At 47.2% G+C, this 72,089-nt stretch overlaps 1 protein-coding gene across 1 annotated transcript; it reads right to left on the bottom strand.

Moving 5' to 3' along the window:
* Positions 1-21,105: 21,105 nt before the first annotated feature.
* Ice1 (interactor of little elongation complex ELL subunit 1) lies at positions 21,106-62,037 on the bottom strand. The gene is made up of 19 exons (XM_075975718.1): positions 61,716-62,037; positions 48,218-48,276; positions 47,759-47,793; positions 46,940-46,958; positions 46,083-46,194; positions 44,325-44,401; positions 43,633-43,670; positions 41,839-41,921; positions 41,152-41,191; positions 40,424-40,480; positions 39,971-40,057; positions 37,687-38,096; positions 31,147-35,796; positions 30,506-30,674; positions 27,402-27,562; positions 25,921-26,111; positions 24,711-24,817; positions 22,851-22,949; positions 21,106-21,709 (listed from the first exon to the last, which is right to left on the bottom strand). Exons 1-19 carry the CDS (start codon positions 61,794-61,796, stop codon positions 21,504-21,506), a joined length of 6,681 nt encoding a protein of 2,226 aa, XP_075831833.1. The 5' UTR covers positions 61,797-62,037; the 3' UTR covers positions 21,106-21,503.
* Between the last annotated feature and the right edge of the window lie 10,052 nt (positions 62,038-72,089).

Here is a 72,089-nt window from a genome sequence, read left to right as displayed (position 1 = left end):
TACAAACTGTTCACCCACAGTGCAGGGTCCATACATTTCAACCGTAGACGGAGTCAGCTTTTCCCATGGAAAGTAGCCACCTGGGGGTAGTTTAGAACTATTGGAGGAAGGGATGTTGGCTGCTGATCTAGTGTGGACATGATTTGTCCCCAGTAGCTCATGTGCTGAATGGAGGTTGATCTTCACTGTGACAGTGGAGAGAGGATGTGGGACCATTCAGAGACAGGGCCACTGGAGACATGACTGGGTCCCTGGGGCACTTCTTTTGGGTGGGAATTCTGCCAGGGTACAAATTAGTTTTGCAGAGGACAGTTCTGTCATGAGTGATCTTCTCCCCTGGGACTTCCAGGCCTTCTCTCTTGCTGTAGTCATCCCATAAACAAACAATCCCACAACAGTGATGTCATCCACCAAATGACTCTCACCAGAGACCAAACTGAGTAGAATACCTGATCTTGGAAAGGCTCTGAAACTGTAGAAAGTAAATGTCTCATTTATAACACAGCCTTGATTATTGTGTAACAGGAAAACAAGCAAACAAACCAGAAACGCTGAATCAGTATAGCTCAGGCTGTGAATGCTTGCTTCCCACCCTGCTTCCAGGTCTGCCATGATGTGAAAAGCCTGCCCTGACTGCTTCTGTTACCATGAACTGAGCTCCTCTACAGGTCTTCTCTGCCACGATGAACCCAAACCCCTTGAGATCAGGAGTCTTCAGTAAGGGAATGTCCCAGAAGTGTGTGACTCAGAGAAGTGGGGGCATTGCTGCACTGAGAGAAAACCAAGCAGTTCTTGTCTTGTGGGGCTGGTGTTTGCAGAAGTCGGAGACATGCTGGGAGAACAAAAGATCAGCAGAGTACGTGGATGCCTGGCTCATGGGGTTCTAGACAGGAACAGGGACACTGTTTGGAATTGAAGCAATGTGGTTTGTTTTAGGTTCTTCCTGTGTCCTGAAAAGTAGAGTGAGATTGGGCAAGTAGTAAGTTAAGAAATCACAGCATGGAATTTGTGCAAAAGAATGGGCAGAAGGGATCTCCAGCTACAGGTGCCATGATAAAAATCCTAAACATTTCTATTACTCAGTCACCTCGTGCAAATCTGGCCCTTTGGAGATGACCTTCAGCCAGCACAGATGGTCACCGTACAAAGTGCAGGTGCAGTGGGCAGGAACTGAGCTCAGAGACCTGAAAAGCAAGTGACAGTGATCCAAGCTACCAGGCCCAGCCATCAAACCAGAACAATGAATATGCAAGAAACATTTATGACCAGCAGAATGCAGCCAGGGCAGAATGTAACTAACAGCTTCTCCGGGGCTGCTGTGTGGATTGGCCATCCTGACCCAGGTCATCTCACAGGGAGAACAGGAGTAGGGGCCAAGACTAACATAAGCATCAAGGGTGGGGATTGAATCTGCAGTGGGTACGGGGGGTGACTGAATGTAAACGGGGGCTGCTTGTTCACTTCCCAGCCATCCAGACCCAAATAATCATACAGAAACCATACTAATTACAACACTGTATAGCTGGTGTCTCAGGCATCTTTCTAGCTAGCTCTTACATCTTAAATCAATTCTATTATTTTATATTTTACCACAAGGCTCGTGGTTTGTTACCTCTTATTTCTTGGGGAGCTACATGGCATCTGCCTCCTTCAGTAGCTACATGGTGACTCTCTGACTCCACCTACTCTCTCTCTCTATTTCTTCCAGCCTGGCTATATTCTACTAAGCCATTGGCTGGAACAGCTTTAGTTTTAACCAATGGTAATAAAACATATTCACAGTATACAGAGGGGAATCCCGGAGGGCTCCAGAGCTGTCCCTGCTGCCCTCTCTCACTCAAGCCCCATCTTTAGCTTCTTATGCCATGGGTTGTCCCACCTGCCCTAGCTGGTGAGCGGTGTCTTCCACCCAGCTGTGCACAGATGGTAGCTGCACACACACACACATACATACACACACACACACACACACACACACACACACACACACACACAGAGAGAGAGAGAGAGAGAGAGAGAGAGAGCTCCCAGCACAGCACAGTGGCTGCTGCTGGGTCCAATGTGGACTTTCCTGCAGCACAATAGTCCTGTTTGGATCAACACAGAGAATCAGAGGATTTTGTAAAATTTGAGGGATGGGTCAGAGTGCTGGAGGGACCATGTACCTCTGTGTGTTTACATGGCCTAGACTTGGAAGGTCAATTTTTTTTTTCAACTTGACACAAGATAGAACCAACTGGGAAGTCAGAAGACAGAAAATGTCTCCATCAGATTGACCTACGGGCATGCCTGTGGGCACATTTTCTTGATTAACTGTTGATATGAGAGGACCCAGCTCCTCATGGGCGGTGCCATCTCTGGCAAGGTGGTTGAGGGATGTCTAAAAAAGCAGGCTGAACAGGCTGGGAGTTAGCCAGTTAGGGACATTTCTCTGTGATCTCTGCTTTAGCTCTGGCCTCCGGGTCCCTGCCTTGAGTTTCTTTCTTGATTTCCCTCATGGATACATTGTGACCTGAGTATAAGCTGAAATAACCCCTTTCTTCCCTAAATTGCTGCTGGCCATGGTGTTTATCACAGCAACCAAAAGCAAACTAGCACACTCGTCCAGGTGGTTGGTGGAAGCCTTTGTATTCCAGTCTGCCTGGGGCTTGTCACCGGTGAGGCATTAATCCCTAGACTGCCTGTGAGAGCCTGGCCTTCACCTGATTGCTGAGTTCACAGGAGAGCAATCAGTAGTGTCATTGCCCTTGAGGACAAAGAGGCACCTTGTGATTAAAAAATCTCACAGACCCAGGGTAACAACCTTGCCAGCTTCCGCTATTTTTCACGGAGGAAATAATGAACAGACGCACCATGAAGAATTATGTGGCAAGGACCGCAACACTCTGGCGTAAGACGTCTAGATCCAGAAATAGGAATGTCTTTGTCCTCAAATTTGCCAGCTGGCAGACACGCTCATCAATAACTCCAGGGATGTGTCCTTCCGTATAAATGACCTTTCACACCAGGCCACCTGTCTTCCTGAGTCTGGATGAGCAACGGGTGCCAAGAAGACACAGCCACGGTTAGTCTAGGTCTTCTGTAGCTAGCTAGGAAGAGGTGGTCTCGATCTTGAGAATCGTAAACCAAGATGTGTGATAATCCAATCAATAGATGGATGCCAGACCCACAGACAGATTGCAGTGCTCAGACTTCACTCATCTGTGATAGGATATCTGGTAGAGAGAACCAAAGGAAGAAAGGGAAGCTGGGTTGTGATACCCAGTTTCAGAGGGTTCAGTTTAGGGGCTGCTGGCTACATGCACCGGGCAGAACAAAAGCTTTTGGCAGTTAACATACCCCTCTCACTTGCTCTAAGCCTCAGGTGGACAGGAAAGAGTGAGTGAGACAGTGGAGGGGAGAAAGGGGAGAGAAAAGTTTTCGATTCCTAAATCCACATTCTTGTGGAGGCTGCTGGCACAACTGAAATCTACAAGAATGGTTGTGTGGAAATCCAGGGGCAGTTTCTGGGGCCACACTTTTTTTTTTTTTGGTTTTTTTCGAGACAGGGTTTCTCTGTGGTTTTGGAGCCTGTCCTGGAACTAGCTCTTGTAGACCAGGCTGGTCTCGAACTCACAGAGATCCAGCTGCCTCTGCCTCCCAAGTGCTGGGATTAAAGACGTGCGCCACCACTGCCCGGCTTGGGGGCCACACTTTTATCTGAGTCCCCAGATCTCAGTCTGTGGTGCAGGAGCATGCGTGCGCGCGCCCGCGCGCGCGCGCGCGCACACACACACACACACACACACACATATATGCACTCACAGAGACAGACAGACCACACACATTTACACACACACACGTGTGTGCACACACATTCATGCACACACAGAGACAAACACAAACACATGTGCACACACAGGCACACACAGAGACAGATACATACACATGTACACACACATGCATATGCATGCACACAGAGACAGACACACAAACACATGTGCACACACACATGTACGCACACACAGAGATAGATACACACACATACACACATGCACATACTCACAGAGATAGGCACACACATGCACACACACATGCACATGCATGCACACAATGAGACAGTCATACACACAAACACATGTGCGCACACACATGCATGCACACACAAAGACAGACAGACACACATGCACATACACACAGAGACAGACAGACACACATACACATACATGGGGGGGGCAGTGTCTCTCACATCACTCAGATCCTGTGCTTTCACAAACATGCACCATTCTGGATTTTTCATGGCTTCCTGGAGAACCAGGTTTGTATTTATGTAACTGCTTATTCAGCTGAAGGACTTTATTTTAGTAATGCCTGAAGAGAAATGGTGGGGGTAAATTCTCCTAACTTTTATCTTTCAAAGATGTGCTCCTTTTGACTTATTTAAATGACTCACTTTATTCAATGAGAACAGTAGATTCATATGCAGTTGACAGCCAGAGATCCCGTGTCCCCTATGAGCAAAGTTTACAAAACCACAGCAAGGCATCATAATCAGGACAGATGTAGTGGATGCAGGCAGTGCCTCAATGCAGGGTTCTACACTCTGGGGTACAGCAAGACCTAAACCTCTGCCCTTACACTCATCTGTAGCCATTGGTAATTAACAACACCTATGACCACTGGCAATCAATGACACCTATGACCACTGCTAATCAATGACACCTATGACCACTGGCAATCAATGACACCTATGACCACTGGCAATCAATGACACCTATGACCACTGGCAATCAACGACACCTATGACCACTGGTCATCAATGACACCCATGACCACTACTAATCAATGACACCTATGACCACTGGCAATCAATGACACCTATGACCACTGCTAATCAATGACACCTATGACCACTGGCAATCAATGACACCTATGACCACTGGCAATCAATGACACCTATGACCACTGGCAATCAACGACACCTATGACCACTGGCAATCAACGATACCTATGACCACTGGTCATCAATGACACCTATGACCACTGGCAATCAATGACACCTATGACCACTGGCAATCAACGACACCTATGACCACTGGTCATTAATGATGCCTTTGCTTTCAGTAATTTCATTACAAAGCTATATTTCACAGTTGGAAATATTAGAAGAGAGGCTTGATCTTCACTACTGAAGCCAATTTTTGCAGGATATGAAATTCCAGGTTGGTAATTGTGTGGGTTTACAGGAATGTGCTGTTTTAGTACTTTAAAGATGACTTTTCACAGTTTCTGTTGGCTTCCATGTTTGCTGAGAACTCAGTGCTTGCTATGCATCACGCATGCTCTTCCCTGACTGTTCAGTATTTGATGTTCAGTTCTAGTTTCCAGCAGGCACTGTAGTGTGCCTGACAGCTTTGTCTGCCCTGGTTGGCATTTTCTGAGTGTTTTGAATCTGTGGATTGATGTCTCTCGCCAGATTTACTCTCAGTCATCTATCCGTGAAGATCCATTCATTCTTCTTTCTTCTCTTACATGTTGACCCCACTGCATTGTACTCCATGACCTCTATAAATTAAAGTGTTGTTGTTGTTCCTTATTTTTTTGTTTGGCTTTGTTTTTTGAGATGCTCTAGCCTAGATTAGGCCATTCTCTTGCCTCAGCTTCCCTAGTGCTGAGACTGCAGGCGTCAGTCACCACGCCTACAGGTTTATTTCTTTCTTCCTATGATTTTTTTTATTTCCGTTTTAATACTACCATGCTTAATTTTGATTAGTGACTTTATTGGGCTGATAAATGCCTAAGGCATTAATGAGACTCAACTTTGCATGTGTCTGTGAGGGTTTTTCAAGACGAAATTAACCGAGGAGGGAAGACTTGCCTTGAAGTTGGTCCCCATCATCCATGGGTTGAGGGCCTTGGATGAATAAAAAGAGGGAAAGGAAAAATTTATCCAATAGCCAGCATCCTCCTTTCTCTGCTTCTGGCTCACACAGATGTGAGCAAGCAGCCTCATACTCCTGCCATGGGAGCCAAGGGCCACTCGACCTCCAAGCGTCCCTGACACGATGGCCTGTCCCTTGAGCTGTGGGTCAGAATAAACCCTCCCTTCCTCCAGTTGCTCCTTGTCTGGTGTTTGCTCCCATCACTGGAGGAAGCAGCAGCACAGACACTCATGCTCAATGAATGGAGTGACCTTGCCGGGTCTCCCTCCCCCAGCCCTTCCCCAACCAGAACAAATGGCTCCAGCACTCCTTCTGTGATGGAAGATTCCCTGCCTTTTCTCACCTCTAAGAGACTCACTTTCTGCCAGCTCACCTGTGCAGGACACATTTACCATCTGCTATTCAGTGTCGCAGGGAGAGTCTCTGCGGGACTCCCTCCTCCTCTCCTCTGCCTCTCTCGGTCCTGCTGCCAGCCATGATTCTCATGCCACAGCACAGCACAGCCACGCTTACAGCACTCTACAGTTTACAGTGCTGTAAACTCTGAATGAGAGAAGAAGGCCCACCCTGTCAGCTAAGGGGCCTCACCATCACCAAGTTCACTACGCAGAGCATGAGAAGGGACCGGCTTGTCCCATCGCTTAAAGTGATTTCTATGCATCCGTATTGCAGTATCTGTAAGTGCTCAGGCAAATGTAGATGAGGGTTGATTTATGTATTTATTTAGCAGAATTGAGGACCACCCCCAGGGCCTTGGGAACGCCAAGCCAATCTCTTTCAGTGAGCCACATTTCCAGCAGAGAAAGACTGAATTAAAAAAATGTATCATTTCGCCCTTCCCTGGTGGCAGAGAGCCTCCCTGCTCTGCATGCTTGGGCGCTGGGTCCTAACCCCAAGCGTAGGGTAAAGGGGAGCTCGGGGGCTTCTTTGTCCCCATAGCCCGCCTGCAGCAAGCAGGGTGGGCCCTTTGTCTGCGAGCGAACCAAGCAGCACGGAGTTTCATCAGGGCACCTAGTGAGACATCATTGTGGTGAGTGAGTGCTGCGGCACCCGGGAACAGCCCGCCTACACTTCCTGATCAACCTACAGGGCTACACTGCCCGGTACCTCCTCTCTCTTCCTATCCCATCCAGCTTACATCCAGATCCCCCCACCCTCTGTTTCTCTTCCCCCTCCCTTCCCTGGTGGCAGAGAACCTCCCTGCTCTGCCTGCTTGGGCGCTGGGTCCTAACCCCAAGCGTAGGGTAAAGGGGAGCTCGGGGGCTTCTTTGTCCCCATAGCCCGCCTGCAGCAAGCAGGGTGGGCCCTTTGTCTGCGAGCGAACCAAGCAGCACGGAGTTTCATCAGGGCACCTAGTGAGACATCATTGTGGTGAGCGAGTGCTGCGGCACCCGGGAACAGCCCGCCTACACTTCCTGATCAACCTACAGGGCTACACTGCCCGGTACCTCCTCTCTCTTCCTATCCCATCCAGCTTACATCCAGATCCCCCCACCCTCTGTTTCTCTTCCCCCTCCCTTCCCTGGTGGCAGAGAGCCTCCCTGCTCTGCCTGCTTGGGCGCTGGGTCCTAACCCCAAGCGTAGGGTAAAGGGGAGCTCGGGGGCTTCTTTGTCCCCATAGCCCGCCTGCAGCAAGCAGGGTGGGCCCTTTGTCTGCGAGCGAACCAAGCAGCACGGAGTTTCATCAGGGCACCTAGTGAGACATCATTGTGGTGAGTGAGTGCTGCGGCACCCGGGAACAGCCCGCCTACACTTCCTGATCAACCTACAGGGCTACACTGCCCGGTACCTCCTCTCTCTTCCTATCCCATCCAGCTTACATCCAGATCCCCCCACCCTCTGTTTCTCTTCCCCCTCCCTTCCCTGGTGGCAGAGAACCTCCCTGCTCTGCCTGCTTGGGCGCTGGGTCCTAACCCCAAGCGTAGGGTAAAGGGGAGCTCGGGGGCTTCTTTGTCCCCATAGCCCGCCTGCAGCAAGCAGGGTGGGCCCTTTGTCTGCGAGCGAACCAAGCAGCACGGAGTTTCATCAGGGCACCTAGTGAGACATCATTGTGGTGAGCGAGTGCTGCGGCACCCGGGAACAGCCCGCCTACACTTCCTGATCAACCTACAGGGCTACACTGCCCGGTACCTCCTCTCTCTTCCTATCCCATCCAGATTACATCCAGATCCCCCTACCCCCTGTCTCCCTCCATCCCTCCCTTCTTGGAGCAGAGTGCCGCCCTGTTCAGCCTGCCTGGGCGCTGGGACTGAACCCGAAGGGTGGGCCTTTGTTTGGAAGCTAACCAAGCAGCAAGGAGATCGGAACTGGACTCCAGGAGAAACATCACGGGGGAGTGACATCACTTGGAAGGTACATCAGTTGGCAAGAAGACCTGATCCTGTAAAAGAAGATCCATAGGAGAATATTGGAAGGAAGAGATGGGGAGACGCCAATGCAAGAATTCACCCAACAATCTGAAGAACAACACGAAACCACCAGAAGCCAGCGACCTCACAACAGGAGGACATGAACACCTTAATCATGAAGAAGGAGAAAAAACTGACTTCATGACAGTGATTGACACCCTTAAACAGCATATAAAAAACGCCCTTATAGAAATGGATGAGAAGTATAACAGAAAGTTCGAGGAATTGAGTAAATCAGTGAATGATACCCTAGGAAAGCAAGGAAAAACAATCAAGCAGATAATGGAAACAGTTCATGATTTGAAAAATGAATTGGAGGCAAAGAAGAAAACACAAACAGAGGGCCGGCTGGACATGGAAAATCTAGGTAAACGAATAGAGACTACAGAAACAAGCATAACCAGCAGAATACAAGAGATAGAAGAAAGAATCTCAGAGTCTGAGGATAACATAGAGAAAATAAACGCACTGATCAAAGAAAACAGCAAGTCCAACAAACTCTCATCACAAAACATTCAGGAAATATGGGACACAATAAAAAGACCAAACCTAAGAATAATTGGAGTAGAAGAAGGAGAAGAAGTGCAGCTCAACGGTCCAGAAAATATACTTAACAAAATTATAGAAGAAAACTTTCCCAACCTGAAGAAGGATGTACCTATGAAGGTTCAAGAGGCATACAGAACCCCAAATAGGCTGGATCAAAAAAAAACATCCCCTCGCCATATAATAATCAAAACACAAAATATACAGAATAAAGAAAGAATATTAAGAGCCGCAAAGGAAAAAGGCCAACTTACTTATAAAGGTAAACCTATCAGACTTACACCTGACTTCTCTATGGAAACCATGAAAGCCAGAAGGTCCTGGATAGATGTACTGCAAAAACTAAGAGACCATGGATGCAAGCCCAGACTACTATATCCAGCCAAGCTTTCGTTCACCATAAATGGAGAAAACAAAATTTTCCAGGATAAAAACAAATTTAAGCAATACGTAGCCACAAATCCAGCCTTACAGAAAATAATAGAAGGAAAATCACTAACCAAGGAGTCCAACAAAGACCTCAATAACTCAGACATCTAGAGACCCTTCACCAGCGCAACTCAAAGAAGGGAAACACACAAACCCTACTACTTAAAAAGTGACCGGAGTTAACAACCACTGGTCATTAATATTAATGTCAATGGACTCAACTCACCTATAAAAAGGCACAGGCTAAGAGACTGGATACGAAAACAGGATCCAACATTCTGCTGTCTACAAGAAACACACCTCAACCACAAAGACAGGCACCTACTCAGAGTAAAGGGCTGGGAAAAGGCTTATCAAGCAAATGGACCTAAGAAACAAGCAGGTGTGGCCATACTAATTTCTAACAAAGTTGACTTCAAACTTAAATCAATCAAAAGAGATGGAGAGGGACATTTTATACTCATAACAGGAAAAATTCATCAGGAAGAAATCTCAATCCTGAATATCTATGCCCCTAATATAAAAGCACCCACGTATGTAAAAGAAACATTGCTAAAATTCAAGGCAGCCATCAAACCGCACACACTAATAGTAGGAGACTTCAACACTCCTCTTTCACCAATGGACAGGTCAATCAGACAGAAACCTAACAGAGAAATTAGAGAATTAATGGAGGTAATGAAGCAAATGGACTTAACAGACATCTATAGAATATTCCACCCAAATAGGAAAGAATATACCTTTTTCTCTGCAGCTCATGGAACCTTCTCGAAAATTGACCACATACTTGGTAACAAAGCTAACTTACACAGCTACAAAAAAATATTACTAACCACCTGTGTCTTATCAGACCACCATGGATTAAAGTTAGAATTCAACAACAATGCTACCCCCAGAAAGCCTACAAACTCATGGAAACTGAACAGTCAACTACTGAACCATACCTGGATTAAGGAGGAAATAAAGAAAGAAATTAAAGTCTTCCTTGAATTCAATGAAAATAAAGAAACAACATACTCGAACTTATGGGACACTATGAAAGCAGTCCTGAGAGGAAAGTTCATAGCACTAAGTGCCCACTTAAAGAAAACAGAGAAAGCACATATTGGAGACTTAACAGCCCACCTGAAAGCTCTAGAAAAAAAAGAAGCAGACTCACCTAGGAGGAGTAGAAGACTGGAAATAATCAAACTGAGGGCTGAAATCAACAAAATAGAAACGCAAAAAACAATCCAAAGAATCAATGAATCAAGAAGCTGGTTCCTGGAAAAAATCAACAAGATTGACAAACCCCTATCCAAACTATTCAAACGGCAGAGAGAAAATTTGCAAATTAATAAGATCAGAAATGAAAAGGGGGACATAACCACAAACACAGAGGAAATTCAGAGAGTCATTAGATCTTACTACAAAAGCTTGTATGCCACTAAACTGGAAAATGTAAAAGAAATGGACACTTTCTTAGATAAATACGATTTACCAAAATTAAATCAGGACCAGGTGAACAAGCTAAACAGACCTGTCAGTCGCGAAGAACTAGAAGCTGTTATCAAAAACCTCCCTACCAAAAAAAGCCCAGGGCCAGATGGTTTCAATGCAGAATTCTACCAGAACTTCCAAGAAGACCTAATACCTATACTCCTCAATGTATTCCACAATATAGAAACAGAAGGGTCATTACCAAATTCCTTTTATGAAGCTACAGTTACTCTGATACCAAAACCACACAAAGACTCAACCAGGAAAGAGAATTACAGGCCGATCTCACTCATGAATATCGACGCAAAAATCCTCAACAAAATACTGGCAAACCGAATCCAAGAACACATCCGAAAAATTATCCATTATGATCAAGTAGGCTTCATTCCTGAGATGCAGGTCTGGTTCAACATACGAAAATCTATCAATGTAATCCATCATATAAATAAACTGAAAGAAAAAAACCATATGATCATTTCATTAGATGCTGAAAAAGCATTTGACAAAATTCAACACCCCTTTATAATAAAAGTCTTGGAGAGATTAGGGATACAAGGGTCATACCTAAATATAATAAAAGCTATATACAGCAAGCCGACAGCTAACATCAAATTAAATGGAGAGAAACTCAAAGCCATCCCGCTTAACTCAGGAACACGACAAGGCTGCCCACTTTCGCCATACCTCTTCAATATAGTGCTGGAAGTTCTAGCAATAGCAATAAGACAGCATAATGGGATCAAGGGGATTCGAATTGGAAATGAAGAAGTTAAACTTTCGTTATTCGCAGATGATATGATAGTGTACATAAGCGACCCCCAAAATTCCACCAAAGAACTTTTACAGCTGATAAACAGCTTTAGTAATGTGGCAGGATACAAGATCAACTCCAAAAAATCAGTCGCCCTCCTATACTCAAAGGATATGGAAGCAGAGAGGGAAATCAGAGAAGCTTCTCCATTCACGATAGCCACAAACAGCATAAAATATCTTGGGGTAAATCTAACCAAGGAAGTGAAAGATCTATTTGACAAGAACTTTAAGGCATTGAAGAAAGAAATTGAAGAGGATACCAAAAAATGGATAGACATCCCTTGCTCTTGGATTGGGAGGATCAACATAGTAAAAATGGCAATTCTACCAAAGGCAATTTATAGATTCAATGCAATCCCCATCAAGATCCCATCAAAATTCTTCACAGATCTGGAGAGGACAATAATCAACTTTATATGGAAAAACAAAAAACCCAGGATAGCCAAAACAATCCTATACAATAAAGGATCTTCTGGAGGCATTACCATCCCTGACTTCAAACTCTATTACAGAGCTACAGTAATGAAAACAGGGTGGTACTGGCATAAAAACAGAGAAGCCGACCAATGGAATCGTATAGAAGACCCGGACTTTATCCCACAAACCTATGAACACCTCATTTTCGATAAAGGAGCTAAAAGTTTACATTGGAAGAAAGAAAGCATCTTCAACAAATGGTGCTGGCACAACTGGATGTCAACCTGTAGAAGAATGAAAATAGACCCATATCTATCACCGTGCACAAAACTCAAGTCCAAATGGATTAAAGACCTCAATATCAGCCCGAAAACACTGAACCTGATAGAAGAGAAAGTGGGCAATACCCTACAACAGATGGGCACAGGCGATCGCTTCTTAGGTATAACCCCAGAAGCACAGACATTAAGGGCAACATTGAATAAATGGGACCTACTAAAACTGAGAAGCTTCTGTAAAGCAAAGGACACTGTCACTAAGACACAAAGGCAACCTACTGACTGGGAGAAGATCTTCACCAACCCCGCAACAGACAAAGGTCTGATCTCCAAAATATATAGAGAACTCAAGAAACTAGACTTTAAAATGCTAATTAACCCAATTAAAAAATGGGGCGCTGAACTGAACAGAGAATTCTCAACAGAAGAAGTTCAAATGGCCAAGAGACACTTAAGGTCATGTTCAACTTCCTTAGCGATCAGGGAAATGCAAATCAAAACAACTTTGAGATATCATCTTACACCTGTAAGATTGGCTAAAGTCAAAAACACCAAGGATAGCCTTTGCTGGAGAGGCTGTGGAGGAAGGGGTACCCTCATCCATTGCTGGTGGGAATGCAATCTTGTGCAACCACTGTGGAAGTCAGTGTTTCGGTTTCTCCGGAAATTCGGGATCAACCTACCCCTGGACCCAGCAATACCACTCTTGGGAATTTACCCAAGAGATGCTCTATCACATGTCAAAAGCATTTGTTCAACTATGTTCATAGCAGTATTATTTGTAATAGCCAGAACCTGGAAACAACCTAGATGCCCTTCAATGGAAGAATGGATGAAGAAAGTATGGAATATATACACACTAGAGTACTACGCTGCGGTAAAAAACAATGACTTCTCGAATTTTGCATGCAAATGGATGGAAATAGAAAACACTATCCTGAGTGAGGTATCCCAGGCCCAAAAAGACGAACATGGGATGTACTCACTCATAATTGGTTTCTAGCCATAAATAGGGTTCACGGAGTCTACAATAGGCGAATCTAAAGAAGCTAAGTAAGAAGGTGAACCCAAGGAAAAACATATAGTTATCCTCTTGGATAAGGGAAGTAGACAAAATTGCCGGGGGGAAAAGTGGGATCTTGGGGGTGGGGTGGGATGGGGGTTAGGGGAGATGGGGAGAGAAAAGGTAGAAGGGAAGGAGGGTGGACTTGGGGAAACAGGAGGATCGGGATAAAGGAAGGTTGGATAGGGGAGCACGGAACCACAATTCTTAGTTAAGGGACCCACTTTAGGGTGGGCAGGAGACTTGACCCTAGAGGGGCTCCCAGGTGCCCAAGCTGAGGTCCCCAGTTAGTTCCCTGGGCAGCTGAGGATAGGGAACCTGAAATGACCCTACCCTAGAGCAATACTGACGAATATATTGCATACCATCCTAGAACTTGCATCTGGCGATGGATGGAGATAGAGACAGAGACCCACACTGGAGCACTGGACTGAGCTCCCAAGGTCCCAATGAGGAGCAGAAGGAGTGAGAACATGAGCAAAGATGTCGGGACCACGAGGAGTGCAACCACCCACTGAGACAGTGGAGATGATCTACTGCGAGCTCACCAAGGCCAGCTGGACTGTTACCAGAAAAAGCATGGGATAAAACTGGACTCTCGGAACATGGCGAACAATGAGGGCTGATGAGACGCCAAGGACAATGGCACGCGGTTTTGATCCTATGCAATGTGCTGGCTTGGTGGGAGCCTAGCCAGTCTGGATGTTCACCTTCCTAGATATGGATGGAGGGGGGAGGACCTAGGACGTACCACAGGGCAGGGAACCCTGACAGCTCTCTGGACTGGAAAGGGAGGGGGAGAGGAGTGGGGGGGAAGGGGAGAGGGGTGGGAGGAGGGGGAGAAGAGTGGGAGGAGGGGGAGAAGAGTGGGAGGAGGGGGAGGGAAATGGGAGGCTGGTGGGAGGAGGTGGAAATTTGTTTTTTTTTTCTTTTCTTTATCCTCCTTTTATCAATAAAAAAATTAAAAAAAAATGTATCATTTCTACAAACTCTCTTACCGACATCCAACTTCAAATAGTTTCAACAATAAAAGTCTCAACCTTCATTTCTAATTTGAAATTCATCACAGGTAAGAAATAATTATCTCCTAAAATGAGTAGATGTTGTTATTTAGCTATTGTTTGGGGATCTCATGAATAAATGTTTGATTGACTAAATCAGTGTTAGATTGGGTAATTTAGAAGCCAAGTGCAGCTCCGCTTCTGCAAAGTATCCAAGGGAGCTCCAAGATGTAGTTTCTATGTTCTAAGATGGATGCCACCTTCTATGGAGGAGGGAGACACATTATGTGTGGCACCCATGACAGGTAGTGAGCAGGAGGCATGGGGAGTGCAGCGTCTCTGGGTCGGCCATGCACTATACGCTACAGTAGGATTCACTAGCAAGGGACTGGAGATTGAAAGACACACAGACAGAGACACGGTCATCATTGAAACAAAGAATACCAAGAATGCCCCCTTGAATCAAGAATGCCAACTTTATTGTGTTCCAGGGCAGATTATATAGGATCTCCTTGACCAATGGCCACGCCCTAACTCTCAGCAGCAAGCCCACCAGAAACCACTCCCCTGTCTCAGAGCAGGTGCAGGAATACAAGTTGTTTACCCCCGTCAGGCAGGGGGTTACAGGAAATTCAGGGTCTGGAGGTCCACAGTCCTCAACGGGGAGAAAGGTGGTTTCTGCAAAAACAGAGTGGCCTTGCCTGTGTCCCCCCTGCCTGTCACATGTCTACCATGTGGCAGTGATGTTTCCATGGTGAAGCCACCTCAACGGTGTTGTGCGAAGGACCATCAGACATCTGTGTTACAGGCATGCTGACTGACAGCACTCTGGCCTTTCTGGAGCCAATCTGTTGGCCCAGTCCTGCTTATCTGACCGGGATCAACAGCATCTTCCTGTTCCCAGGAGATGACGATGGACATGGCCACCATGCAAGAGTAGCCTTTGCACGCCCTTTCTCCAACCCTTGCTTAGTTACTATGAAATGCTGAGATGCAGACACCAGAACTAGATCTTACTTCTGGTGAGCACCTTGTCTGTGAGTCCTCCAAGGCAGGCTCTGTAGCAAGTGATTCTCAGGAGACACAGCTGCGACCAGCATCTGAGTCATAGCTGGCCTGCGCCTCGGGCTCTAGAAGCAGGTGTAGTGATGATAGCAGCCTGCCCTGAGGACGACAGAGGTGTAACATTCCTCTTAAAAGACTTTGTATTTTCTCTCCAGCAGAGAGGTTGAGAAGCTCATTGACATAACTGTAATAGCTAACCAAGAGCTCCACAACAGTCTGTGTGAACTGGAACGGTAAAGCAAGTCCTGGCTCACTTCTACTCCCTGATCAACAGACACAAACCAAAGTTAGGTAAAACAAAGCAATGGAAACCTTCCCATTCCAGCAGGATGCTTGCTAGTTCTGTAAGTTAATACCCCTTGGCTTGAGATGCCTTGATGTCAGACTCTCCCTGTGCAATGGGAATCGGGATTAGGTGCTTTGTGCAAATGTTAAAACCCACACAAGGTCTTGAATGACACTTACTACAGCAGTATTTATGAGTTTGGTGTGGTGGTTTAAACCTAGAGTCCACGCCAGAGGCTGAAGCAGGAGGAGGGGGAGACTAGGAGGCCAATCTGGACTACATAATGATGGCAAGGACAGCCTGGGCTACAGAGTGAGACTTTATCTCTCTCGATTATGTGTATTGCTTCATCTTCGCTACACTAAGGAATGAGCTGAGCATACAGAACGTCAGGAGTCACATGAAGTCAGAGGAGGCAAGTCCTCCCTGTGAGTGGGAATTCCAGGTCAGGGGCATGGGAGGCATCTCCAGCCCCAATGCTGCCTCTGAGGACCCTCCCTGGCTCTTTGGAGACCTCCACAGCTGCTTTCCCTCTGAGGCCATCCTTCACATCCCCTGGGACTGCAGCCATGGAGGACCCTTTTCTAATAAGTGAGAGGCCCTGGGTTTGATTGCTAACACAGCAAATAAATACATAAGAATTAGGGTGACGTTTCTGAAGGAGGACAAAGTTGGATTGATCCTAAAGACCTTTTGTTTTCTAGCTGTGTCTGATCCCTGGTCTCCTGAACAAGGTGCAGAGCACCCCCTGCTGGGCAGACAAGGCTGTCAAGGCCTTGTGGTCTCAGCAGGTTTTCCACTAAAAAGGCTCCCCTGGAATTAACAACAATTTAAAACTAAACACAAGAAAAGCCTTGGACAGTCACATACAGGGATCTGTGATTTGAGGTTCCCATCTTCATAACTCCTTTCTGTGTCCTGGCTCGGCCATGTTGTAGAATTTGAGTGAACAAGATGTGATGCGCAACTTGTGAAAAACTGAAATATTCCCAGATGCACTGATTTTTTTTCCTTGAGAGCATTTAGAAGGGGATGTGCGTAGTAAGAATTAAAGGGTATGTGCATAGAAAGAATTAAAGGGGATGTGTGTAGTAAGAATTAAAGGGGATGTGCACAGAAAGAATAAAAGGGGATGTTCATAGAAAGAATTAAAGGGGATGTGCACAGAAAGAATAAAAGGGGATGTTCATAGAAAGAATTAAAGGGGATGTGCACAGAAAGAATAAAAGGGGATGTTCGTAGAAAGAATTAAAGGGGATGTGCACAGAAAGAATTAAAGGAAACATAAACGAGATCTTGCTTTCTGGATTTACATCTTGCTTACATCCGATGCCCAGGTTCCTCTTTAAGAGTGAGTTGCCCAGTGAAGATGTAATTGTAGGGTTGTGTTGCAGATGCACCAGTTGGGGAACAGCTGTCTAGGTGGACGCAGGCCCACTCAGTAGGAAGGAATCCCATGCCTGGCATGGAGAGGCCATAGACTTGAGAGCCACCACTACCTCTTCCTAAGGCACCATGATGTTGACCTGTTCTCTATCTGCATGAGTGACTGATGGACGCTCTCACCCTTCACTGAGGATATAATGGAGACTTTTAGAGAGGTGCACACCAGTTAAAACACAGAGAATAGGGTGTGCTGGGGGAGGGGTAAGGAGGGAGAGAGGGGGCGGAAGTGATGTATAAAATTCTCAAAAAAATATTTACACAAAATCGTATCAAAACCCAGAAAATTTATTTTCTCATTACTGAACAAGTTTCACAAACAGAGAAATGCACTTCAAACAACTCTGGAAAATGGCCTATGTGATGAGGGCTGAATTCCAGTCTCTACAAATGCAAAACAGAAAGGGCCAGGAAGGAGCAGCGCTCTGTGTTCTGCTCAACTCAGGCTTCCTACACAGATCCCCTTCATGCCTGTCACAGACATCCCGAATGGATACTGTTAAAGCCACACCTCGCGGTCCCCACTGGGCAGAGGATGATAGCAGCCACCATGCAGTGGCTCTCTAGCAAGCACCACACACTTGCTTCCCCGACAAACTTTCCTCACAGCGTCGCCTATGGAACATGCTTGCATTTTAAAGTCATATTTGCTTCTCCTAAGGCAATCCTTGGTGATGCTTTCAACAGTACCAACAGCTAGGACCCAATTCCGATTTCCCAGGGGTTTTGGTTAATATTCTAATTTTAATTTTGAGATATTCACATGTCTGAGAAAGAGTGGTGTGAGCGTACACTCTACAGTGTTTGTGTAAGGCAGGCAGGCACACCTTGTGCACCTGCAGACCAGAACCTCTTCCTAGACTCCAAGTGCTCACTAGGGAGCACGCTCCCGTGCTCTCTAGCCCATTTCTGGCCACCATCATTTTACTCCCAGGTTCTCTAAGAGCAGCATCTCCCAAGACTACTTCATGGCGCTTGTTTCTTCTTTGCCCAAATAAGTTCATGTCACACAATGTCCAGTTCTATCCAGTCAGCAACATGACACTCTTTGCATCAAATCCTCTCATGTGCAGGCAGCTTCTTTGCACACCGGTCCATCAGCTGAAAGACACTTGGGCTGCTAGTAGCTCCCAGCAGATATGAATGGTACTGCGGTGTGCATGGGGATGCAGAGGTCTCTGCAACACGCTGGTTTCATTCTCTTTGGCCACATGCCCCAGGAGTGGTGCTTGTGCTTGCGGATCAGAACATCCCTATTGGGGTATTAATTCCTAGTACGTACGGCAGGGTTCTCTCCTGGCCATGCCCATTAGCCCTATCACCGTTTCACTGGCAACAGACACACTTACTGAGATGGACAGCTTCCTGTGACTTCGACCTACATCTTTCTGGCGATTAGTAATTAGCATTTTATCACATGTCTGTCAGACATTCCCGTGTCTTCTGAGAGACATTAGGCGGCTTGCCCACATTTAATGAGTGTGATGATTAATCTTGATTATCCATTTGATGGGATCCAGACTCACCATGGAAAAGATCTCTACGCTTGTCTATGAGGGATCGAGACTAATGAGGTTAGTGGAGATGGAAAGGCATAGTCTAAATGTGGTTGGCACCATTTCCACCAGCTGGGGACTCAGAATGAACAAGGGAATGTTAGCTGAGCACAAGCACTGAGCACCCTTGGCTTCCTGACAGGATGCAATGGGAGCAGCCACATCACCGTCCTGCCAAAGCTTCCACACCACGACGGACGTGTTCCTTAGGATTACCAGCAGAAATATCCCTTCTCCCTCCAGTTGTTCTCACCCCATGTTTTTATCCTGGGAATAGGAAAAGAAACCAGTCCCACTGCTTGCTCCTAGTCTCCTCTTTGGTACGCCCTTGCATGCTCTCCGCATTAGCCTGGATAGACGGACACTTTGTAGGTGATGGCTTCCATCCTGTAGGTTGTTTCATTGACAAGAAGCTTTTTAGTTTGATGTGATCTCCATTACCCATTTTTGATTTTTGTTTGCCTATGCTTTTGAGATCTGATAAAAAAAAAACTACCCCCCCAAGAGCCCCAGCTATTCCAGTACCCCAAAGTATTTTCCTCAAGTTTCCTTTGTTCTGAGAGTTTGCTGAATTCTTTAGTCCTAACACACTTCTGGGGGTCTCTATTTAAAGTCACGTTAACTGCAGCGGCCACGTCCTTCCACTTTTCCAGTCTCACTGCTTCTTCCTGATCTGCCATCTGATTCCTCTGGCTAGGAGTTTTAGAACAACATTGAAGAGTGAGTGTCTTTGTCTTGCTCCAATCTGAGAGGAAAAATGGCCAGTCTTTTCTGATCCAGCTCACCGTTAGCTACTGGTTAATGTTAACTGCCCTTTGTTGACACCGACATATTCTCCTTCTGTACCAGCAAGTTCGGTCTCTGAAGTGATGTCTCCACTGAACCTACTCAGGTATCTTCACGGGCTTCACCCTTCAGAGAAGGTCTAGGCTGCGCCCCCCCCCCCCCCCCCCCCCCCGTTAGCTCCCAGCAGGAAGTGGGTGGGGCCAGGGTTCTCAGTGCAGCGTTGCACCTGAATGAGACACCAGGGGTGACCCTCGCTGAGTCTACTGAAGAGCTAACACCCTCCACAGAAGCACAAAGTCCTTCATAAATGCTGTCTGCAGATGTGCTACTTCCGTCAACTCCCCGTGGCCTTTGACCCCATTCTGTCTTCTCCTGCACACAGAAATTTATGTACTAGCAGGAAACAAACTGACTCCAAAGAGCGGTGGCCTATATACAAATATGCCAAGCAACATTAAGGTGTTAATACATTGTTTAGAAGGGCAGGAGAAGGAGTGTGCATGTTCACAATCACACTCGTGAGAAAGAGTCAGATAGGTAGGAGGCAGAAAGGGAATGGCTTACACACTAGTTCCTCCCTGGCTCTAGAAACAATTTCTAGAACCACCCTGTTAAAATCTCTGCCCTCAGGTCACCCCGAGTTACCCTGGGTGACTCACATTCAAATGCCTCCCACAGGAGTGTGGATCAAAGACTGATGACCTTGTCCTCTGGACGGGTGCGTCTGCTCTGCCTGCCGCAGTCACTGCCACAGCCACCAACCCGCCTGGACACGTTTATTTGCACCCTCAAGTATTTTGTGTTTTAGAAATCACCAAAAAAGATTTGTACTGAACAGTTAAAAATTATTTACCTGTTTCCTTGCCATCCACGTCCCTCCACCTACCAGGTACTGTAGAAATAATGGGCCCAGGCAGCCAAATTAGTATCCTGGGAGTGGAAAAGGGCTTTCCCGACACGCAGACTGCGAGTAGCTTGCCTCTGACCGTGGGCTGGTCTGCAGCGCCTCTGCAGTGCCCCCTGGTGGCCAAGACGTAAAAACATTTCTCTTCCACAACTGCATTGGATAAACTGCACAGCCACATTGCTTTGTTTTTATACAAACAACAAAATGAGCCATCTCTGAGCCAGCACAACAGCTCCAAGGACACAGTGCACCCAACCTGACCACAGAGGCATGCCCAGCCCGGGGCTCCACCCAGCTTCAGCTTCACTCCGCCTGAAGCTGCCTCACCTCGAGAGAGCCGTCCAGCACTACGGTGGCTTCTGCCCTGCAGATGTGCCATGGGGAAGAACAGTATGGTAGCCAGATTGGAGCTGGTGCTGGTGGGCTGTGGAAAATGCCGCTGTCCACGGAAACTTCCAGAGGTGCTCAACCACTGGATACCCCAAACATGCAAAGCCTGACCCTTTGGTCTCACTTGCAACCCACTCAGTCATGGTTGTGAGAGCTACTCAATAAGCGGGTGAGAGTTACCAGAATCCTTGCCAGCTCAGGCATGAACCATAAGTGACCAGCAAAGCCTACAGAGAACCATTCCACTCCACAGTCGGGGAGATATCTTCATCCCCACTAGGATGGGACACCAAGCATCACACATAACTAACCAGAACAACAGTGCATATGGCTGGCTTTTATTTTTTATTATAAAAACACATACAAGAATTTTAAGAAATGATGAATAAGACAAATTATAATCACAGTGAGTTATTAAACCCATTTCTATGTACAAGTATAAAAATTCCGAAAGTGGAATACCATCCAATGTAAGACACATCACAGATAGCACTGTCTATCTATGCACAGACCACAGGGCTCTGCTGCCTCCGAGTGGCCATCCCCACAGTCCAAACGGGAGCCTTGCACTGCCATCCACCTGCTTTCCGCCTTCTCTGCTGGACTCTTAGCTGAAGGCAGATTAACCCTTACAACAGGTGTCAAGGCACTCCTCTGCACAACGACCAAGACCTTAGGGGGACCCCTCCTCCTCAGGGAGCCGAGCCTCCCTCACTCAGGGTGCAGAGCTTCCTGCTGAGTCAGCTGAGCCCTCGGCACTCAGGGAGCCAACCTCCTCCAGGCAGCTGACGATTGCGGACGGAATAGTGTTAGACGTCTGTGTCCGCCAAGCTTCCAGGATCTTGGATATCTCTGCTGGGTTGCTAGGACTCAAGTCACAAAGAGCATAAACAGCTGCCAGCTGTACACCCCACGGGATATCTGAAAAGAAAGTTCAGATCCGTCATGACACAGCGACAGGAAGCATCTGTTCTTCAGAGTCTCCACTCAGACATGGATTGTTTTCTGCCAGCAATGAAAATTAAATTCCAAAGAAAAATGTCTCCCAATAAAAAAGTTCATTCAAGATACAAAGGAAAACTAAAAGTCAGAGCTCCCCGTAATCTGAGCAATGGCTGTCATAAGGAGGGTGGAGCTCCTCCGGTCCCATGAAGCTGTAAAAACACATGGATCCTGAAACAGCCAACAAAACTCAAACCATCCTCCAGGGCGGTCTCTAAGTGGATCAGACATGAAAATCATGATACAAAAGACCAAAGAAAAACCTGTCCTTGTGCCACACTGACAGCGGATGAGAGCCAGTGTGACTCTAGGCCAGTGTGATTCTTATGTCAATCTGACCCCAGGCCAGTGTGACCCCAGGTGAGTGAGATTCCATAGCTGAAGTGACTCTAAGGCCTGATCAGTGTGACTCCAAGACCACTGTGACCCCAGGTCAGTGTGACTCTAGGCTAGTGTGTCAGTGTGAGTTTAGTCTTAGAGCCATTACCCCTATCTTGGCAAAAGTTTAATTTTTAAAATATAATTTATTAATTCATAATTTAGTTAATGTAATTCATTGAAATTTAAATTTAGGAGCTAAAGTTCATTATTAAGCATGTACCTCTGTATTCTACCTTCTGTGAACAAGGCAGGGATAAAGAAGGCAAAGCATAGTTTAGGCTGAGTGTCCCGCATCCAACGCACATCCTCAGGCCTAACCATGACATTCATTAGAGATCCTGTATGCCCTCTATACACAGCAAAGGCAATCCAGCAGAGCACTTTAATAATTTCATGTACTAAGTTTCCTGGCAAGGAATTTTACAGCTATAGAATTTTGTCAGTGCCCAGAAAGTCTCAATTTTTCAAATAAGGTAATGCTCATTCTCTGTCAAAGGCAAACACCAGAGAAACCCATGTGTCTAAACTGATCTCAAGACTCAGGGAAAGCATAGACCATGGCTCCCTTTGGGACCATGAATGTCAAAACCACATGATTGTCAAGTTAGAGGGGCATTGGCTCATGTCCTCAGAACAGGCAGGGAGAGCAGTTTGAGGGACATGAAATCCACACTCTTACCTTCATCCTGAGCGTGTTGTATGAACATACCAATAACTGAGCTGATATTCTTCACAGCAGTTGGAAATCCTTCCTTCAAACCCAACTGGCCTAATCGACCTGAAGAAACAAAATACAATAAATGTAGGCTTCAGTAAATGCTAGTCAATATTCCTAGAAACTGTAAGTTCATGTTGTAGTTTAACTGTAGCAGGAGACAACATTCAGCGAGACAGCTGAGGCCACAGAACTCACAGCGTGACCCACCCTGCCCTCCAGGAGACATTCTGAGAAGGGCTCACCACCTCTTACCATGCAGAAGCACAAAACACCTCCTGCATTCTTAGGTAGTATGCTAACTACTTTTATGTCACCTTGACGTAAGATAAAGTCATCGAGAAGTGAGAATGCAGTTGAGAAAATGCCTCCATGAGATCAGTCTGTAGGCAAGACTGTAGGGCACTTTCTTAGTTAATGACTGATGTGGGAGGCTCCCACTGGTGGTCCTGGGTTCTCTGAGAAAGCGGGCTAAGCAAGCTAGTAAACAGCACTCCTCCATGGCCTCTGCATTAGCTCCTACCTCCAGGTTTTTGTCCTGACTTCCTTTAACGATAAATTATAATGTGGAATTGTAAGCAAAATAAACCCTTTCCTCTCCAAGTTGCTTTTGCTAATTAAGACAGGTAGCAATGCAGAAATGGATTTAAATAGTGGTCACCACAAAAAATGTGAGACAGAAAACTTTACCAGGGTAACAGGGAAGGCTGGCATTTGCCAGCACGGGCCGTCTTACTCCCTTCTCCCCCTGCTCTGGGATAGAAAGTCACTAACCAAGGGTCTGAGACTGTGCCCCATAGAGTACATGGGATCACCAGGCCCGTGCCTGTCCAGGCATTGATTTGGCTCTCGTGAATATCCAGCCTTTTGCTGTTGCTGGTTCTCACGTTCTCATATTAGGTAACATAATACCACACACATTTTTACTTATTCGCACCCAGGCAAGCTTCTGTCTCGGATGTTTTACACACGTGCCAAGCACAGCACCACTGACTAGTGTGAGGCTCATGAGGAGGCATGCGTGCGGGTACGGGACAGTCAGCAGGCCATGGCACTGCCCACTGTGTACTTGTTCAGGCGGCACATTCCCGAAGGGTGACATTATTCAACAGTGTTGCCTTTGGCGTTTAATTAGCCAAAGGGCTCTTTGAACAAACCAGGATAACTTTGGTTTGTGCCCCTCAGGAGGAAGGGAGCATCTACAGGTCAAACAAAATATGAAGGCTGTTAAAGAACAGAGAGTACTTCTGATGATCTGGAGGAGTGGAGGCTGCCACAGGAGGCAAAGAGGAACAAAGTAAGTGAAAGTGAAATCTTGGGGTTTCCATGAGGAATCCAGAGGCCTTCTCCAGAGTTTACAGTGAGGAGAGTCTGGGTCTCAGTTCAATCAAACAGGGACTTTGATTTCTAGAACAATCTGAAGTGATCTACTTAGACTCTATAACTGGGAGGGCTGATAAGGAGGTACGTAAGTTGTGGCCCCCAAAATTGAATGGAAGCCCTCAGGTTCAGCACCTGTGCCTTTGCCTACTGTGTTATCTTGCTGACCTATGATGTTATTTTAGACCACTGTGTACTTGGTAGCAACTCAGTGTGTGTGTCGCCATGACCTCTAGAATCAGAAATCAAGCACACTACCATGGAGCAGCTAAGTCTCTGACACAAATGGCTGAAGGACTCAGGGTAGCGAGAGAAAGAGTCAGGAGCACAACGAAGCGCAACCTTGCGAGGAGAGGCGCTGCAGAGCCAGTATGTCAGCATGCTCAGTCCCCACCAAGGGCCTAACCAGAACTAGGGGGGCAAGGCAGGCAGACAGCGACTTACCGATCAGCCTGAGCACAGACGCCACAATAACGTCAGGGGTGTATGCAATGTTCGAATGTCCTTTCCGGTACTTGATCCACTTGTCCATTACAGGCCACAGCTCCTTACTAGAGAACAACATGACAGATACATGCCCGTCACTGCGCAAACAGTACGCACAGTCCCACAGTACAGCTCCTGTAATTCTGCTTTTCTTTCCAGCCCCCAACCCCTTTCTGATTACAGAAGTAAATGGCATGGCGAGAGAACAGGGATGGGAGGGAAGAACGAGGTCTGGAGTCACTGAGAGGACAAGGACAGAGCACTCGACAGGCGCCGGCTCTGGTCCCTCCTCTGATACTCAGAAAGAATGGCCCTGCATCCCTGAGCACATCATGCATCCTCAGACAGGCACCAGGCAGAGCTCTGCCATTCCTTATGTGGGGCTGACTGTGACACGCTCCTCTATGTCTGTGTACAAAGACCTCACAGACAGGACCCTTGACACAGTTACCACTCGAAAAACAGACCTCGGGGCAGTTCTCACCGTGGGACTGATGTCTGTCTTTCCTGGGCTCGGGAGAGTGAAAACACACCTCTCCCGCACAGACAACTCCGTGCAGAGGTGACCCTCACAGAAACTAAGTATTTCAAAGACACAAGCCACACACTGTGTGGTGAGCAGTTTAGTGTCATATTCTCTCTGAAAGCAGGCTTTCTTGACCAGAATTCAAAAACAATTTTTTTTATATGGGGGACAATTTTCTCCTCTCTCCAGGGATAGAGAGAGCATGGTTAGATGCACAGACGAGCAGAGAAAGCCGTCTGGGACAGCAGACACCCTGTCCTATTGCAGAGCAGCTAGCTTGTCATTGGCACACTGTTGCTCCTCTGGGTTTTCTGGCCTATGGGGGCATGAAAGTAATGAGTGCACACTGCCCCAGCTTGTATTCGCTGAGGTGCCTGTGCTGATGTCATTCTGGAGAGGTGACTGAGCGCAGGCCCTCATGTCTGAGTCACTTCCCTTGGGGCGACATGACATTACTGGGAATAGTGAAAGTAGTTAGTAGCATACAGAGAAACAAAGCAGGGGGATTTGGGTGACTCAGATATTCTAGGAGCATATCTGTTAACTCCTATGGAAATAAGTGGTTGGTATTTCAAGTGCCTTGTGTAAGAAAGGTCCCCCTCCCTTTCCCCAGCTCTACGTTCAACCAGCAAAGCTGCTCACCTTATGATGTTATCATGCGTCCAAATCCACCTCTGGTGGCAGCAGAGGAGATCAATGGCGAATATGTATTCCCAAATGTTTGCACTGAGGTCCTCACCAAACTCTTCACTTGACTGAAACTCTGTTTTGGGGCATAGCTGTATGGTCAAAAGCAGCTTAGAAACCACGATTCCAACATCTATGGGAGCATTCTAGCAAACAAAAACAAACACATTAAAAAGAACATCTTGGGATGCTAGCAACCTGAGATTGTAACAGCAATCTGATAGGCTGCCATCTACCCAAAGAGTGAGAGCTAGAAACTAGTTGTCACAGTAAAAGCTCCTGGAGCCACGATCTGCACCAATCAGAGAAGAGCTGAGCTGTGATCCAGACAGAAGCACAGACTGCAGTCGGTACAACCAGGGAATTGAGGTCATAAAACGCGGACTAACACTTAAAATTGTATAAACTCTGCGCCTCTACAAACGCTGATGGCGCCAGCCCCCTTCACTTCTGGGCTTTGGCTGTTCCATTCTCACCCATGTGAGCCGCTTAAGCACCCCCTGCCCTGTTGAGTAACAATCACACGGAGACAAAGGCATATCAGACAGTACCCAGTTTTGTTTCTAAGAACATTAATATGACTTTGTGGCAAAAAGCTTCCTTTCCCTGAGGGGCCCAGGGTGGGACTGCAGGGGACTGTGCACACCAAGCAACTCCCAACACGGCTGCACTGCTCAGGATCCCACCAGCACGAAAGCAGATCCTGGGCCAAACGTGGGCTCAGACCAACACAGAGGGGAGCCGGAGCTTGGAAATCTGTGAGCTACCGGCACTTCTCAGGTTTCCACAAGAGCATACATCTTCTTGGAGAAGCTGGTGACTTTACAAGCTGAGAAGATGCAGAACCACATTCTAATACTTCTCGCCACATTGACCTATCTAAGAGTCTGCAGCAGTACTAACTATGCAAGACGCTGTGGTTAGAGCTAAGGTACCTGGCACCAACACGATGAGTTACAATGTCTGAGAGACAGCCTTTATCATGGGAACAAACATTCAATGAAGCTCATATTCCATATTCCCAACTTGACTTCTAACAATCCAAAGTTAAGGGCTTAACAAGAGTCTACTTGCTAGAGCTGTAGTTTTCGAGGAACGTATCATTTATGATTACTTAAAATGCTGCTAACTAAATGAGTCAAGTTTACAAAGACCTCTCGCTTAGGAGATGTAATCTGTTGTATGTGCCTTAACACGACACTCGTCAGTGGTCAAATTACAGTCATGTCTACTTTTAAAATTGTTACCTGATTTCTGAATGGAACAGGAATAACAAAGCTAAAAGCTTTAAAAACTGGGTTAACTTTAAACCTTAAAACCAAGTACTGCTGTATAGCAAGTCATCATCTCTATACACAGAAGCCCTTTGTGGACTGTGTCATCTCCATGGAGTGAACATGGAGGTGCTGCAGAAAAGAAATAAAAACCGAGTGTACCTTTTCCCAGCTGAGAAATGCTCTCAAGCAGTTCAGAACCTCCCCTCTGGCACGCTGCCTGGCAACCAGCTGCATGGCTTGACTAACGGCTGACTGGGAGAGAAACACTTCACGCCACATGTTGGCAATGAATAGCGTCAACTTCTCAGATTCTGGAAAGTCTGTAAGAAAGAGAGGGATAAAAAGAGAGACTTTATGTCTCACCTAAGAAACTGATTTAAAAACTAGGCACATATTTTACTTCACAGGTGCCTCTCACCCGGAGCAGACAGGCTTGTGAGTGGATGGTCAGTGGGGCTCTCTCAGAATTCGCTCTTCCTCCCTCCCCGTCTTGGGTACTTCTTTGAGTTTTGAGAGACAGGCCTCATTCTTTAGTTCAGACCGGCCTCAAACTGGTGGCAAACCTCTCACCTCAACCCCCTAAGTGCTGGGATTATAAGAGTGAGTGGCCATGTCTGGCTTGGCATACTGTTAGCTAGACTTTAAGCCTAAAAAAACGGTCAACAACTGTGTGGAAATGAATTCTCTTGAAATATGGTGTATCAAATAGGAAAATTCTGAGCCTGAAGCAATGTGAAAGCAAGATGCTTTACCTTCTCTCCATCAGTGCACCCTTCCTCCCGGCCAATCCACTTTCCACATTACATTTGATAGTTTTGTACAGGTTTAACATACAACAGTTTCTAAAGCGGAACAATTGTTTAACATTTGTACTTATTGCTGCAAATTCTTACTGTCCCGGCTTTTCTCTTCTTAAATAAACTTGAAAAACAGTAACATAAAACTTTAAAGAGTACCTCCTTCCCAGATGGAACACCCCAATCCGTTTGCTATCGCTACAAATCAAGTTGGTATTACTGCTTCAGTGTGCCATGTATAACTTCTGAGATCTGTCCATGGTGCTGATGCACAGCTAGGCAGTATTCAGCTGTTCAACAGACAACAGCGTGCTGTCCTGTCCATTCAGCCACTGGCAGACATTTGTTTCCAACTACAGGATATTATGAATTAACATCATAAATATCTGTGTTCTCAAGTCTGGGTAAGGATGTCTCCATTTCTGTTGGATAAGTACCTACAAATGGAACTTCTCAGTACGTAATAAATTGAGTGTCTTAATTTTACAAACAAAACCAGTTTTCCAATGCAGCTAACATGAGGAGTTCCGTCCTGTTTGTCATGAAGACATAGCTGATTAAAGCTTTCCTCCCCTTTGTCAGTGTTCCCAGGAGCAAAGGGTGAGTGGGCCAGAGCACAACCATAATGCACTGCTTTGATGTGCTGCTGTGCAGCCTGTTACTCTGATGCCCCTCCTAGGCCTGACCCACATTCTTCACTAGACAGAGAAATTTTCCCGGAGTCCTGTCCTGGACTATGAAATCCACCTTCCAAGTACAATCCTTGCTCAACAAATAGTTAATGGCTATAAGCAGTGCATTTTTCTGGGTGGGACGGAATCTGTCCACTTAGACTGTCATGCCACCTCCTGTGAAGTCTGCGTGGTCTCTCATGCAGGCTGTGGCACGAGCTTCAAGGAAGCGTGCCCGCAGAGGTGTGTGTGTCTGTGTATGTGTGCGCTTCCTGCATTGGAGCCCTCACACTTTTGGCATTACCTGCTTATGTTCTAGGGAACACAGTCTGGTCTCCTCTGGAAGGGAAGACAGTATGTTAAATTTCCAGAGTCTACTGATGAGCCACTGCCATACCCAGGAGCATATGATGCTAATGGGGGAAGATGGGTTAACATTCAAGGGAAAAAGGTTTCCACGTTTAATCTGGTGCTTAGTAAATGAAGAACAAAAGGCAAACTTAATTAAGCAATTAAGACAGATTCAGCAAAGATGGGATAAGAATAGAAGAGAGAGATAAATGCCTGTAACTTCTTGGGATTGGTTTTGGGGAGGGTTTGAAAAGGAGTTAGAAATATGGAGAAGGAAAAGGAAAAAAAGTTGTTTTATTCATCACCCAATGAGAGAAACACATATTCACAGCATACAGGATGTCCTACATCCGGTCTGAGTGACCCTGTGTCTGGTGAGAACAAGAAATTCACACTGGCTAGAGCAGACTCCTCTACTCTCTGCTACTTGCCTTTGTGTTCCACGTTACCATGGTCTGTAGCCCTCCCATGGCCACACAGCACACATCCCAGAGTGGGTTAGGAAACAAATCAGTGAGCAGACCCTGTGGGCACACTCACATCGACTTGCTGGCACGAGGCTATGCCGTGTGAGGACAGACCCTGTGGGCACACTCACATCGACTTGCTGGCACGAGGCTATGCCGTGTGAGGACAGACCCTGTGGGCACACTCACATCGACTTGCTGGCACGAGGCTATGCCGTGTGAGGACAGACCCTGTGGGCACACTCACATCGACTCGCTAGCACGACACTATGCCGTGTGAGGACAGACCCTGTGGGCACACTCACATCGACTTGCTGGCACGACACTATGCCGTGTGAGGACAGACCCTGTGGGCACACTCACATCGACTCGCTGGCACGACACTATGCCGTGTGAGGACAGACACTGTGGGGACACTCACATCGACTCGCTGGCACGACACTATGCCGTGTGAGGACAGACCCTGTGGGCACACTCACATCGACTTGCTGGCACGACGCTATGCCGTGTGAGGACTGATGGTTTGCTGCCACAGTTGAGGCTGAGGAAGTGAGGCCAGCCCTGCTCCTCCACCTCCTCATCATTACTAAGGTACATCTTTCCACGAGGCTACAAATCCATCTTACAGCTACTGTCATTTAGCCAGGGCACAGCAATACGGATGGACAGTCACTATACAAGGATTCCCATTATTTTGCAGTGCAAAAATAAAGCAAACATAGAGTGGACAAGAGACAATCTACATACAAATGAAAGCACACATGCCAATGTAAGTAAGCGTGAGTCAGACACCAGTACGGTTACGGTTGGGGATAATTCGTCACTTAAACCCTCTAATACAGCACAACTATTTTTTTTTCTTAGACAGTATTTCTACATCAGCCTGGCCCCAGACTCACGGAGATGAAAAATATCCTTTTAAAGAGGTGAAAATGTGACAGAAGCCCTTCAACACGAGTGCTGCAACCTGAACACACCTTCTTTCAGAAGGCTGTAGCAGAACAAGCGAGCTCTTTCCAAGTCTCCCAGCTGCCGACAGATGCCCACATATACTCTGCACAGTGCATGGATGTAGCTATGGTCCAGAGATGTCTTCTGAACCTTTAGCTCTGAGAGAATAGAGCGAAGTAAGTACTCTCCTAAATGCTAGATTGGGGAAAAGATAGAAGAATTAGGTTAGCGATGCAAGAACCAATCCTAACCAGGTATCTATCAGACACAGGAACTGCTAACAGGATGTCTAGCATGGCAGCCATGGGCACAGCCGGAGCCAAGCTACAGACACCACATCAAGTCTATAAATGCACCTACTTGCCTATGATGACATGGTTGCCACTCAAATAAATTACGGTTTACTGGTTTATGCTAAGAACCCATGTGTGTAAGTATGCGTGTATGTACATTACCTAAGGCTAATTCTATCTCCATTTTTGCTTATTCTACTATTTTTCTCCGCAGGTTTATGTGTCAAGCCTCCACTGTATTTCTAATCTATAGATGTGGGCTAGAAATAGACAAACTTTAATGCTGAGGGGTCATCTTCAGTGCCGCCTGCACCAGCCCGTCCCTGCCAGACCCTCATGCTTCATACACCCTCACTGAGAAAGGCTCCGCATACCTTGTTTGTCGTGCTAAATTCATAAACAACTTCCTTCTCTTGGTCTCTCATGACAGGCTTTTTGGAGATATTGCCCACATACACGTGACTACGGATGACAGGCAGCAGGTCAAAGGGGGACTCGGCAATCTTCCTCAGAGCCCGAGCAATGGCTATGCTATAGGACTCCGCCATGTCCCGTGGTCTGGCAAGCAGCACTGATGCTGGACTGCAGACCAGGGCAGCAGTTTGCTCTTCCTCAGCTGGGACAACATGGGCTGGTGAGATTCCTGATGGGGGGTCCTCCGGGACGCCTTCTGCGGTGGCCCGGCTGGGGTCCGCCTCTGGGGACTCACTGTCCAGGCGCAGTCTCTTAGGGCTCCTCAGTATGGACGCTGCCAGGGTCCTTTTCCCACGGGCATCCTGCTGGACGTCCTGGGACTCACCTTGGCTACTGTCACCACCAGAGCTGCCCCCCGTCAGGACAAAAGCAGTTGATGTTGAGGTGATGGCTTTGAGGCCTATGAGGGCGCTGACACGCCCCGGCAACACCTTTCCGTCCACAGAGGAGCCTCGGGACAGCTGCATGTTCCCTTTGAGGAGGCTGAGGGTCCGGGCCCTGGCAGACAACTCTGGGTACATTGTGTCAAGGATTTTTACGGAATTTTCCTGCGGCCCACTCACAGCAGCATGGCCAGGCGCACAGGACGGGAGCCGGCCGGGCACAGGAAGGGCGTGTTTTGGGGTGGCAGCACAGAACTGCAGAGGAGAGGACACTATCCTCCCGCTGGCTGCTGCGGTAGACGGGGATGGAGAAGGATTCAGGGGGGAAGCCTGCTGGAGTTCTTCAGGCCACGGGGACAACACGGGAGGTCCTGAAATCTCACACAAGGGCGAAATGCGGCCAGCAGGTGAGGTCAGTGAGGACGGACTAGAACTTGATACCAGAGGAGACAGTGGCCGTGATGTCCTTGGAGGTGTGGCTATCAGTGGGGGGAGCAGGGGAGGCAGTGGAGGCCCCACTTCTTGCCGGATCCTGCTCAGAGCATCAGGGGAACCGTGGGTAGGAGTGGACACATCTGCACCTGCCGTGGTGGACTGAGCTTGGCCTCTTGCTGTTTCTGTGTTTGTTCTTTCTCCTGATTCTGGCTGAGGGCCTTCACTCGGATGCATTTCCGCTCTGTTGTTCAGTCCTGGAGTCTTTGCTAGTTTGCCTGACTGATCTTTGTTGGAAATCTTTGACCGAGTCTTGCTCTTCCCAAGTGGTTCTAACTTCCAGTTATAGTAGGTGTGATCAGATGCCACCTTCTCGGTCTCTAGCGTTTGGTCATATATCTGAGAACGAATCCAGATGCTGGGCTTCACGGGCCTGTTCCGAAGACGACTCTTATCAAAGTTGGCACTCTGTCCACCACTGGAAACATCCTCCTGGGCACCAGGGAGACCACCAGCACATGGAGGCTCTTGAGGTAGAGGGCCAGCAGGACTGGCTTCAGGGGACTTCTCCACAGAACCATGGTCTAGGCCTCCCAGATCCTGAGAAGCAAACGCTTCCAGAGTGTCACAAAGGACGACCTGCTCCATATCAGGGGAGATGGCCACGCCACTGATGATAGTCCAGTTGTCCCCCTTTTCGATCACAAGGTCTTGATTCTTATTTATAAGTACACTTATAACTTCGGAGGTCACCGCGGAGATCTGATAGCGAAACGCCGTCTCTGTCACACAGGCAGGGCTCTGCTCTCTCCTTGGTGGAGCTGGAGAGTCAGAGCTCAGGGCCAAAAGCTCCTCAGGTTCTGCCAGGCCCTCCTCCCCACTGCTGGGGCAGTCCTCGTAGTTGGTCTCATTCTCAGATCTGCTCTGAATGTGCTCAGGGTCAGACCTGCCACTCAATGGGGAGCTGCCACCCGCATCCGCATCCATAGCTGCTGGTCCAGGGAGCTCTGCAGGGTGGGACATGGAGCTGGACGCTTCCTCGGGCGGAGTGTTCTCTGTTAGCTCTTCAGCAGTCTGGCTGTGATGCGCACTTGAGGGTAGCACATGCTCGGCATCCTTCCCTCCGCCCCCAGACTCGAGGGGAATGTCAGACGGCACTTGTGGAGGACACTGGGCATGCTGGCTTGGGTTCTCGACACAGGAGGCTTCTCCCTCTGACTCCACCCACACTTCTGAGGCTCTGAGTATTTCTTCTTCATGGAACCTTTCCCCATGGCTCTTACTGAAGATTTCATTTTGCTTGAACTCTTTATTCATTTCTTTATCTGGAGTTCCTCTGCTAGAACATTCTGAAGTAGAGGCCCTTGAACTATAATCCCTTAACTGACAACTTTCAAGAAACATAACCACCTCTGATGTAGAAAGCTTGTCCATGTAAAGAAAGGTGCTTAAGTTACATTCCTGCAGAGCTGAGGTCAGATCACCTACATCTGAGACCCCAGGTTCTGGGTCTCCCAAAGGTCTCTGCGAGTCTCCTGCTGCATCCTGCTGCCTGGGCCCCATGACAGCTTCAGCCTCATCCTCTCCGTCGCTGCAGCTGAAGGACTCATCCTCTGCCTCCGTGGACTTTCTCTGCTCTCTGATGCCTGTGTAGCAGTAGGAAGTTCCAGGAAGACTACTTTGGGAGGCACTCTGCGTCTCCTCATCTGCGCTGCCAAGAACTGAAGGACAGACAGGGTCAGTGGGGACACGGGCTCTGAGAACCGCTCTGCTTGGCACTATGGGAGGCGTACTGACATTTTGTGGAGTACTACAAGAATCTCTTGCAACTGCAGGGGCTTCAGTGCTTGCCTGGTGATGAGCTCCACAGGGCATTTGTCTAGCGGGACAGTTTCTGGATGTTACCTCAGCTGGAAGTAGCTTCCCAGCCTCCAGCCTACTGGCACCTGACGGGGTGGTATGGGGAGAGCTCCTGGGCTTCTGCAGTAGGTCACTCACGATGCTCTGGCTCTGGATGAGGTTGTCTGCAGAGGAAAAAGGTAACTTATCTGTAGAACCAAAGTTCTCTGATGACACAGAACCACTTGGAGAATCACAACTTGACTTTCGCCAAGACACAGAAACCTCTGGAGTTGGGCTTTCCTCATCAGCTATCCTGCCAGTGCCCTGTGCTGTGGGGTCCCCGTCTCCAGCACACTCCGATACAGATGACATAGGATCCGTGTCCTCACTACTGTCTACAGAGGGACTCGGTGTGCTCCCAGGTAGCTGCCAGTGCTCTAGGCTGCTACTCCGCACCGTCTCGGGTCTTGCCTGTTTTGTTATGACTGACACTTGGTTTGGCAGCAGAGCGGCGGCTGCTCTGCCTCCCCGAGGGACAGCACTTTCTTCAGGAGGTCTCAGCGCTGCTGTCAGTCTGCTGCTCTGTGAGGCTGGCTTCGCCTTCTCCAGCTGAAGCCTGCTCTTCTGCGGATGTTCTGTGTTGGCCCTGGGACTGCCTTCCCCACCTGTCCTCAGGACAGCACTCCGGTGCCATGAGGTGCTGTCGGCAGAACCAGGGCTCCTCCTGGTGAAGCCAGCCTGAGGGCGTGCTAAGGAAGTCCAGTCTGACTTAGGCAGGGTGAGCGCAATGCCTGGGCCTCGGTCTCCACACTGCCCACTTCTCACTGGCTTCTGAAATACTGACTGGGGAAGTGGGTGTGTATTCGCTGTGCTTGTAAACAGGTTTCCAGGCTCCGGGCCCCTGCTCTTCCAGTTACTAAACATAGATGCTCCTAGTTTTGATTTGGGACTCAGAGCAGGCAGGCGGTTCTCTGGGTCATTTGCTTTTGGAAAATGTGCTGCTGGCTCAGACCACAGAAGAAATGTGTTTACAGGTCTAGTTGATGACTTCTGTTCTACATGAGGCAGGTCTGTGCAGGTTACCTCTGCTGGAGTCCGTGTACTGACATAGCCTAGCTGTGAAGCCTTGAGGTTACTGCAGACAGACCCTGGCACAGAGGTAGACAAGGAGGAGGAAGGAAGACTGTCTGAACGGTCACACCCTGCTGCGGCTGCGCGAAGGCCTGACTCCAAAGTAGACTCCTGCACATCTTTTTCCTTTCTCTGAAAATGGCCAGAATCCATCGCACGGTGTGACCTGGAAGCAAATTCACCAGGGAGTGTCCATTTAGTAAATTCTGACTGCGGTGAGCATGCTTTTGATGGCAGCGTTTTTCCTTCAGATCCTATGAGTTCCCTGAACGTCCTCTTGCCCAGGGAAGAATAGCACACCTCTGACTCTCCAGCTCTGGTATCCTTCTTCCGTGCTGGGCTTCTGGACGCCCTCTCCACCCACGGTCTCCTGTTCTGCGTAAGCAGCCCTTTCCCGACTCGCACAGATTTACCCATGTCCTGGGCCTCTGCCTGTTCTTCTGCCTCTTCTACGATGTCTCCCCTATGCCTCCCAAATGCAGGCGATGCTATCCAGTGCCTTCCCCATGCTGGAGAAGATGTGGCGGGCTCTCCCAGTCCTCTTCTGCCGTCACATCCAACAGGGGCCACTCTGTTTGCAGCCTGGGCAGCTTCCAGGGGCCTGGGCTTTTCCAGGCATGCGTCACTCCTTTTCAGTTTTTCAAGCAAGTCAAGGTAACTCCGAGACTCCGCTGTGTAATCCTCTGAAGCTGCCTCCGCAGAGGTTCTGAGTGGGGCGGAGTCAGTGTCGCTGGAATCTGTGAACTCTCCTAAGAAGGATTCCTTCAAGTGACAGAAAACACACAGTCATACGGATGCTCAGCAGAGCTGACCGTCAGAACAACGAAACACGTTTGCAAGAGTGGGTGCGTGAAGAAAGTCTAAAGCCATACTTGTGAAGGCTGGGCCAGGCTCTGCTGTGGTGCTTGTACTCCCTGGTCCTTGAGGAAGCTGGCTCCCGCTCCTAGTCCTTTCCCATGACCCAGGCTCCTAACCAGGCCAGGCGGGGTTTGTCCTCCTAGCTCTGCACTCTGTTAAAGGGGAGGCTCTCTCTACTGAGGCCCACTGGCCTCCAGCTCCATCACCCTTTGCTTCCTCTCTGCACTCACACTCAGGACAGCTGCTGAGCCATCTCCTCTCCTTACTTAGCTGTCTCCCTCTCCACCATGTTCTCTAGTCAGTAGAATCACCTCTGCTCCAGAAAGTTTCCTCCATCCCAACTAGGAGCTCTCTTATGTCATCAAACTGCACTTCCCATGCAGAAGGGAAGGGTGAACTCAAGTGCCAAAACATAACTCCCTAGTGTAGAATCCCATTGTCAAGGCTGGGATCTGCAAGGCCTCTCCCCGGCTGTCCCCACAGTCGCTCCACCTGTCTTTCTTCCTGGCCTCTACTTTCACTTATTGGCTGGGAGCAAATCCAGGGCTCTGACTGGACCCCTACCTTTTCTATATGCTTACTGAACGTCTCCACAGGCACACGGCTCTGCTGCACACAACCACAGGCGCTAAGTGTCTGTGTCCTACCCATCTCCACTGCGGCACCATGTGCTTGATCTCAGATGAGAGAGTGCACAGGTGAGAATCAGCAGGTAAAGCAATGGGCACCTGTAGAATTCCCCAGCCTGAGACAGTTCAGATCAGCTGTTTCGTGACTGCTGCCACTGCACCTCCCCCGGAGACCACACTCCTCAAGTCTTTAACAAATGGCCCCAGTGCCACGACCTCTATACAGAGAGTAAGAACTAGTCCTGACCCACATTCCTCCTGCTTCTGAACTGTCAATCTGCTTCTATTCAGACTGTAACTAAACAGGAACTGAACAGAAACCCTGTCACAGTCCTTGCCTTTAGAGTCAAGAGTCTCCTGTCCCCCTAAAAGTGCATGAGTTTCTTAGGAAGTTTGCAAGATCCTTCCAGAGACAGCCTGGCTCAAGTTTTCCAAAGCCACATTCACCTTGTGTCACACAGCACTGTACAGCAGCCTCTCCCAAAACCCAATCACTCCTCAAAGTTTTCTTTAGGGGCTTCTGGCATCCAGAAAGACTCGCACAGCCTCCCTGCCAGCCTCTCCTCTGCAGAGCTCTGTCCTCCAAGGAAGAAGGTGCCCTGCAGCCCTGCAGACATCTGCTCACCAGAGGAGCTGTGTGCTCCACGCCTAGTCCTGATTCACAGGACAGCCCAACACTGCGTCTTCCACTACCTTTGAGCCCACAGTTCTGGGCTAGGTGTCTAGAATACAATTGCATGCCAAGACTCCTTAAGGGAGCAAACAGTATGTAAACTCTTAAAGACAGACCCAAAGGCGACTTCTCCTAGACCACGGGGGAGGAATGCAGACATGGAGAATTTTCTGTTTCTGGACACAGCCCATGTCTGCACGAATATGCTTCATTCTCTCCACGTCTATCATGTCCTAGGCACTAGCAATACAAATAAACTTTCTATATAAAAAGCATAATAAAATAAAATGTAACCTTCACACATAGTGAAGAAAATCCCACCACAGATGCTGATGCAGAGGCCCTGGCACAGCCTTTTATTTTCATATGCTACTTCATAGAAAAACTAGCTACAAAAATGAACAGTTTTGTCTAAATACACTAATATCTTTGAAATATCTTGGACATAAGACAAACATCCACATGAAATTAAAATTCAGAAAGCCAACTCACATGAGCCAGGGAGGAAGATAAAGAGCCCAGGTGTGGTGATGTCACTGGAGGCGGTGAGGGCACTGGAGACAGAAGAGGAGGGGGAAGCTTGAAGAAGTCAATTGCAGCTTGAAGATCATCGTCAAAAAAATGTTCATGGTCATAGACATTGGTGCTGTTGCCATCACCAGGCCTCTGCACTGAGACTTCGGGATGACTTTCTTCACAAAAGGCATGCTCAGCGCTAGGGCTTCTTCCACCAGGCTGCTCTTCTTCTGCACTTTCAGAGGAAGTGAAGTCACCCTCCACCTCCATAGACAGCTTGGTGAAGAAAGAATGCATATCAGAGGTCCTGGCAGGACTGCCTTGGCTTGGGAGCAATTCATCTTCCCCAGAAGCTCTGGATGCACTGATTTCTTTGGCAGGTTTTTCTGAGTAGGAGAAGCAGGCATCACATATTCAATGCCAGGAAAACTTACAAATTATATCCTGATAACAGGCCAAACTGCTAGTAGAAATAAGCCGAAATGGGCAGACAGCTTTAACAATGACATCAGTCAACTTCTAACATTATCGTATAGACTGGACAGGGATGCGCATGGACAGTGGTCCACTGAGGCACCACAACCCAGTGGGAAACACGGCAGCAGGGACAGAGGCCTTATTGCCTCATCACATACTGGAAGATGCTTTCCTTTCCACAAGGGTCTCACGCACCTGTACACAATGCCTATTTGACACTGGTTGGCTTCAGATCGCTTTTTTACAGAGGAGCATGGGGTTGCAGTGCACTGGGAAACAGCGGCAGAGAGAGGAGCATGGGGCTGCAGTGCATTGGGAAGCAGTGGAGAGAGGAGCATGGGGCTGCAGTGCACTGGGAAGTGGCAGCAGAGACAGGAGCATGGGGCTGCAGTGCACTGGGAAACAGCGGCAGAGAGAGGAGCATGGGGCTGCAGTGCATTGGGAAGCAATGGAGAGAGGAGCATGGGGCTGCAGTACACTGGAAAGCAGTGGAGAGAGGAGCATGGGGCTGCAGTGCACTGGGAAGTGGCAGCAGAGACAGGAGCATGGGGCTGCAGTGCACTGGGAAACAGCGGCAGAGAGAGGAGCATGGGGCTGCAGTGCATTGGGAAGCAATGGAGAGAGGAGCATGGGGCTGCAGTACACTGGAAAGCAGTGGAGAGAGGAGCATGGGGCTGCAGTGCACTGGGAAGTGGCAGCAGAGACAGGAGCACGGGACTGCAGTGCACTGGGAAGTGGCAGCAGAGACAGGAGCACGGGGCTGCAGTGCACTGGGAAGTGGCAGCAGAGACAGGAGCACGGGACTGCAGTGCACTGGGAAGCAGTGGAGAGAGAGAAGCATGGGGCTGCAGTGCACTGGGAAGCAGCAGTGGAGAGAGAGGAGCATGGGACTGCAGTGCACTGGGAAGCAGTGGAGAGAGAGGAACACAAGGCTGCAGTGCACTGGGAAGCAGTGGAGAGAGAGGAACACAAGGCTGCAGTGCACTGGGAAGCAGTGGAGAGAGAGGAACACAAGGCTGCAGTGCACTGGGAAGCAGTGGAGAGACAGGAGCATGGGACTGCAGTGCACTGGGAAGCAGTCGAGCTACACTGATGTGAAACAGATCAGAGAGTCATTAGTGGAGGGGGCAGTCTTTCTTATGCAAGAATTCCAGTAACTAAATGCAGAAGGAATGGGATTAAAAAAAGTCTTCAGTGGGCAAATTGGAAGCAAAGGAGCTCTACCATGGCTGCAACCCTCAGTGGGTAACAGTGTAACATATATTCTGTTACCAGTCCCCAGCACAGAGTGCTGAGCAGAAAAGGAAAGTGGAGTCTGGGACTGGATCCTGGACAGGTGGGAAATACACATTTTCCGTGAGCCCCACAATTAACAGGACTGGGAAAGAGTTCTCAGAGAAGTTTCCCACTGTTTAACTGATGCTTTGTGAAAATAAAAATAACATTGCTACTTTGTAGTACAGGAAGACTCCTTGGTCTCCCACCCATAAGACCCGACCTCCCATTGCTCTTCTGAGCTGCCACCAAAAGTTGACTGAATGTGCTGAGATCAGTCATACTGCGTCACAGTGTCGATACCACTGTCTGCTGTCCACTGGAGGCTGGGATCAGTCATACTGCGTCACAGTGTCGATACCACTGTCTGCTGTCCACTGGAGGCTGAGATCAGTCATACTGCGTCACAGTGTCGAGTACCACTGTCTGCTGTCCACTGGAGGCTGCAGAGCAGCCTGGGGCAAACACTATCACATTCACATGTGAACAGTCTCTGTGTATCTCTCACCTGGTATGCGCCTGCCACTCTCCCCAGACAGCTTGTGAGCAGTGTTCACACAGAGCCACAGCTCTTTCAAGAGAACTTTCACCTTCCCTGGGAAGAGCAAAGGACGAGATCAGTCACAGTTCCATGGCACGGACTCCTCATCCACTTAGCAGGCAGTGCAGCCATAATAAGGATACTGAGCCATGAGATTCAAGGTTGAGATATGAAGACAAGCATGGCTAACTTTTCCTTTCCCTTTGATGCTTTCATTCATACACTTTAAGAAAAAGGTTGTCTTAATGCACATGGATAAGTAAACATGGATATATGAAGTCTAATTAACAGCATCCAAATAAAAAGATTTGTTCCTACCAAGTATCTACAAAGCCTGAGTTTTGCTATGTTAGGAGGCACATATGCCCGCCAGCCATAATAAGCAATGCATAAAACCAATCACACGGTTAGAATACTTACTTTTATCTATGCTTCCATGAGAGTCACTTGAGATCTGTGTTCCAATGTGTCTCAACTCTAAAAATACATAGGAGAAAGGCTTCAGATAAACAGTGCACACTGAACTGCTTCAGATAAACAGTGCACACTGAACTGCTTCAGATAAACAGTGCACACTGAACTGCTTCAGATAAACAGTGCACACTGAACTGCTTCAGATAAACACTGCACACTGAACTGCTTCAGATAAACAGTGCACACTGAACTGCTTCAGATAAACAGTGCACACTGAACTGCTTCAGATAAACAGTGCACACTGAACTGCTTCAGATAAACAGTGCACACTGAACTGCTTCAGATAAACAGTGCACACTGAACTGCTTCAGATAAACAGTGCACACTGAACTGCTTCAGATAAACAGTGCACACTGAACTGCTTCAGATAAACACTGCACACTGAACTGCTTCAGATAAACAGTGCACACTAACTGCTTCAGATAAACACTGCACACTGAACTGCTTCAGATAAACAGTGCACACTGAACTGCTTCAGATAAACACTGCACACTGAACTGCTTCAGATAAACAGTGCACACTGAACTGCTTCAGATAAACAGTGCACACTGAACTGCTTCAGACAAACAGTGCACACTGAACTGCTTCAGATAAACACTGCACACTGAACTGCTTCAGACAAACAGTGCACACTGACTGGCTCTCTCTCCACACAAGCGCTCATGAATACTCACCCCTTTCAGTCTGCTGTTTGGAAATTTCTTCAAACCTTTCCTGTGTTGGGAAAAAAAACACCAAGAGTGTTTATGCTGCACAGAAGCAAACATGATGAAGCAAAGGTCAGATGGGTGCAAGGCAGCCTGTGGTTACAACCCGGATGCCACAGAAGCCCAAGTGAGGGATGCAGAGGATACATCTTTTACCCGGTAGTTGTGTCCACAGAGGCCCTGAATCAGAGATGTAAGGTGTGCACCACTGTACCCAGTTCCTGTGTCCATGAGTCAGGATGTAAGGTGTGCACCACTGTACCCAGTTCCTGTGTCCATGAGTCAGGATGTAAGGTGTGCACCACTGTACCCAGTTCCTGTGTCCATGAGTCAGGATGTAAGGTGTGCACCACTGTACCCAGTTCCTGTGTCTATGAGTCAGGATGTAAGGTGTGCACCACTGTACCCAGTTCCTGTGTCCATGAGTCAGGATGTTAGGTGTGCACCACTGTACCCAGTTCCTGTGTCTATGAGTCAGGATGTAAGGTGTGCACCACTGTACCCAGTTCCTGTGTCCATGAGTCAGGATGTTAGGTGTGCACCACTGTACCCAGTTCCTGTGTCTATGAGTCAGGATGTAAGGTGTGCACCACTGTACCCAGTTCCTGTGTCCATGAGTCAGAGATGTAAGGTGTGCACCACTGTAGCCAGTACCTGTGTCTTCTTAAATTCCTTTTCAAGTATTTTCTTTTCAGTTCTCAATTGCTTGAAGTCCTGAGTTTGCTTGACAGCAGCCTCTATGTGTAATAGGTACAGCACAGCAACAGAAAAGCGGAGAGTTAGTGATCCAATCCTGTGTGAGCCAATGCCAGCTTTTTTGCTTTCCTCAAACTGGACACATGTCACAGACAGGTACACATGTCATGAAGCTACAGAGCTGACTAAGGCTGTGAGGATCCTTCCCACACCTGACACGGCAACTCCAAACCCTTCCATGCTACACTCTGGTGGGGACAGTGTGCAGACGTGTAAACTGTGGGCACATCATTCATTCCTTTTGGGATGGAAAGCACCAGGCGATGCTCACCCCAGCATGAATCTGTGCAGAGCTGATATCTCAGGGAAGCCAAATTCCACCAAAGACTAATAACATTCTTCTCTCACTGAGTTTGGCTGTGCTCACTTTCAGTATGTCCTATCAATTCCTAGGGAAAATTATGTTTGAGACACTAAAAGTAAAGGCCACATTTGACTTCACAGAAGGTCTTCTCAAAGTTGCATACAGTCTCTTAGGCATTCCACTTATCTCCACACACAAGAGAGGACAGGCTGAGAGCACAGCCATGTCATGAGATGGATATTATCCAACCATCTGTAGAGTTCATATGTAAACTGAGGACAAGAATACCTCATCATCCTTGTTCTAAATGCTCCTGTGCAACTAACGTTGCACTCCTAAGTTCACAGCATATGTGGAAACACCTCACTGAGGCAGAGCACAGCCACTGTGATGCTGGAGTCCACGGAGTAGAGACCTGGACACCATGTTGGGCAGTCAGTGACAACACAGCATTGCCTGGGCCGGATTCCACTCATAAGTAACTGTAAACAAAATGGACATTCCATGCCTAGCTGACTTTTGAAAGCAGCACTGTCTGAAATGTAAGGACAGCACAGATCCCAGTGTGCCCATCTATACTCTGCCTACTCAGAAACAAGAAGCCCCAAACCCAGTGTGGGGCACTTCATAGAAATCTGTATATGTGTGCATGTGTGTGCGTGCGTGCACATGAGTGGGGGTGGGGAGGGAGAGAGAGAGAGAGAGAACTATCTATGTACATCAATTCCTTGATATTATCTTGGCACAGGCTAGAGTCATTTGAAAGAAGGGAGTTTCAACTGAGGAAATACCTCCATAGTTCAGGCTGTAGGCAAACCTGTAAGGCATTTTCTTAATTAGCAACTGATGCAGGAGGGCCCAGCCCGCTGTGGGCAGTGCCATCCCTGGTCTGGTGGTCCTGGGTTCTATAAGAAAGCAGGGTGACCAAGCCACAAAGAGCAAGCCAGTAAGCAGCCCCCCTCCCAGGCCTCTGCATCAGCTCCTGCCTCCAGGCTCCTGCCTTGCCGCCTCTCATTGGATTCTGATATACAAACTGAGTACACCCCTTCCTCCTCACAGTGCTCTGGACATGGTCTTCATCACAGCAATGGAGACACTGACTAAGACAACATAAATGTGGGTGCCTGTTATAGTAACCACAATTTCAACTGGGAATAAAAGAAACAAAAATGCAAAATCCACCTTCCAACATTGAACTACTGCATTTCCTTCCATGCTGCCTGTTTACAGCAAAGTGTACAAAGGAGAGGATGTGAGCAGCAGCACACGCATCTCCACACACCGAGCCGATGGCTGAGTGAGTGGCACACCCACTGACACTCACAGCTCACACTTACCAGGGTCTGCACAAGGCATGGCTCTGGCCAGCAAACATCAGGTGCACTTACCTTCCAGCTTCTTCACCTTAGCTTCCAGCTTCTTCTTCCTAATAAAAAAACCTTGTCAGTTAGACGGCAAAGGTTTTACGGCTCATCACACAGGGTGTATACAAATTCTTACTCATAGCCAGTATCACATGTCAACCACATTAAACTGCGTTACCAGCAACTGGGTTCGTGGTAGAAGGCGCCCGGGAAAGAGCACCACACCACTTCCTGCACAGCGTTTCCAAAGTGGGCTTAAGAGCCTGGCTAGTGTTTGAGAAACACAAAAAAAGGCCTATGAGTCTGTGCCACAAACACATGTGAGGCCCCTCCTTCAGCAGTGAGTGTCACCTGTGGGCTGTGTCCAGATGTGTCTCTGAGGGGTGAGGCCCAGGTCCCATTTCACAATGGTAACAAAGGCCCTTTGACAGTAAGAGACAAACAACAGGTACAAAGACAGGAGGCCCATGACTATATCTGGACACACAGGCACAGGGGCAGCTCACACGTGATAAATCAGGCATGTTCAGTACCTCTCTGTGCATCCCTTCAACACCAAATGGCCTTAGTCACAATGGTGCTGACCCCTGTGTAACAGTGAAAACTGGGGCTGAGAGACTAGCCCAAGTGTGCACAGCTAATTAATTACAACAATGAACAGAAAGAGGAAGAAAGGAAACACTATTATTCACAAATATTCACAGTAAAGCACTTACTGGGCATCAGTTCTCAAGCATTCTTCCTTCACACGAGCATATTCCTGGTGAGTGTCCTGATACAGCTTCAGAGAACTCTAACAAGGAAACAGGAAACATAAGTATAGCCCCAAAGCCACTGACTGCCACTGACCATGGTCCTCACTCGTTTGATAAAAAACTCAATTCTCATCTAGTAGCACAACACCAACCCAGTGCACAGCCTGAAATGTCAGCAAGGCCCAGAAGTCACTCAGCATCTCCACAAGGAGGGTAGGTCCCCAAAAGACAGCTGATAGTACAGCCAGGCAAATCTACACAATTCCAATCTGCACACCACACTGCTGGCTTAAATACCATGTCAGCAATTATAGTAACAGGATCTAAGCTGGCATAAGGCTCAATAAAATGTTATGTTATTACAGTCAGGAAAAGGAAACAAGTTGCTGATCAGTATTGACTGGGAAAGTGCATGAACACCGTATCTTCTGCCATGATGACCCACCCTTTGGGCTGGGAAGACACTGTGTCCATGATGCAGTCTGTACCGGGCATTTCTCTGACCTAAGAGCTCTGAGAGATGAGCTTCATCGAGCCCTCTTCACCAAGGACTTGACAGGATGGCATATTCCTGCAAAACATGGTCACTCAGTGACTAAGAGGGTCTACCACTGAGGCCTGACTCCAAGGTTCACACGGCCTTGGGGGTATACTACAGACATTATATAACTGCGTGTGTGTACACATACATATACATATATACATACATATACAAACACATATATACATATATACACACATACACACACACAACTGGACACGGATTGGCTGATTAACTTTCACTACAGTTAAACCATAAAGAACTCTCATAGAAACAGGAACACTGACATGTACAATCATATAGTACATGGAAAACTCTATGACATATAGTGATGTGGTAACTACACATCACTAAAACCATAACGTGAGGCAGATGGACAATGGATAATAGCAATCTTCTCCGAAAAGAGGTAGAAAGGACACAGGATGGATAATAAGCCAGAAAGCTCCACCTCCTCTCAGGCCAGCCACCTAGCTAGGGGCTGCAGCTGCTTCTGCCTATGAACTCCATGGACCCGCTCCTAGGGTTCCTATAAAGGACACACCAAACGTCACCAGGAAGGCATTTATAGCAGCTTGTGCAGAGTGCTACAAAGGGCTTGACCTGGAGAAGAGAGCCCATGAGAGGTCAAAGTATCAAGCATCATCTCCCAAAGCTCCATGTCCCTCAAGTAAAGGAAATGACCAAACACTCACCTGTAAGAACTTGAGATACGTGAATGAAAGTGGCTCTCTGTGGACCTCATAGCCCCGAGAAACCACAGGGACTAAGCACAGTTACTAAGCCCCAAACCAATCTGTCAAGAGCATATATACTTACTGGCTCAAGATTCAAGAGAGGTCCTCAGAGGACATTTGAACTCTGCCAGAGCAGAGGCCTGAGAGCTGAGCTGAAGCTACACCCGTACTAAGGAAATCCAATTCTCCACACACTGCCACACAAGGATTCTACCACTCATCTGATGTCTACATGTTAGTCCCCACTTAAGTCAAGACAAGTTTTAAATTACTATTATTACAGGGAACAAGAAACCACAAGCGTTCGCACATAAGCCTCTCCACACTTCTACACCAGCCAGAGCAGGGTTTCCTTCGGGGCTTATGTCCTTCGCTACCATGGAAACGTTCCCGAGTCCCACTTGGCCGGCGCACAAGCTCATGCTCACTGGTTCTCCGCACCTTTTTCTCCTCCAGCTCTGCTCTCAGGGACCCCAGTTCCTCTTGGCATTTCTGCAGGGGGGAGATTTTCTGAAGCATCTGCTCCACCTGGTGATGCAGCATAGTGTTCTCCCTGAAAGTGGACAAGGCATCGGCGTCAGAGCAGAAAAAGCTGGAGTGCGCTATTAAACCATAAACGAATGTTCCTGTTCACACTAACAACCTGAATCCTTTTTATCTTTTAGGCATAACAAACTTTTTTAATAAAACTGTACCAAAAAGCAACATGAGAAAGTAGTCCAACAGACTTTAGCACCCCGGAGACGCTGTCTGAGGACAGTCTGTCAAACATCTGGCACAGCTGATCTTCATCTCCCCGGCATGTGTTCCAATTAAGTGATATAGTGATCTATATCTGATTTATAACCTCATATTGACTTTTAAGTGAGACTGCAATCTAAATGCAATTGTAATGTAAACTAATATAAATGCGACCTGATTTATAACCTCACTCTGACTTCTAAGTGATAACTGTAGTCAGAGCATAAAACATCATTACAATTTTAGTGGCTTTATTTTGTTATAAACAACACAAGATAAACGGCATTGAACAGTGCAATTATATGGGCAACAGAAGGACATCAGCTTCAGCTCACAGTGTGGTCAACTGTCACTGAAGGAAACCACAAGGGTTCCATGGGAAGCCTAAACAATAGATACATTTGAGGGATTTGATAGAACAATGCAAATCTGCTTGTAAGGGGAGCATTCAAAGCAGTTTCTCCGAGGCAGGTCTCCTAGGCTCTGGCCCGCCACAGATGCACCTCTACCCCAGAATTCACAGGTGTTGTCAACAGCTATGGAGACAGGCAGCTCACCTTCTTGCGAACTGCAGCTGTAAAACTTGTTAAAGAAAATGTTAACCTTTATGTCCTGCTATTTGTCTGAACATAAATTCTGTCCTACAGTATTCATGTCCACCTAGGCTGGACCATTAAGAACACCCATCTCTAACAGTGCTGAGTCTACATTATCCCTCTTACCGATGTATGAGTCTGTGATGGACTGAATTAAGAATGGCCCTTAGAGGCTCATGTATTTCAATGCTTAGTCACCAGGAAGCGGCACTATTTGAGGATTAGAAGGATTGGAGGTGTGGTCTTGCTGGCACAGGTGTGGCTTTGTGGAGGAAGTGTGTCACAGGGGGTAGGCTTAGAGGTTTAAAGAAGCTCATAAGAGGCCCAGCATCCCTTCCCCTGACCTCTCTCTGGCCACAGATTAGGATGCAGCGCTCAGCAAGACCCATTTCCTAGCCAGTTCAATAACCTTGGTTATTTTTCAGTAGATTAACAACACCAATCAGCAAGCCCTGCTGCAGCCACAATGTTGCACCTACACACTGACATCACATCACACCCCTATACAGGAGGAACATCCACTCAGTAACAAGCTGAAAACCCACAATCAGAATGAGCAACAGAAACAAGAGAGATGCTAGGCTGCCTTCTATTAGTATCCCCAGTACACACCCATTGCTACTGCATCAATTGTTGGCTGTGCTTATGAAAAGGGCTTCCATAAAGAAAACAGACACTGCCTTTTAAAAAATAATTACTAAAAAGGAGGGCCCTCCTATCTTTTAAGCTATTACACATAAGTCAGTGCTGATATCCAAAAGAAAAATAAGTGAAGGATATCATCGCATTTCTTCTGATATTCCGTCAGCAGGTTACTGCAAAAGAGAAAAGAGAGGTTAGGCTCCCATGTCGCTGAGCAAGCACAGCACAGAAAACCATGCAGATTGCTCTAGATGGCCTTTCTCCTTTGCTCCCCAGAAACAAAACATGCCAGGCTGACATCACCTTGATTCCTCAATGCACTACACAGCTTTTAATCCAAAACATGACATTATCAAAGAATATTAAAAACCATTAAATCTCATTATGCAGCATACAACAGTGTGACCCAGAATATAGAATAGTTTTAGAGAGAAAACAGCTTTTAAAATCTAATTTGGCAAAGACCATTTTCTACTAAAAGCCTGTGAGCCACTAAACAAGTGTTCAGTAGTTCTATCCAGCACCACTGGGTCCACTGAAGGTTCCAACCACCACCCACGTCAGCCAGCTGGCCTTCCAACATGCAGATATACTTACTCTGTATTAATGATCTTCTGTTTCAAGGCAATTAATGCTTCGACATATTCATTTAAGTTCTGGAAGAAAAATGTTACAGTCAGCTATTTCTCTTCCCATGGCACTTCACCACGTGTAACTGTCCTACAGTGTAGACATAAGCAGGCGGTCCACAGCACGACAAGAACAGAAACGGGCAGGTCCTTTCGTGCACTGCAGGACTCCGCTGCAGTCCCGGCCTCCGCCCTCTGTGCAGTGCCCCTTCACAGTGAGGGCAGAGGGCAGTAACAAGTACTGACTGCCTACTACTTAGCAGAAACATAGAAACAGCAAAGTAACAAAAATTGAGATAACCTGACAGAGATTACAAACGTTACAGTGGGATCAAGATTAAGTTAGAAACTTTGTGAGGCTCTGCATTATACTGCAGGGACCAACCCCAAGCTGGCTCCCAGTCCTGTTAGGAAAATGAAGATCAAAGCATTATCTTTTACACTGTAAACTTGATTTGTTTAGATGGTCCCAACAACTAAAACACAGATTGTTTTCTTTTCTTAGGTTACTTCTTTAGATGTCAATTTTTCCAATCAGTAAAAACTTTCAAGAATAACAGCATTGTGTTAAATACACCACAGTATCTTTTAAGCATCTAATACTGACAGGTTCACACCAGGAAGTATACCCAACACTCCTGTCTCAACAGTCAATCTCTCCAGAGGATTTGGAGAGGACAGTAATATTTCCACTCAGGTGTCTATATCATTTTTGTAGCTATATGTACATACCAGATAAAACAGATAAAAACCTAGGCTATACTGTGGGACAATGGTCTTGTACCCTGTAAAGATTTGTCACTTGTACTGGTTTAATAAAATGCCGATTGGCCAGTGGTCAAGCAGGAAACACAGGCAGGGAGACCAAAACAGGAGAATTCTGGGAAGAGGAAAGGCTCAGTCTGCAGTTGTCACCCAGATTCAGAGGAAGTAAGATGAGAATGCTTCACTGATGAAAGGTACCAAGCCACGTGGCTGACACAGATAAGAGTTATGGGTTAAGATGCAAGAGCTAGAAGTCTGGGCTAATAGGCTAACAAGTTTATAATTAATGTAGGCCTCTGTGTTTCTTTGGAACTGAACAGCTGCAGGACTGGGCAGAACAGAAGCCTCTGTCAACAAATGGTGCCCAACATGGGGCAATCACATCCACATAAAACCTGAGAGAGCTTGGGAAGGAATTCTAGACACAAAAGAACAGAATTAAGGCTGGCTTCTTAGTAGCAGCATTTTCTTTGGTGGTCTCTGTTTGCTAGGGGGCAAGCATATCTCATTTAAGAGAGGTTTCCTGACTTAGCTTTAGCTGCAAAAACCTTGCAGCTCTTTAAGAAGCCAAGCCACCAAACACTTAAATGGTGTTTATGAATAGCCAACGGCATGCTTCTTGATGGTGGTAGGAACCTTGAAACTTCATAGAGTTGTAGCAATAAACACAGCTCCTGTTAGTACCTCTGCCACGAAGCTAGATTCTAAGAAAGCTGAGGAATGGGGGGTGGATCCAGGCATCAAAGTCACAGCTTTAATCCTAGCTATATTGCTTAGCAAATTAAAGACTTATGTGGTCAAAAGAGAGAGAGAGAGACAGAAAGAGAGAGAGAGAGACAGAGAGACAGAAAGAGAGAGAGAGAGATACAATAAAGAGATTCAAACAAAAACAAACTCTAAACAGATAAAAAGATAAAATCCTAGAAAGAAAGAAAGAAAGAAAGAAAGAAAGAAAGAAAGAAAGAAAGAAAGAAAGAAAGAAAGAGAGAGTAGTTGGGTGTTGTGACACTAACCTTTAATCCCAGCACTTGGGAGGCAGAAACAGGTGGATCACTATGAGTTCAAGGACAGCCTGATCTACACAGTGAGTCCCAGGACAGCTAAAGATACACAGAGAAACCCTGCCTCACAAAACCAAAAATTAAAAATAAAAGTAAAAAAAAGAGTTTAGAATAAAACCATATAGAGATAGAAAATACACAGAGAATTTAGATACTGTATGTATTATGTTGTCTTTGAATTGTTTGATGGCTGAGAAAGGAGCAAAAGTTGCTAAAAGATATCTGATTATAAATGCTGCTGGATTAATTCAACATATATAAAAATGCCTTGACTTCAAAATTTAAGTCAAAAGATATGTTACTTTGGAGAAGAGGTTCTGCTTTTATTTCCAAAGAAAATGAGAGGCTGTGGATTCATTCTGGGTGAAGAAAAATCAGGTTTGAGCAAGGAAGACCCCTGAAGAATCTCCAATAGGAGCAGAAGGCCCAGATGATCCCACATTTCAGAGCACCTCTGCTGCAGTTTCCTCTGAGTTCTACATCCAGAACAGCTTCAAGACTGCTGCCTGAGATGATCAAGCTTCACAGAGTATTCCAGTCAGGACTTAACAATAACTCAGATTACCAGCATCCCCAATCAGCAGGAAGTTACCTAGAAAATTATGCCCACATTCCCAAAATAAAAATGGATTATGGATGTTTGTCTTTGTTTAGAGTGTTGGCTACAAGTCGTGATAGGTAATGGTCAGGAGAAAGCTATCCAAAGGAGATTAGATTTAGAGTTCTTATTTTGAAAAGAAAAAAGGTGGAGGAAGTAATGTAGGACAATGGTCTTGTACTCTGTAAAGATCTGCTGCTTGTATTGGTTTTAATAAAATGCTGACTGGCCAGTAACCAAGCAGGAAGTATAAGCAAGGTGACCAGAATAGGAGAATTCTGGGAAGAAGAAAGATTCAGTCTGCAATTGTCACCCAGACACTGAGGAAGCAAGATAAGAATGCCTCACTGATCAAAGGTACCAAACCACATGGCTAACACAGACAAGAATCGCGAGTTAACTTAAGATGTAAGAGTTAGTTAATAAAAAGCCTGTGCTAATAGGCTAACCAGATTATAATTAATGTAGGCCTCTGTGTTTCTTTGGGACTGAACAGCTGCAGGACTGAGTGGGACAGAAACCTCAAGTCAACAAGGTAAGAACCAATAAAGTGAAAGACTCGGGTCCTCTGCATTCTCCATACAACTTAGCTTTTTGTTGCCTTCTCCAGGGGCTCAATGTCCCAATTCTCTTCTGAAGGGCACTTGCTCCTGCTCAGTCATTCCTAACAGCAAGCAATGAATTTCTTGCTTTGCCACAGCTGTGATCTTGGATAGTCTTACCAAGTATGCCTATTAGCATTTATTAATTTATTTGTGTGTTTTGTTCACATGTGGCATGTGTGTAGAGGACAGAGGATAGTTTTGTGGAGTTGGCTCAGTGGATGGAGCCCAGATCGCTAGGATTGTGTACAAAGCAGCATTCCTGGGAGTCATCTCCCCAGCCCCTCATCATTGATGAGAGGTCTTCTCAGTCACTTTTGGGCATCCTTTTTTATTTTTTTGTTAACAGTCTGACACTTGCTTGGTGCTGCCAGTGCATTGTAAGCTACAGTATTTGATAGACAGTAGCATCTCATCACGTGTGCACATAGGCACGCTTGCTAAATAACCATTCAAGGGCATTCACAAGGCAACTGGAAATGTCTAAATAGTGACTCAACTGAGTATGTCTGAGTATATGCTAAGGCTTTGTTTCCAGAAACAAACTTAGCAGGGTCATGTTTTCTTAGAACCAAGTGAGCTCTTACCACCTGCAGGAATGCCATCTTTGTTGCTTCCTTTACATTCCTCAAGCGGCTCTTACAGATGTGAAGGAATATGACTAATCTGTATTTGTTGACTGCAACAAATGTGTTGATTTTACAATGCCACTTACAAATAGATGCAGAAGTTGGCAAACCAGAATGCTCAAGTGAATTCAAGAGTGTCCGCAGTGGACACTCTATGTGCCCAACTGTACATCCAGAGGCCCTCCGAGAGTGATGCCCTTCCACTACTGTGCCCTTGTCTTCCTGAAGTGACATAGAACAGGTGTGGCCAGAGGCACCTGTCTTCAATCAGAAGTTCAGTTCAGCCTCCTTCCATCATATGCTGAGACTTCCATCCATGCTAAAAGTGAACCTCATGAGATACACTTAGCACTTATTTAAATATGTGGGTTCCTCCTATTGTCTGTAGTGGATTTCAACAATACACTTCTATAGCTGAAGAAGCTTTAATTCCAGATGAAGACATCTGTAAGCCATGACAACTACTTGAATGCCATGCTGGGTTCAACCCCCATCCACTTCAGCTTCTCAGTCACTCTCCTCTTTAAGTGGTACTGTTTTCCGCACTATGTCCAGCAGCCCTAACAATGTCAAGAATGACTCCAAAACCCACCCCTCTTTTCCATGAGGCCCATGTGAGCCACGAAGAGCAGTCTGCTTAGTGTCAGTGGCTGAAGCACTGTCCTCTCCTCAATGGTGCCAAGTTCTGGGTCAACCTCCCCACTACTACCCGACCTTAGAACAGCCCTGCCTAGAAACCGCTCTGCAGCATGATCAGGTTAACACAGCAAGAAACCACAGAGTGCTAATCCAGACTCTCAGTGTCAGGGAGGAGGAGGAGCCCGTGCTTGCATGCTTTGTTGGAAGCACCTGGAACCATGTGAAAACCGCTGTCTCTACGCAGAGCACAAACCAACAAGGTTGAAAGACACACAGAAACAAGAAGGCAAAAAAAAAAAAAAAAAAGAAAGAAAGAAAGAAAGAAAGAAAAAAGAAACAAGAAGGCATCAGCTCAGAGTCGGAGTGAGACAGGACAAGGAAGCAGCCTTCCAGGTCGACTGCACAGCCTCAGCGGGCTGCTCTATCTGAGCCTCTCCTGTAGGTGAAGGAGAATGCAGTTCAAGCAAGAGCCAGATGCAGCCTTTCTGTCAAGCCAGGGGCCCAGCCCTAGTCTTCCACTCTGAGGAAAAGTGCTCCTCTGCCACCCAGCAGGAAACCTGTCTTCTCAAGGTGTCTACTGGACACACACATGTGACCACTGCTGACCCAGGATGACTCTAAGCATGGAGCTAGGAAATCTGAGCAAACTAATCTGAAAACAGCTGTGTGTCAACCCAGATCTCTGTCTTCCCGGAAAAATAGAGGTAAGATCCAAGTGCTGGTGCTGGCTCTCCCTCCTGAATCAGTACATAACTGACCATATCACCACAAACCAACCCAGAAGGTCTTTTAGACTCAATCTGCAGCCAGCGCAACCCACCCCACCTCCAGGCTCTTGAGGAAGCACCATAGATTTCCAACCTAAGCTACAATAATTGGAAAAAGGGAGACCAGAGCCAGACCTGAAGTAAACAAAAGTGGACAAGAAAACCTCAACAGCCCTATCCCATTGGCATAAATGATGGCACACTGGAGAAGCCATGTGACAGTCAAAGGGACAAGAGCACTCAGAAAACCAGGCACCAGGACACCTAAACCAGTAAAGAACAGCCCGTACTGGTGAGGATGTAGGAAACTCGCCCATCACAGCTGATGGGGCATGAAGCTGTTGCCACAGGACTAAGCACCACACTCCTGGGTACACACACAGAACAGAAAACAAACATCATGGCAAGTTCACAGCAGCACTGCTTACACTAGGAACAGAAACGTGAGCTTAAGGCCCAAAGGGTGGGGAATTGAGCCACCCAACGCTGACAATGAAAAGCTCTCAGCGGCACAACTACCACACGAGTGAACCCTGAGAACTTCGCATTAGACGCAGCAGCCACAGGGAGACCCCGCATGCTAACCCCAGTCGTGTAAACTGTCCATGATAAGCAAACCCGTGGATGAGGCCTTTGCAGGAAGTGCAGGGCAGAGAGCGGGAAAGACGGCTGGCTGGGAGAGGCTTCTCTGAGGGCAGGTGGAAATGTTTCAGGAGGCTGTGGGTAATCACCCAACTGCTAGATGTGTGCACCATTGACTAATTGTACACATCAAGAGGATACATTTTACACTGTTTAAGTTACAGCTAAATTACAACCAGGGGAGCATAATTACAGACTCAAAAGATCCAACCACAAAACTCAATGAAAGGTCCCCAAAAAAGCAAAAACAGAGATGGGAGAAAGAAAAAGACATTCAATTTTGGCAGCAGAGGAAACGGTCCCATAGGCCCAGTGATAAACTCTCTGGACAAAACACATGGAAAAGATAGAAAGACAAGGGAGAGTTTCAAGACTTGGGCCCCATCCCCAGTTTCCCATTATGTAAAGACAAGTGCTCCTCCGAAGTCCAGCAGAAAGCCTGTGGATCCCAACAGGATGCCGCCCTTGGAACATTTAGGATTTCACAGCAGTGGAGACAGGGCACAGACCTGATAAGGCCCTACTAGAGGCCAGGGCCCTACAAGGGGAGACTTCCCATTTTGGAAAGAGAACTCAAACTTCTAAGAAATATTTTCAAGTCTGCCAAGTCTCCACAAGCTTCTGCTCTAAGACAGCCTTGCTAGGGGTTGAGAAGATGTGAGCAGGCTCTGCTAGGAGCATTGAGTAAGCCAGAGTGGGGGCGGTGGACCACAGAAGTGGAGGAGGAAGCAGGGTCAGCAGGAGAGGCGGCGGTAGACTATGGAGGGATGGACACAGTAAAGGTCAGTTTCTCAGAGAGTCAACCGCCGAGCAGCCCAGGCTGCTCTGAAAGCTGTAGCTCCTGCCTTGGACTTGGGAGTGCTGAGACTACAGGTATGTGCTGCCATGCCAGGCTGCACTGAAGGGTGCTCAGGCAAAGCTAGCAATAGGAAATGGCATCCTCGATTCTTTCTGAAGCTGGAATGGTTCTCTCTCTTTTTCTCATTTCCCTTGAGCTCTTTGCTACTCCATCTGGAACCTCCCCTGCCTTGCTTCCAGACGCTACACTGTGATGTCAAGTACTGTGCCTGAGACAGCAGACCAACCTTAGCTCCACATCATTTGAATCTGCCCAACTGATTCTCATCCCCTCTCTGAGTGGTGGGAGAGTTTCTTCCCCTCTACCTGCCTCAGTTCTAGGCTTCAGGTAGGGGCACTGAAGAGCCTAAGAGACATGTCACCAGGATCAGGCACGTTAAGTGCTCAGTCCTCTGCGATCTCCAGCATACAGCAAATATCCACATTTAGGACGTAAAGTTGTTAGAGAATTATTGTTGTTATCAATCTTCAAGGTCAACTTGACTAGATTTGGATTAGCTAGGAGATGCACCTCTGAGTGTCTGTGAGGGAATCTCCACAGAGGTTTAACCACAGAAGGCCTGTTCTGAATGTGGTTAGCCCCATGCCAGGGCTGAAGTCCCACACTGAATGAAAAGGATCAAGCATGCTGAGCTCCTGCGCTCACCTCCCAGCCTCCTCACCGCTGTTGCCATGCATTCCCCGGGGACTGGATCCTCTCAAACATGAGCAAAACAAGTGCTCCTCAAACTGTTTTTGCTAAGTGTTGTATTTCAATAGCAAGAAAAACTAAAACTAAAGTCCAGTTACTAAACAGGGCATGGTGGTGTGTGGCTGTAACCCCTACGTTTGGCAAGTGGTAGCAGGATCAGGAGCTTAACTCGGCTCCACAGTGAGTTTCAGAGCAGCCAGGCCAGCCACACTATACTGTCTTTTAACTGACATGTGGCCAGACTTCAACCGCACGGCACCAACTGAAGTCTGCACACCAAGAGGATGGCAGGGATTGTGGAGAGATGGGAAGCCTGAGTGCATCGCCCGCAACTTCCAAGATTAGGAATTGACACTAAATGTCAACGAAAAGAACATGCAACAGGTTTACTAAAGACAAGAAGGTTCGTTACAAAAATCCACATAATGCAATTAAAAATAATGTCTTTTGCAAAGAATATATGGGCAGGGCTGCAGGTTGTCTTAATAGAACATTATATTCAGTTTTCTCTCTCAACTTTGACCACATATAACTCTGGCTTAGAGAAAACAAATGGGGGGTGTGGACCTTAAAACCGCAAAACATAACATCGTAGAGCAGTGATTCTCAACTTGTGGTCAAACAACCCTACATAGGAGTCAGCTCAAACCACCAGAAAACAGGCATTTACATGCGAGTCATAACAGTAGCAAAATTAGTCATGAAGTAGTAATAAAATAAATTATGGTTTAAGGTCCCCACATCATGAAGATCTGTATTAAAGGGTCACAGCATTAGGAAGGTTGAGAACCTCTGCCCGAGAGGGAAAGGAGAGCCTTCCAATTTAACTGTTTCAGCACCTTCTGCACTACTACCAAAGCCTTAATGAGCTCCATCGTCTCCCCAAACCTGACTAATTTTAAATTAAATGTTAAGACAGCAACAGTAAGCTGAGCAGTAGGGGTGCACACCTTTAATCCCAGTACTCGGGAGGCAGAGGCAGATGGATCTCTGTGAGTTTGAGGCCAGCCTGTCTACAAGAGCTAGTTCCAGGACAGGCTCCAAAGCTATAGAGAAACCCTGTTTCAAGAAAAGAAAAGAGGGGCTGGAGAGATGGAGGTTAAGAGCATTGCCTGCTCTTCCAAAGGTCCTGAGTTCAATTCCCAGCAACCACATGGTGGCTCACAACCATCTGTAATGGGGTCTGGTGCCCTCTTCTGGCCTTCAGGCATACACACAGACAGAATATTGTATACATAATAAATAAATATTTAAAAAAGAAAAGAAAGCAACAGTAAAGAAAATGGCGCAATGTCTTTTGCTCTGCTTCATTTCCTCCATTGCTTTCTCCTGGGCATTTTGCTGTGTAGAAGGCTAATGTATTTATATATTTTGGAACTAAGTAGTCATGGAACAGTATAGTCACAGCTTGGAACCAACATCCACAAATTAGAAAATTTCCCTCCACATATTATAAACACTAAGTGAATAAAGAAAAGAAAACAAAAGCCCAGGAAAGTCGTTTATTTTCTGTTGTGTTGTCTCAATCATCCCTTACATTACCAGTCTATTTGATAACTACACCGTAACACGGTGCAGGTCTGTGTAGGGTGAGACATCCTAATAGCACCAGTTTATACAGCAATGTTCAATCCAGATTCATTTGCATTGTTTGGAACTGAACTCTGAACAGTGAGATAGCAGCTGATGACGGGTAGAGGACCCTCTAGGTCCTTCTGATCTGCATGCCTGTGTGCAGGTGGGATCCATGCTCAGCAGTTCTAGAGAAGGGAGGGGTGCAATCTGCAGGCTCTCTGACAGCTCTCTCAGCATTTGTGTTTTCTGCTCCGGGACTTTCACCATGCTGAGGATCCCTTCAGAGAAACACTTCTGACCAGCGTCCTGCTCTGGGGAGCTTCTGCAGCTTTTATAAGCAGACAACCTAACGCAGCAGCGCACAGTCTCAAATGCTTCAAAGAGGACTAGGGAAAGATGTGACTTCCAACAACCAATTCCTCAGCTTAACCTACAATCATGGAACACAGAGCTTGCCTAATTTACAGAGTATCACCAGATTTAGGTTCTACATTTTGTGACTGCTGAGATTCTGGAACACGTGGATGCTGGGCTACAAATCAGTAACAAAGCCCTCTAATCCAAAGGTCAAGAGTGCTCTGTAGGGGGCTGGAGGGATGGCTCAGAGGTTAAGAGCATTGCCTGCTCTTCCAAAGGTCCTGAGTTCAATTCCCGGCAACCACATGGTGGCTCACAACCATCTGGAATGAGGTCTGGTGCCCTCTTCTGGCCTGCAGACATACAGACAGAATATTGTATACATAATAAATAAATAAATATTTAAAACAAAACAAAAAAAAGGTTAAAAAAAAAGAGTGCTCTGTGAAGTCACAAGATAACCTGGGATGAGGGAAGCACAGCACCTTTAGATACATTTCTGTAGATAAAACAGCAACTGTATCTTCCACTCTAAAGGAAAGAAGGGACAGACAAACAGGAAGACACTCTGCAAGCCAGGGACTAGTTAGTTCAGAACATGGGCCTGTTACCTTAGGGCTCGGACTCAGAATAAAGGCCCAGCACTGCAGTAGGTGCCACTGTGAGAAAGACTAAGTGGGCATCCTCCGCAGGATCAAGGAGTATCGGGGTTTAAGCTGCACACACCAAGCATTTGCATGGTGATGTCCAGTCATCTTTCTCCTCCCAACTGGCCAGTGACCCACTTCCTGTTTAAGTCTCCTTATCTCTTTCCACCCCTCCCCATTCCACGCTTTCTTCAAGGGCCCAGCTCCAGCAGCTGGATTCTCTTCAGATGTTAGTGGTTTTCAAAACTTAAGTGACTCAAAGGCTGCCTAACACCTCCCAGCCTGATGGAGGAAGGTCATTGGATAATAAAGGAACTGCCTTGGCCCATTTTATTGGTTAGAACATAGGTAGGTGGAGTAAACAGAACAGAACGCTGGGAGGAAGAGGAAGTGAGCTCAGACTCCACAGCTCTCCTCTCCGGAGCAGACGCCTCAGAGAGACGCCATGCCCCAGCTCCGACCCAGGATGGACTTAGGCTAGAATCTTCCCGGTAAGACTGGTGCTCACAGATTATTAGAGATAGGTTGATCGGGATGTGAGAATTAGCCCTTAAGGGCTAGAGCTAAAGGGCCAAGCAGTATTTAAATGAATACAGTTTGTGTGTTGTTATTTCGGGCATAAGCTAGCCGTGCAGGCGGCTGGGGTGTTGGGGACGTAGCCCCGCCGCCCTTATTACTACACCAGCCCAGGAAGATTCTTATTGTGAACTCAGCAGCTACAGAAACCTAGAACCTGGCTGCCACTCCCTTGGAAGTGCATTAGGACATTTCAGAGACACTTCATAAACAATCCAAAATGGCTAAAACCATCCTAATGCCATCTTAAAACTCCAGTGCCACATTTCCAACAGCCTCACCACCTTGGCTGGCTTCGTTTCTCCCTTCCATTGCGGTTCACAGCTATTCAAAGATTGAAATCTTGGTACCTTCCACTTTCCCAACAGGAGAACCTGTCTTGCATCCCACACTCAGCTTCTTCATTCCCTAGAGCTTTGATCAACTCCGTGCTGTAACACTCTCCCTAGGTCACATCAGTGAGATAATTTACCTTAATCAAACCCAGCTCCCACTCGCCAACTCACCCTGTGCTTTGCACCGGGACTACAGACTTCCATTCTGTACTACACACTTTAAGCTCCCACCTCTGAACATACAGGAAATAAGCAGAGACTCTTGGGATGCTCTATGTCTGCTAAAGACCCATCTTCCCACACTCATTTTGCAAATTAGTGTTCCAGAAGCGGAACTCACAGCATTGCTGAACACTATTGCCCTTAGAAGCCTTTTCAAAAGTTAACTTCCTGTTGTTAGGAGCACAGTCACAGGGATTCTTTTACTCTTGTCTCTGGCCGTGTTCACACCTGGATGGCAACTGAGCAGGTGTGAACAAGTTCCAAAAGCCCAGTAATTTATGATCTTGCCCCTTAAGAAAAAAAGTTCCCAGATCAGGCCTACAGAAATCTAAAAGAAACCCTCCTCTAGCTGCTGTTTTGGGGACCAAAAGTGGAACTGTGTCTTGGAGGGAGGGGAAAGCGGTGCTCTTGGGAAGCGCTTTTAGGCCATAGGTCTGAATGTTTCCTACAGTAAGGATGGTAAGATTAGGGATGATGGGCTCAAAAGAACCAGTAAATAGATTCAGGCTGTCAGAGACCACAAGCACCAGGATGGTCTCACGCAACTCGATGCCTCTGCTGATTCAACAGGACAGAAACTCCTGGTGGGCAGTGTGCAGAAGCAGTTTTCAGGAGGGGAGAGAAGCACGGTCCACACAGGGTCTCAGAGACGACAAGTCCATACAATGGTGTGTAAAACTCACACAACCCAGGCTCTTCTTGCTGTTCTGACCTTAGCAAACAGCAAACCCTAAGTCATACCGGCTTTCTTGCTATCTTAGTTTGAGATTTTATTGCTATGAAAGACACAACGACCACAGAACTCTTTTTAAGAAAACATGTAATTGAACAGGTTTGCTTACAGTTTTAGAGGTTCAGTCAAATATCGTCACAGCAGGGAGCCATAGTGCCGGAGCTAGAACCACTACATCTTGCACGCAACTGACACACTGGGCAGCATCCTAAGTATATGAAACCTTGAAGCCCACCCCCTCAGTGACACACTTCCAACAGAAGATGCCATGCGGCCAGATTATAGATGTGCCCTCCAGCCTCAAGGTCTGGATTAAAGGCTTCTGTCCTCCAGTTTCCTCCAACAAGGCCACACCTCCTAATAGTGCCACTCTCTGAGCTTATGGGGGTCAAATACATTCAAACTACCTCACATGCTGTTCGCAAAAACACTGGGAAAGCACTTACTCCCGGCTGTGAGGCACCCACTAAGAGGCTGTCTCCAAAGAAACCAACAGTACTCATTCTCTCACCATTTTGTTCAGATATGATTTTCCAAAATAACCACAAAATTCCAGCAATCACCATCCTGGTCCTCACCTACTCTCCCCTCTTATTTTTGACTCGATTTGTCACCAATATATTACTTCTAACATAATTTTTCTCTTCTCCTTGCCTTGCTATAAAACAGTAGACGATGTAAAAAAAAAATTCTGAGTGAATGCCCAGGGTCAAAAAAAAAAAAACCCAAATATGGTCTATTAAAGATGCAAGAGCATGCCATTCAGAATCATGAGATGGGAGGGGAGGATTATAAGATACCCAACACATGGCCTGATTCTTCATTTTCTTTATATAAAAGTGTCAGTCCCATTTCCTATTCCCAAAACAACTAAAATATATAAATCGGCACAACGACTGCATTTTACAATCAAATCAAGTTTCTGTGGATGGCTACCTAATCTGAATCCCATCTGATCTCGTCTCGTCTCACCAGCCATGAGGAATCCACAAGCTTTGCTCATCAAGCATGTACAGCTCGTTCCCATCACGGAAACAGTCCCACTGGTTAGAACCGATATCCAGAACTGCTTTTCAACATTCACGTCTGCCACGGCCTCAAAAACTCAGGCATCCTGATACCTTCCGTGATTTTTCTCCCCGACATCTAAAATCCTGCCATGTGATACTTGTTCAGGCTCATCTTAATCGTGTCCACCTGGCTCACCAGAACGTGGTCAGTGCCTAGAACACGAGGCGGAGACGGGGTGAGATGAATGGGGCAAGGAGAATGAGGTGAACTGGGACTATTCGCATTACGTCAGGAAACCAACCCCACAACTCAGCTGCAGCGAGCCACTGTTGAGAGCCACCGTAACAAACGACCGACGCGTACACATCTTCGTGGGATTTTAACCAGACAACACGTCACTTAGCAAAAGCTACGCTTGATGGTGCATTAACCGACAGGCGTAAGCTGAAATGCAGCTCCCGAGCACGCAACATAAATCATAAAAGCCTTATCTTCGAGTAACACATAATCAGGAGTGCGAGAAGGTCTTCCCCCTAGAGAAGAAGACTCCGTCTGCACTTAGGGTGACCCACCACCCCAACTCAGCCCTGCAAACCCTGAATCTGAGCAGAGGAGGAATGGGCCCTGCAGAGCACGCTCGCTCTTGTCTACCACCAGCATTGCGCCAGGTGAACCAATTTTGGAGTCCGTGACTAAACAAAGCACAGGGGCACCTGCTTCCAAGACAGCGCAAAAGGGTCGGCCAGGGATCCTCGTACCTGCTGCAGGGAGGCGCAGCCCTGACACCGCGCGAGGTCGGCTGGCCCGGGAGCCGCTGGGTGCGTCTCGCCGGGCATCATGGTGCTGCGGTCCGGCCTGCAGGGCGCGCGCTCAGGGGCCCGCTGCCTCGGCCCTGCCCCGCCGCCCCGGCCACCTCCAGCCTGGCCGCTTCCCGCCGGGCGCGGGCAGGTCCATGCGTGCTCTGAGGTCCCCGTGGAGGCGGCTTGAGGCGCAGACCAGCGTTGCAGCCCAGAGCACTGGGGAACGGCGCAGCCCGGAGGGCCCAAGCGCGACGACAGCGCACCAGGTCCCCGCCCCACCCGGCCACGCCCCTTCTCTGGGCTGCCCGCGGCGCCGCCTGAACGGAAAGTCGGAGCGGGGCGGCGCCAAGGACAAAGCCCTAGGGCGTGTCCTGCGAGAGCCCAGCAAGAGCTACGCCCTGCCTCTGAGATTGGTCGGTCCACTCCTGCCCGCCTGCCGCATTACAGGCCCAGGGTAGACACCTAAGAGCCTTCCGCCTCTAAGGGGCGGATCCCGTGATGCCATTAGCTCGCAGCCTTCCGAAGGAGGACCCTAGGCTTGGGCAGGGCCGTGCAACCCTGCTGCCCCGCTAGCCTCCGGGGGGTGGAGGACGGACTACAATTCCCGGAGTGCCTCGCGGCAGGCGGGGACCGAGCGCCCGCTAAGCTCACCTCCCCCGCCCGTGCACCTTGGAGAAGAGACCTACATCCGATCTGTGGGTAGTGTCTGCACACAGCCAGCCCCCGCATCCTCTCTGAGCCGCTTCCCAGACACCATCATGCTTATGCTGGAGAGGGAAAGGGAGAAATTCTCATTCCGTTGTAAAAGGCGCCTTGCCTTCAGTGTTTGAACTCTCCCTGACCTCCTTGCATTGTATCCACCGCCCTCAGAAACTTTCTTTGTTGCCAGAAGTATCTATCTACTCGGAAGAGTGGACACTCCTCATCTTCTGGTTACAAAGTTCCAATTTCTGAGACTTTTTAACCATAAGGTTGCATTATTAAGTGGGCACCCAGATTCTGCGGTCCTGTCCTAACTCCCCAGATGGAAAGTGCAATTGATAACACTCAAACCCCTCACACCCTGTCCCCTTTTAAAGTCACCTTCTTTGACATCGAAGGACCAGATAGATACCCAGAGACGACTGTACGTCCTGTCATTGCTGTTTGCACCTAAGCAAGACAGGCCCATAATCTGACACGCCGTACAAAGTGGACAGAAAGTCCGGTCTCCTCAGAGACTGCTGAATAGAGAGTGCCTAAGAGGAACACAGATTTTTCAGATCAGAGCCAATCCCTGATAACAAGCTAGGCTTGGCCACCCATCCACCACACGCCAACGAAAGAAGACAATTAATAGTGAGAAGCAGAAAAAGATGTACCCAACATGGTTACATTAGAAAGAAAAAGAAATCCACTAACTACCCCACGGGCAGTCATTACCCAAGGTCCGCAGAAGGACTGTGGTATGGGTTTAGGTTTAAGTAGCAAGCAGGAGACAGGCATACCTAGGCAGCCCTAGTCTGGGCGTGGTTCTGCCCATTATACCAGCATTGTATTGACTCCAGCATCTGCTGCAAGATGATCTGACAACTGTCAAAACTGTGAGGAAATCTTTGTCTAGATGCAGATCCCCATCTGGTTGGACCTCAGCTTTAACTATTTTTTTTTCTTCCATCACAGGATTCTTGTGGATGGCTTCGGTCGTCTGGCAATGGGGATGAGGGTGGGGACCCTGGTGCCTCTCAAGAATATTCTCTTACTGGGCAGTTAGTGCAAGGGGATGAGCAGGTGCAGGAGGGAGTAGTGTGCCCTGAGAAGCACACATGTCATCCGTCAGGGATGAGAAAGATGGACTTGGACCATTCTCACTTCTGACCCATACAGATATATCTTCACAATAATTTCATTTCCCAGCTGGATGGGCTTGTGTTTTATTTATTTTATTGCAAATTGCCTTAGCCGTGAAGACATCAGCATGCTCTCACTCTACTGCATTCTGGCCAAAGAGCACACCATTACAGGGTTCTGAGAAAGAAACTCAGCACTGATTTCCTGCCACAGCACATTTCCTGTGCTTGCCTCTCCCGAAACTCCCTGCCGTCGACCTAAGCATGTGGAAGTCTCCCTGGCCTTCCAGGCTCCCCATTTCTTTCTTTAGAGCAAAGTTAACACCCGTTTCCCTCTTTGCTTCTTGTTGCTTCTTAGTTTCAACAAGTTTTTCTCTTTCTTTCTTTCTTTCTTTCATTCTTTCTTTTTTGAGACAGGGTTTCTCTGTGTATCTTTGGCTGTCCTGGAACTTCCTCTATAGATCGTGCTGGCCTTGAAGTCACAGAAATCTGCTTGCCTCTGCCTTCCCAAGTCCTGGGATTAAAAGTCTGCACCACCATCACCTGGCTCAACTGATTTTTTAAATACCACATTTTTAATTATGCGGTGATTTTTTTAACCACAGGATTTACTATGTAGAAACTAAGTATTTATCATTCACTGATAGCCCTATCCATCTTGGAAGACAGATAAATACATTTTGCTGTGTTTCTGCCCCTTCCAAAGGCACTGTTGTTTAATTCTCTCTGTGTGGTATTAAGAGAACAGGAATTTACACCACTAGGTGAGTGTCTAGAGGTAGAAACTTGGGGAGCAGTAGGATTACAGTGGAGCTTCTTGATGGGGTACAGTAGCTTTGGAAAAAGAGAAGAATACCAGAGGAGAGACACAGATGCACTCCCTGCTTCCTGCCTTGTAGGGCCTCGCCTCAGCCTCCAGGCTTCCCCAGGCCTGAGACCACCGCCAGGTGTTCTCCCTTAGCCTTAGGCTGCAGCAGCAGAGAAGCCAAACCAGTCCTTTAAATCACTCAGTGTGTGGCCTGTTGTTAGTTACCACAGACTCAGACAATGAATGTGGAAAGGGGATTTCTGGTTGCAAGTACCTGGCAACATAGGAGTGGCTTAGCATTCGAGTGATAAATTGAGACTGGAAGAAATTTAGAGGCAAAGACATCTTGTAAATTAAAGCAACCTTCCTAATGCAGCAAGCTTTTAATACAGTTCCTCATGTTGAGGTGATGCCCAACCATCAATTTATTTTCATTGCTACTGCATAACTGTAATCTTGTAACTATTATAAATCATAATGTAAATATCTGATATGCAGGACAGACCATATGCTACCCCTATGAAAGGGTCTTTTGCCTCCACCCACCCACCAAAGGGGTTGTGACCCTCAGGTTGAGAACTGCTGTTCTAAGTGATCTTCAAGAATGCTCTTGGTGAGGCCTTGGAAGATGAGAGTAAGGAACCGCTCCCAGGTGGAAAGGAGGGTCTGCTGGAAGTGGGACAAAAGGTCATCCTCGCCCTTGCTACAAAGTCACCATTGTTGCAACATCACCATTTTTACAAACCTCCCCAGTAACTTAGTAACAGGACCAATGTCCCGAGGCTCTTAGAAGACTGAACTGGAAAGCAGTGCTTAGGGGATTTCAAAACAAAGCATTTAAGTTATGCCAGGGGTCTAAGTGAGATTGTTGATTGCCAGGGATGGAGTGGAAAGGTTACAAGTGGAGGGAATCCAGGAAGAATCAGAGACTAGTAACCACAGTACCAGGACGTGGTCAGGCTGAGGAGCAAGCCTGGTGCATTCTCGGCCTCGCTACCCAGGGCATCTTGGGTTCATTTTCCTGCATTCAGCAGCAAAACACCCCACAGCAACTGCAACCAGTGTGCATACTTCGGTGTTTGGAGTGAGAGACCTGGAGAAGTGCCTAAGACTAGATATGGCCACCAGAGTAGAGCCCTGAGATGGCCATTTGTGACTTTGGAAGGAGAGAGACATTTGCTTCCTGCCATATGATACCACACATTGATATTCTTGAGGCTTTACAAGAGGGCCTTCACCTGGGCTTAGATTTACAGACCCATAAACAGAATAAATCTCTTTTTAAATCTTACCCAGCTGTTGAAATATGGCATTAGTATATATAAAAAAAGCTTAAGACCTATTTCAACATCCTTACAGAAAAAAATAGCACTTTACAAAGCACAGCTTCTAAACTGCAATCATGGCATGAGTTCCAATACCCAGTGTGGTAGTTTGAATGGATTAGGCCCCCATAAGCTCATAGAGAGTGGCACTATTAAGAGGTATGCCGCCCCCCCCCAAAAAAAAGAGGTATGCCCTTGTTGGAGGGAGTGTGGTCTTGTTGGAGGAGGCTGGATTCAGACCTTGAGGCTGGAGGGCACACCCATGATCCTGGTGCCTCTTCACAGCAATAGTAAACCCTAACTAAACTAAGACACTCCACATCCAAATAAAAAGCAAGATTCAGCATGCATCTGGAAGGAAGAGACTAAAGGATTCCTTGGCATGCTGGCAGCTAATCTAGTGGGGCACAGACACTTCAGGTCCCATGGGAGATGCAAAAAATGAAGCTGGAGAGAACTGAAGGAGTCGACCTAAATCCTGCCCATCACACCTGTGCACACTTGCTTACGTACGGGCCCCACACAGTTTCATAGAAACATGGATGCATGTATACATGCATGTGCATGGATGCATATGCAAACACACCCCCACAGACAGACAGACGGGGGGGAGCAGCAAAGAGAAGAGAGCTGTCAGGCTTTCAAGAACTCTTTCTCTGTTGGAATGTCCTCAGCCCTGGTGGGGCACCTGAATTCCAGCCTTGACTCCAGGACATTCCCTGTCCTGTCAAGTCCCACCAGCCATTATGAGAATCCACCCAAAGGCCTGCATTCTCACCTCACCCCTTCTCTACCTTCACACACACACACACACACACACACACACACACACAGCATCTAGGAAGCAAGGCTTTGGAAGCTGGTATGATCAGCAAGCAGTTGGCTGCCTGACTGAGCGACAGGCCTCAGCTGGCATGCCTGACAGATTAGGCTGAGAAATGAAGGAAAATGCCCCACGAGAAGCTACTTGTGATTTGAAGTCATTGTATTTTGCTTTATGAGAAGATATATTTTGGGTTGAGAGAGGTCAGTCATCAAAGGGCTTTCTGTTCAATGCACAGGCAGGAAGGGCAGACCTGAGAGATTCCTAGAGTCCACGTTTAAATGATAAACACGCAAAGAAAGCAGGCATGTTTTTTAACCTCAGTGCTGGGGAAGCAGAGGCAGCAGGTCACCGAGGCTTTTTAGTCAGGTAGAGTAGTATATTTTTTGACCTGCAGGCCAGTGAGAGGCTCTGCCTCCCAAACAAGGTGGATGGCACCTGAAGAATGAACGAGACTGGAGAATGCCCTCGGCTTCCACACGCATGCTCATGCAGGTGTGTTTTCACCCCAACACAAACACACAAGGAAAAGAGGGTCTTCCGTTTGATCAACTACCCAAAAGTGGGCTGAATTTTGTTATTCCCCCAACCATCCCTAAGAGCCGTGTCTTCTGATAGTGTGAATTTCTCATTCTGGGAGATAATGTTAGTATATGACCACCAGGTGGCCATCTTTCCCTGCAAGTGTTTTAAATAGAGCCCTTTCCAATAGTCTTTAGGAGCTCCTTAATAGAGGTGGCCTTTAGGACCTCCTACAGAAGCAGGGTCTCTAGAAGTGACCTAGTTCTACACCTGTAAGACAACTCTGCTTGGTCCTAAAGGTCATTCTCCCGTTTCTGGAATACACCTGTCTTGGTAGTGGACAGCAGGTGTCTCCAGGGAAAAGTGGTTATGACCCTCAGCTTTACCCTTCAGAATGGGTCAAGTCTGAGGACACACACAGTTCTGCGGACAATTCCTGTGCTCACTCAAAGACCAGCAAGGCCTCCTCTGTTTTAAATCAGTCTTGGCTTAGACTGAATGCAAAACTGACAGACGGGAAGGCAGAAGAAATGAGACAGGCTTCCATGCCGCTGTGCTCCGACCCAGGTAGGACCTCTGTGTTGACTTGTGCTTATGTGATGATTATAATAACCTTTCACATGGGAGGAAGGCAGGCCTAGAGGGGACAAAGGTTAACATGGGAGCCCTCTAGATGAGGATATGAAAGGGAGGTGCCTGTGCTTATGGGAACCAGGTGCACACATGGAATGAGCTACATTTTCACAACATTGGGAAAATGAGGGCAGGGTCTACAATAGACCACAGAGTGGCATAGATGCAAGAGAACACCAAGAGGTAAGAAATGGGGCTGGAACATGTTCTGTATCAGTCAGGGCCAAGGTGGGGTTTGCAGCTCTTCGGAGGGAAGCTGCAAGTTAAACTGTTCCTATATGCACTATAGTCAGAACCACAGACATCCAGAGCTCTGACCTTCTCCTTTGACCATGATTCTATCAGCTTATAAAACTTGTTTCTGTTTGTCCTGGACACCAAGGCAGCTCCCAGGACCCTTGCATCTGTCATTCGGTTCTCCTGGCTACCCATTAGTAGAATGATCTTCCTTTGCTGGTTGTCGCTTTCTACTAGTGGGAGAAAGGTGATTCTCGGACTCTGAACTGCAAGTTAAGCTGATCTCTCAATCCCAACGCTTTCCTTACATTGTCTGCTTCGTGATGCTGGGACACGGGATGTGTGCCGTGCAGCCACATACCACAAAGTGACTGAGTTCCCACCTCCTGCTCCAGTGTGCTCATCTCAGTGTCTGAATCCTCACCCCTGCACAATGGTTCCTTACACAGCAACATCTGTATCCCTTATGCAGTATCTCTTTCACAGCCAGCTCCATCCTATTGTCTTTTTGTGGCATGATATTGGTTCCCAGTTCCATTGACTCATCCCTCCCAGTGCAGAGACCATGACAACAGCACCACAAGTCCAAGCCTCTGTCCCCGAGAGCCCTGCCCAGCTGTGACACCTATGAACCCCAACAACATCCAGCATAGCACAGTAACGCTAAGGGAGCTGTAGTGGTATGTATACCTTGGTTGCCACCAAGAACTCTTTAATTGGACTTAAAACTTTCTCTACAAAAGGCAATCTTTTGTACTGGAGATCTACCCAGGGTTAGTGAACTCACAGATCTTGGAGGGGAATTTACAACTGCCATGTTATTAAACAACATTAATCCCTAACAGCAATCTAAACCTGTATCCTCATACCGACAGTTAAGTAGAATCTTCACCCCCTCATCCTTCTCTTTGGAACAGACAGAGACCTGAAAAATCACAATCAATCAAAAGGCAGAGCTGCAGAGCCCAGTCCTAACTGCTGCATCTACAGAACAACCCTCTCACCTAAAGCTCACAGCAGAAGAGGGAGTGGAAAGATCGAAAGGGCCAGAGGAAAAGGGATTTTGTTGTGAGGGTGTCAGAGAAGCTATGCCCATGAAGTCTTAACAATATGGCTGCCTAAACATGACCTGAGTAAAAACGACACCCATGTATATACCAATGTGGGCCGGAAAAACTCACGAGCCCTCCACCCTACACAAAGGACTACAGGCAGCTAAGGAATATTGAGAGTGGGAGAACACAGTTATCCAATACCAAATGCTGCCCTGGAAGCAAACCTACAAGTAATATTATACAGACTGAGCAGGTTACATTTAGAAACACACACACACAAATACAAGCACACATACATGCACACACACACACACACACACACACACACACACACACGTGTAACAACAATTAATGGTAAAAGAGGCCATGAACTTGAAAGAGAGGGAGGAGGGGTATATAGTAACGTTTGAACTGAGGAAAGGGAATGTGGAGATTATGTAACTATATTACAATTTCAAAAAATAAAAAAGTATTTTTAAAATGTCAAAGCCCAATCCTGAGGGATCCTCCTTCAAAGTGCTGGGTGCTGGCCTTCTTCCTTCAAGAGTACCTGCAATGACCTCGTGTGAGACATCTTTATGGCCCTGTCTTGCTTTCTTTGGTCAATCATGGGGTGCTTTGGGGCCCCTGGCTGACCCTGACGGAGGCTGTGCAGGTGAAAGCCCATGTGGTAAAGCTGCAGGGTCTTCAGAGTCTCACAGCCCTTGTGGGGCCATGAGAGGAAGGGAACAATGGCCTTGAAGTAGGTTGAAACACGTCGTAGCTGAAAGAGCCCTGCATGATAGACGTTGTCTCCACTGGTTTGGCTTCTCCTTGTCCAATATTGGAGGAATACTCTGGATCCCACTGGAGTAAAGACCAGCCTTCTTGCCCTACCCCCATCCCAGCTAGACCCTCAAGTAGCAGATTGGAAGTCCCAGACTGGGAGAAATTTTAACTGGAAGATAAAAGAGACAAGGGACTTGATAAGAGACAGGCCTGGCCAGCAACCTGAAAAGGACTTTGTGTTTTCTCAAAGGAGCTGTAAAGGCCAACGTCCACCCTGAGATGGCAGCAAAAAGAGATCCTAGTGAAATCCCATGGGGGCAATTTCACATCCTGCTATGGAGATTTGCACTGGTATGGATCTTGGTTTACTGGTACAAATTTAAGGTCAATTTTGTTATATGTGTATTTTTGCTTTTGATTAAGGTATTGTGTTTGTGTAGCTCATTTAAAATGTAATGTATAATTAAGAAATATAGGTTAATAGATAATCATATAATAGTCAAGCTTGTAGTCATGTTAGATTTTCTAGATGTACAGAGATGTATTTCAGATGGATAGGTATTCTTCAAACCTTTCAAAGATGACAAAATATGACATTTAAAATGTTTTAAGAACTTAAGATTTTTCATGACAACAAGACACATCTGCTCCTGGCAGCACCAATCTACTTCAAGAAGAAGATGGGCATTGAAGACGTTCCTTATGGAGTTTGCTAGCCATTTGGGCAATAAACTGCTCTAGCCTGGACTGCTTGATGGTATGCTGCGTGAACAGGACCGTCAGAGAAATGACTGCTGAAATTGCCTAAAGGTGAGACTGTCCTTCAGGGTTCCTGCTTCATGAAAGAGTCTGATAGACATTCTGCAGGACACAGACAAACTGCCAATATAGGCGGATCTGTCTTTGAAATTTCCTGCTTCATGGAAAAATCTGTTGGACACTATGGGCCTGTAGGCTGAACATGAATGTCCCAATGGTACAGAAAGACTTAGATTGACTGTCCAGGCAGTGAGATGTCCCTGTCAATTCTAGAGTTTTGGAAGTTGCTTACAATGCATTTTCTGTTTACTTAGGTAATATATCATTCTGGAGTCTTTGATGGAATTGAAGAATTTATAGTTATAGTTGTTTTTCTTAGTTATAATAAAAGATAAAGTAGATATAACTATTATAACTGTAATTCTTGCTTAATAACTGTTTTATGTAATTTTACTATGTTAAAGTTAAAACTTTCCTTTTTATTTAAGCAGAAAAGGGGAAGTGATGTGGGATTCCCCTCTGAGTGCTGTGAATACCATTGGTTAATAAAGAAACTGCCTTGGCCTGTTGATAGGGCAGAACTTAGGTAAACCAGGAAAACTAAATTAAATGCTGGGAAAAAGGAGGCAGAGTCAAGGAGAAGCCATTGAGCCTCCATCAGAGATAGACATGCAAAAACTTTGCTCGTAGGCCACGGCCTCGTGGTGATACACAGATTAATGGAAATAGGTTAAATTGAGATGTAAGAGTTAGTAAATAAGAAGCTAGAGCTAATGGGCCAAGCAGTGATTTAAATAATATGGATTCTGTGTGATTATTTCAGGAGGCTGAGCAGCCAGGAGCCAACAAGCAGCCTCTTCACAGCAACATCCATGATGGATACACTGGCTTTCAGTATTTATCCCCTCCTCACCCCCACCACCTCCCACCTCCCATACACCCTCCCTGGTTACGACAAGTGTCATGTGTACCCACCTCTCCTCCCTCCAATATACTTAAGACATGACTCTTTTATTTATTTATTTTTTTATTGAGAAAAGGAAAAAAAAGTATCCGCTTCCTCCCAGCCTCCCCTTTCCCTCCCCCTCCTCCCACCCCTCTCCCCCTCCCCCAAACTCCTCTCTCCCTCCCTCTCCAGTCCATAGAGCAGTCAGGTTTCCCTGCCCTGTGGAAAGTCTAAGGTCTGCCCCACTCCGTCCATGTCTAGGAAGGTGAACAACCAGACTGGCTAGGACATGACTCTTAGTGAACATCAGGAAAATGGCATTTCTCCAGGTCTTAACCTCTTCCCTGTCCCACTCCAGGTGGCCACTCTGAAGGACTGCTCGGGGCATGCAGGTGGCACACCTAGCCATCCCAGGAGGAAATCCTCCCAGAATTCCATGGGCCCCTGGGAGGTCTCCTGGTGTTGGTTCATCTTCTCTGGTTGCTTCCATACAAGGCTGTGCTGGGTCCTTCTGGATCTTTCTCTTTGCAGCTTCACCCCTCCCTACACTCATGAGTCTCTGAATCCTGTTTCCACAGCTAGCTGTGTCTTCCTCTGCAGCCATCGCTGTCACCCCCCCCCACACAC

This window comes from Microtus pennsylvanicus, chromosome 6 (genome assembly GCF_037038515.1).
Source record: "Microtus pennsylvanicus isolate mMicPen1 chromosome 6, mMicPen1.hap1, whole genome shotgun sequence".
Lineage (NCBI taxonomy): Eukaryota > Metazoa > Chordata > Mammalia > Rodentia > Cricetidae > Microtus > Microtus pennsylvanicus.
Note: the sequence above shows the minus strand (reverse complement) of the source record. Positions and strands in the feature narration are given on the sequence as shown.

Excerpts from the sequence above, each read along its gene's own strand:
- Ice1 (XM_075975718.1), bottom strand. The coding sequence starts at position 61,796 with ATGATGCCCGGCGAGACGCACCCAGCGGCTCCCGGGCCAGCCGACCTC. Across the intron at positions 24,818-25,920 it reads ACGCATGATAACATCATAAG|TAAGGAGCTGTGGCCTGTAA; the intron begins GTGAGCAGCTTT and ends GTTGTTCTCTAG. Across the intron at positions 21,710-22,850 it reads ACAACACGCTCAGGATGAAG|ATATCCCGTGGGGTGTACAG; the intron begins GTAAGAGTGTGG and ends CTTTCTTTTCAG.